This window comes from Molossus molossus, unplaced genomic scaffold (assembly GCF_014108415.1).
Source record: "Molossus molossus isolate mMolMol1 unplaced genomic scaffold, mMolMol1.p scaffold_m16_p_4, whole genome shotgun sequence".
Lineage (NCBI taxonomy): Eukaryota > Metazoa > Chordata > Mammalia > Chiroptera > Molossidae > Molossus > Molossus molossus.
In genome coordinates this window covers 46,747,720-46,817,769 of record NW_023425377.1, presented here as the reverse complement: position 1 = coordinate 46,817,769, position 70,050 = coordinate 46,747,720, and the positions used below count along the sequence as shown (strand labels likewise).

The 70,050-nt window shown below is 51.1% G+C and overlaps 3 protein-coding genes across 4 annotated transcripts; 2 read left to right on the top strand and 1 right to left on the bottom strand.

Annotated features, from left to right (window-relative positions):
* The first annotated feature begins 609 nt into the window (after nt 1–609).
* On the top strand, nt 610–9,910 carry SNCB (synuclein beta). Its single transcript, XM_036240755.1, has 6 exons — nt 610–856; nt 1,502–1,631; nt 4,252–4,293; nt 4,509–4,627; nt 8,809–8,898; nt 9,269–9,910. The coding sequence occupies exons 2-6, from the start codon at nt 1,511–1,513 to the stop codon at nt 9,299–9,301; spliced, it is 405 nt and encodes a 134-aa protein (XP_036096648.1). The 5' UTR covers nt 610–856; nt 1,502–1,510; the 3' UTR covers nt 9,302–9,910.
* Nucleotides 9,911–28,289: 18,379 nt separating this feature from the next.
* Nucleotides 28,290–31,160, top strand: GPRIN1 (G protein regulated inducer of neurite outgrowth 1). Its single transcript, XM_036240898.1, has 2 exons — nt 28,290–28,835; nt 28,878–31,160. Exons 1-2 carry the CDS (start codon nt 28,302–28,304, stop codon nt 31,158–31,160), a joined length of 2,817 nt encoding a protein of 938 aa, XP_036096791.1. The 5' UTR covers nt 28,290–28,301.
* A 1,118-nt stretch (nt 31,161–32,278) lies between these two features.
* On the bottom strand, nt 32,279–59,032 carry CDHR2 (cadherin related family member 2). Of its 2 annotated transcripts, none has more exons than XM_036241028.1 (31): nt 58,981–59,032; nt 58,632–58,703; nt 53,597–53,736; nt 53,389–53,442; nt 51,833–51,922; nt 49,909–49,998; nt 49,179–49,304; nt 48,949–49,095; nt 48,790–48,865; nt 48,575–48,690; nt 48,227–48,460; nt 47,117–47,272; nt 46,872–47,033; nt 46,516–46,577; nt 46,050–46,293; nt 43,867–44,106; nt 41,473–41,542; nt 40,708–41,313; nt 39,854–39,925; nt 39,406–39,455; nt 37,746–37,897; nt 37,487–37,595; nt 37,306–37,394; nt 36,806–36,874; nt 36,621–36,698; nt 36,466–36,526; nt 36,250–36,374; nt 35,604–35,717; nt 35,442–35,522; nt 35,101–35,158; nt 32,279–32,413 (listed from the first exon to the last, which is right to left on the bottom strand). In XM_036241028.1, exons 1-31 carry the CDS (start codon nt 59,030–59,032, stop codon nt 32,279–32,281), a joined length of 3,930 nt encoding a protein of 1,309 aa, XP_036096921.1. The 2 variants fall into 2 exon arrangements, with proteins under 2 accessions (XP_036096921.1, XP_036096922.1); XM_036241029.1 differs by having other exon boundaries at nt 51,833–51,924; nt 53,394–53,442.
* Nucleotides 59,033–70,050: the final 11,018 nt, after the last annotated feature.

Below are 70,050 nucleotides of genomic sequence, written 5' to 3'. Positions count from 1 at the left end.
CACAGAGGCCTTCCCTGACCACTTTGTCTCAAGTTTCCCTCCTCTAGTCACTCTGTTACGTCACCATTTTATTATCTTCATCACGCTTCTCACAAGCTGAAATAACATTGTTTGGTTTAAAATTTCTGGCATATGTCTCATCTCTACACACACACACACACACACACACACACACACCATGATTAGCTCCTCTAGAGCAGGAACCTTGTATTCCTTTTCTACTGTCTCCAGCCTGGCACCTGTCTAAGCGCTCAATAACCGTTCATTGAATGAACCATCTGTATTTTGCAGAAGAGGAAACATTCAGAAAGGAGATCTGAGTAGCTCAAGACCCCACAGTTAATTTTGTAAAAGCACAGCCGATATTCAAACCCATCTGAACTCGATTGGTTCTCTTTCTTCCCTACTCTTAGCACGCTGCATCGTCGGGGCAGCACAGGAGTCTGACGCCCCGGGGTCCCCAGCGGCAAGTCCCAGGCTGGGCCCCAGAGGCGAGCCGGCTCTGCGGAGATGTCACCCTCCCCGCCCCCTTGTCAGTCAGGCTGAGGGGGAGGCGCGGCCGCCAGGGGGGAGCGCTGAGCTCAGAGCTGCCGCAGCGCGGGAGCGGGAGCCGGAGCCGGAGCCCGAGCCCGAGCGCGCAGGGCTCACGGCGGAGCGGTGGCAGGCGACGCACCCAAGGCCCGAGCAATTCTGCGCCCGGTCCAAGGCCTGTGTTCCGCCTACTGTACACTGACCTAAACGCCTGGCCCGGCTGATACCCCACCGGCCCTGAGCCCATCCCAGTCCGGCCTAGCTGAGCCCCTGTGTCTTCTGGCCACAGCCGCCGCTCCATCCCCAGCTCGGGCCCCGTATCCAGGTGAGGCGGCCGCACTCTGGAAGCTGAGACTAGGAAAGGACTGGAATGGAGAGGGGAAGTGGTTGTGCGTGGAGAGGGACTGGGTGAAAAGGGGAAGAGAATGGGGAAGGGGCTGGAGAACGGAGAGAGGGCGCCGGTGGGTGCCTGTAACTGTGCGCTCCGGGGTATGTGTCTGCTGCTCAGTGTCTGCAACTGCTTGGGTGGCCGTGTGGAGGTGCGTCCGCGCCCGTGTGCCTGTGTGTGTCGAAGGTCAGTGCGCGTTTGAACGTCTGGGTGCCCTGTATGTGCACGTGAGCGTGTCCATGGAGTATGTTTGTGTGCGTGGCTGTGTGGCACTGTTGTGTGTATACAGTTAGGCTCTGGGGCTTCGCGAAGTCAGGCACTTCGGTTCTGTGGGACTGCAGGTTGCGGGATCCCGGATAACCGAGGCGGTGGCCCCTCCCGCGTCCCTGGGTTTCAAGGACGCTAGGACTCGCCAAAGCCCTGTGGCCTCGCGCTGGGGACTGGGAAAGGCGGGAGGGGGTTCCAGGCTGGAAGGGTGCCACGGTCTTAGGAGGGAGGGGAGGCCCCCCAACGCGTCCCTCGGGAAGGCTGGGGTGAGGGTGCAGGGCAAGCGCACCGCGCCCGTGTGTTCGCCCACCCTAGGCCGCCAGGATGGACGTATTCATGAAGGGCCTGTCCATGGCCAAGGAGGGCGTCGTGGCCGCTGCGGAGAAAACCAAGCAGGGGGTCACGGAGGCGGCGGAGAAGACCAAGGAGGGAGTCCTCTACGTCGGTGGGCGAGGGGAGGGGCTTCCGGGCGGGCGGGGGGGGGGGGGGAGGTGTCCACCCGGGGAGTGGGGCCTGGGTACTTGGAGGGAGGGAGGTCGGATCTGGGCAGGAGAGTATGAGTCAGCAGATGGGGTGGGGTCGGCAGGGGTCACTGGGGACACAGAGGACGGGAGGGGGAATGGGAGTCAGGGTTGGTGAGGGTGGGATTCAGCCGAAAAGCCAGAGACTGAGGGAGTGACCAAAGCAGTTAATCTTCCTTTTCTCCTTTTTCGCATTATTAACAGTTAACTGGTGTTGAGCCCTTACTCTCTGCCAAGTTCTGTATGAAATGCCATGACACCTATTACCTCATTTAATGCTCCCTGCCCATTCTGCAGACCAGGCTGCCAGTCTTTTGCAGAAGTTTCACTGTCTTGCTCAAGGTCATACAGCTGACAGAATCTGAAGCTGGAGTTTAAGCCAAGCTTTCCGGACTCCAAATCCCCACCCTCTATATTTTTGGGACTCCCTTCCAGCCCTGCTCTCCAGATACTTCTACCTCTGAGTTGCTTTTCATGTCTCCCTGCCTCCCAGCCTTCCAGTGCCTGTGGTTTCACCCTTGCCGTCTCTCCTCTGGGTACCCTCTCCTTGCAGCTGCATCAGGACAAAGGCCAAGTGGTTAAATCTTTCATCCTAAATGTGAAAGGAGAGGGAGCCTGCAGGGTCATTTGTGTAAATGGAGGCAAGGCCCAGAAACTGGCATTTACTGAATCCATTCTGTGATTCAGGCCCTTATTGTGTGCAGTGGGTAGAATTGTCCCCTATGCAGGCTGAAGAGGGCTGTTTTTGGCTTTTTAGTCATTTGAAAAATACTTATTGACTATCTACTATGTGCCAGCCATTACATGGCTCCTGGGGATGTGGCAGAGGACAAGAGACTCAAAGGTGCTTTCTCTCCTGATGGTGACACAGCATTCCAATGGTGGGATTTTACATTAAGAGGCTAGGGCTGGGGCTGGGGCCACTTTGGTAGGGTGGTGAAAGAGTGACATTTGAGCTAAGCCCTGAGAATAAGGAGCCAGGAGGCTGGAGAGCAAAGGGCACCGTAAGTGGGCAAGAGCTGGTTCATGAGGGGCCCTTATAGACCAATGCAAAGCATTATTATAATTGCCACAAGAAACTGGAAAGTAGGGACTGACATAATTTGATTTCAGTTTGAAAAGGTCCCTGAGACCTCTGGGGACAGAATAAATCACAGGGAGGCCCCCTGAGAGGTAGTGTAGCCACCAAACAAGGGTGGCTAGAGCTAAGGCAGAGGTGATGGAATCAGGGAGAAGGCTTGAGCCCACACCTACTGGACCCCACTCTGGCCTCTCTTCTGCCTCCTTCCCTGACCCAGAAGTCACCAATGGCTCCTAGTTCCTACCCTATTAAGCCTCAGCTCCCTGAGGCATGGTCCTGCCTCAGTCTGTGTTCCCAGCTTTGTTTCTCATTATTCCCATCTCTGCAGGCACACAGACCACCTTGATGTGCTTCGTGCAGGCCCTGAACACACACCGTCTCTCTGTGCCCTGCCTGCATGGTTCCCTGTGCCCAGAGTACCCTCTCCAGTCTCCTTTCTGCATATCCACCCGCTCCCCACCCATCAAGGCCCAAGCAATACCTCCTCCCCTGGAGGCTGGAGGTCCTCTCCCCACTGCTTGAGGTCCTGGGCACAAAATCTGCTTTTTTCTTACCCCCATCTGACACTGAGTGATTGGCCTGGGGTCTGGGACAGAGAAGGTGCCAAAAAGTGTTTCTGGGAGGAAATAATGGGTACTATACAGCTGCCCCCTGTCCCTGGGTCTTGCTGGCCTTAGATGTGAGAATCTTGTCTTTCGACACCTGGCCCTTCCTCCTCCTCCCAGGGGTGTCAGCCTGCCCACACACCCATTTCTGGTTCTATCAGCTGCTGTCTGAGCTTCCAGATCCTCAAGATAGGAGATTCTCCTCTCCCTTGAGGGCTCCTCTCACCTCAGTTCAGGCCTTGCCTTTCCCAGCAGCCCCACATTTTGCTGTAACCAAGTTGCAACCCTCCTGGGAAGGCCCAGCCAATGCCATAGGTGTCGGTCGCAATCTGCACATCACCCATAGACCCATCAGGCACTCTCTACTCCGGCCAGAAGGAGGAATTTGCACCCTTGTTAGGAGAAGAGTCTGTAGAGAAAATTGAGTGGGAAGGTGTCAGATGACGGTGCCCATTGGTGGGATATGGGCAGTCATGCACCTTTCCAAATACAAGCCTGTTTGCCCCCACGCCCCATCCTCACCTGCTCCCATTCAGGCAGAAAATTAAGTGAACTGGTTCTTTGCACTGTGCTGGTGCTCTAACAACAGCCCCCTGAAGGGTGCAGGTATCACATCAAGGTGGGGGTGGTGAGGGACAGACAGTAGGGAGAACTGTAAGTCCTGAGGAAGTAGACATGGGGGATTCAGTGCAGTGATGAGGGGGGACTTGTGGGATTTTGAGGCCCAAGGAGGCAGTGATGGGGACAGGATTCCTGCTGCCCACTAGGTCCCTCTGCCCATTGTGTCACCACTGTGCTTGCCAGAGTCTCTGTTCCCTCAGCTCAAGCCCTTACATGTGCCCCTTTGTCTTCCTGCAGGAAGCAAGACCCGAGAAGGGGTAGTACAAGGAGTGGCCTCAGGTACCAGCCCAGCCCTGGCACAGCCCCTTCCCCTCCCCCAGACTGAGAGCCGGCTGATTCCAGAGGGTGGGGATGGGGGTGGTAGAAGACGGTATCCTAAGACTTAGGGGGTGCTCCATGGGAAAGGCAGGTCCTGGTCACTACAGGGGAGGGGGCCCCTATGCTTCCTTCACCCTGGCCCCCAACCCCCTTCTCCAACCTTCTCCCTGCTCTAGTGGCTGAGAAAACCAAGGAGCAGGCATCACATCTGGGAGGAGCTGTGTTCTCTGGGGCTGGGAACATTGCAGCAGCCACAGGCCTGGTGAAGAAGGAGGAATTCCCCACTGATTTGAAGGTGAGCAACCTTCCCACAACACACATGAATGAATGCAAATACACACATGTACCAGGCACACCCATAAACCTGGGACACAAGCCACCTTGCCTCACCTTCTGCAGCACCCTGTTGGACTCAGCTCAGAATGAGTCTGTGTGAAGGTGTCTATAGATGTGGTGCTTCCTGTGACCATGACCCAGATGTGGCTGTGCACATATATTCTGCTTGTAAGTGTGACCTGGACCACTTCTGGCCATGTCGGCATGTGTCACTGATTGTTCACTCTTTTTTTTTTCATTCAACAAGTATTTATACCAGAAAGGAATTGTTTTAGGGGTTGCTGCAATGAATAGTTACCTGCATTCATGAAACTTAAATTTCAGTGAGAGAATATAGTAAAAAGCCAACCAATAAGCAAGATGATTTCAGATAGGGCTAAGTGCTATGAGGAAAAGACAACAAGGTGATAGGATAGACCATCAAGGGATGAGAGGGCTACTTTAGCTGAGAGAGCTTTTCTGACATTTAAGCTAACACCCAGGGAGGCAAGCCAAGTGGCAAATGTATTTCAGGCAGTAGGAACAGCTCATGCAAAGGCCCTGAGACAGGCACGAGCAGGTGTGGGCCATGGGGGAGGGGTGAGTTGTGTGTCATTTGTGCAAGCATGTTCCCCCAGGTAGTGTCTATCCCTGTGTGCATACATATAGATGCCTGCATTAGGACACGCTGCAGAATAAGGGTTGTGAGCTCTTGAGCCTCACAGAGCTAGATCTGAATCCCAACTCCACTACTTCCTGACTGTGTGACCTGGGAAGGTCCAATCATGTCTCTGAGCCTGAATCTTTGCCTGTAAGATGGGAGATGAACACAATAGGGCTCTTATATAGATTCGAGGTAATATAGAGCAGAGGTTCTCAAAACTTAAGTGTGCATCCTAGTCACCAGAAGGCCAAGTTAAAATCCAGACTATTGGCCCCAACCCTAGAATTTCTGACTCAGAAGGTCTGAGGTGGGGCTTAAGAATTTACATTTTTTTTCTTTATTAATTTTAGAGAGAGTGGAAGGGAGAGAGAGATAGAAACATCAATGAGAGAGAACATAGATTTGCCACCTCCTGCATGCCCCCCACAGATGTTTTAGTCCACAGCCTGGGCATGTGCCCTGACTGGGAATCGAACTGGCAACCTCTTGGTGCATGGGTTGAAGCTCAACCACTGAGCCACACCGGCCTGGCAGAGAATTTACATTTTTAACAAGTACCCAGGTGATGCTGATGCTGCAGGTTCAGGGACCCCCATTGTGAGAACCACTGATAAAGATCCAGGCTTGCATACAGTGAATGCTCAGTAAGAGACAGTGGCCCCATAACCACGTGAGCTGTCTGTGTCTGCCCCCACTGGCTCTTGTGACCATAGGTGTGCCTGGAAGAGTACCATGTACTCTGTGGGCCCATACATCTGTATAGATATCCATCCTCCTGTGGGATGCTGCATGTCTGTTTATGTACAAGTGCAGACTCTGCCTCTGTGGCAGTGGTGGCTCCTTCTTTCATATCTGGTTTGGAAGATTGGAGTGCATTCCACATGAATGTAACCATCAGGCTGTGGGAGGAGACTCCACCCTACCCTCCACTCTAGAGATTTTGCACAGTTGGTTCCTTCCCTGGCAGAAGTCTAGCACTTAACTCAGAAGTTTTGGTTCAAGTCCTGCCTATGCATTTTACCAGCTATAAGGCTTCCCATTTCTTATCATTATGTTTCCAGTGATTGTTCCCATTCATTGACCTTTTGTCAGGGCAGGCACTGCTTTAGACATGTTACATGAGTAATTCATTGACTCTTCACAATGTCCCTATATAGAAGGCACCACAATTAGCCCATTTCACAGATGCAGTGACTTGCTCAAGATCCCATGCCTGCCTGCCTCCCTGAAAAGGTGGTTGGGAGGATAAGCTCAGCTCCGTATCATTGGAGTCACTTGGGGTCAACATGATGCTAGGTTCTGTATTGGGAGCTGGAGTGCAGAGAGGCAGGTCTTGGCTGTTTGTGGGGGGCATTTGCACAGAACCATCTTTCTCAGGCTGCCTTTCTCCTACCAGCACTTGACACTTCAAGCCTCCTCTCTCGAGGAAGCTCAAGATCACAGATTTGCAATCCAAATCACAGCCCTTTGGGTCCACCAGGGATGGGGGAACCCTTGCAAGGCCTGTGTGCGTGTTCCTGAGCATCTCTCCATCCCAGCCTGCTCACATACATTATCACAGAAGCCTCCCATACTCCTACAAAGTAGAAACACCATCTCCTTTCACACCCGAGGCTGCTGAGATAGGCGGTGAAGTGAATTCCTTGATGCCAGACAGCTAGTGAGTGGCCAGGCTGGAAAATGCCCTCGTGTTACCAGCACCCGGATCAAGACAGAACATCAACCCTTCAGAAGCACCCCCTCAACCCCCCTTTCAGTCCTTACCCCCAGAGCCAAGACTAGGGTGAGATAGGGAGGTGTCTGGGATGCAGAATTCAAGGGGTACACTCATTCAAGCTCTCATTTCCATGGCGCTGAGAATGGTTCTTCACGCGTGCACTCAGTGCCTCACTGTCCCCACCTGCGGCCTGGCCCTGCTGCCCCAGCCCTGCTGCCCCATCCATGCTTCCTGACTTCTGTCACCACAAATTAGCTGGGTGTTTTTTAACTTCATATAAATATTACCCTAAAGTACTGGCTCTTCTGTACCTGGCTTCTTCCACTCAACAGGGAGCCATGCTCACACTACCAGTCTATATATTTATTGTGCAGTATCCATGTGTGATGAAACCACAAGGCATACATCCTTCTACTCTTATTGAACTTCTGAGTTGTTTCCAACAATGTGCTTGAACTGGAATTTTTTTTATTTTAAAAAAATGTATTTTAGAGAGAGAAAGACATCAATGTGAGAGAGAAACATGGAGCGGTTGCCTACTGAACATGCCCCCACCAGGAATCAAACTCACAACCTGGGTATGTGCCGTGACTGGGAATCAAACCCTCTGCCTTTCAGTGTACAGGACAATGCTCCAACCAATTGAGCCACACTGACCAGGGCTCAAGCTGGAATTTTTAACACTATGTTTCTTTCCTGGATTCTGATCACAGCTGGGTGACTTTAAGCAAACTAACATTTCTCCACCTGCTGGATGCTAGGGGGAATGAGCCAGGTCAGGAGCTGTAAACTCCTGTGCCCATTCGACCCGCACAGACAGGCAATTAGGAGCTGAAGCTGCCTGGATGGAGTTGGGGCAACTAGGGTGCACGGTGGTCCACCTCAATGCCAACCCTCCAGGGTCCCAAGAGTCTTATCTCTACCCAATAGGGAGGGACAGTAGTATTTGTGAAAGTAGGGAGGTATGCCCTTCTGCCTACAGGTTCCCCCCCAGGGTCCAGGCATGTGTCAGCCCACGTGGCCTCGTGCAGCTGTGTATGGGACCCAGATTATTACTGTGTGTGTAGCCAGCTCCATCCCGTGTTTGTGCACATACATGTGCTTACCTGCAGGTGGCTGGCCATGTGTCTGGCAACCCCCCACTTGCGTATCTGTTGGTCTGCGCCAGGCTGGGCAGCAGATGCAGGAGGAAGAGAGAGTCTTAGCTCACACATGCAAGCAACACCACTGAGCTGTTGCCTCCAGCTTATCTTAAAATAGCAACAGCTGAAGAAACCAGGCCACACAGGGCTCTGGGGGAGGGATGGGTAGAAGGTGGCAAGGGAATGGCTCACAGCCCCTGCCCAGCCCAGCTCGAGCCTCCATCTCCCTCCAGTCCAGAGGAGACTCCAGGGTTATCTCTGGGGTCCCAGTGCCCCACACAGAGCCTGACCCAAGGGGGTAGAAATAAATAAGTGACTGGATATGCTCTCTATGTTCCCATCCCATTCAGTCCAAATGACGGAAGTGCAGGAGGCCGCCAGGTGCTGGGGAGAAGGGTAGGGAGAGCCCTGCTCCACTCCCCACTCCCAGCTTCAAGCAGGATGTGGAGAGATTTCACTCCTCATGCATTCATCCCACTTCCAAGGTACTCCAAATAAACAATTTAATTAGAAATCCTGGTTGCACTGCCAACAAAGCCTAGACTTCCCCTAATCAGCCAAGAGCTTCCCAGGGTAGGAATTGGGGGTATGGGGTATCCCTGCTACCCTCATAGGCCCTGTCCCTTCTCTGCCCGCAGCCTGAGGAGGTGGCTCAGGAAGTTGCTGAGGAGCCACTGATAGAGCCCTTGATGGAGCCAGAAGGAGAGAGCTATGAGGAACCACCCCAGGTGAGGGGTGGCAGGGCTGGGTGGGGCTTTGGGCATCCCAGAAGATAGCTGCTGTCTCCAATTGGTGTGGGAGGTCCCTGGCAGGGTAGGGTTGGGCCAGAGAGCTTCGGGTCCCCATTTTCTAGAACCTGGGCTCCTGGAGGGGTCAGCATGGAGGAAAGACAGATGGGATGTAGCACTGGGCCCCAGGCACCCCTGCCCAGGACTGGCCAGGCTGCCCCCAACTTCCAAGTTCCTTGCCTGCCCAGGGGGAGAAGATGTATTTTTCCTGCTTGACAGGGAGAGATCTCCTATCCAGAGCCTGGCCACCTGGTTTTCAACCCCTTCCTCTTTTGCTCTTCTCCACTCCACCCCAATCCCTCTGATGCAGGAGGAGTATCAGGAGTATGAGCCAGAGGCCTAAGGGGCCAGGAGGGCCCCACACCAGCAGCACAATCCCTTTCTGGTCCTTGTTCCCCTCCCTCCACCCACTCCCTAGCCAGGGCTGTCCTTCTACCCCTTCCCTCCAAACACAAGATCTTCCTTCACTCCGAGGTGTCCCCTTGGAGCCTGTGGCCTGTTAGTGTCTGTCCATCTATATGTCCTACCTACCCATATCCAACCCTGGGGCGTGGACAAGGCCGGGGCTGCGGCAGCTACTAGGAGCCTCGTCCCATCCTGTCCAGTGTCTGCGTGGAAGTAGCATGTTCTATGTGTTTTTAAACGAAGATCTGAAAGCGACGGCTCCCTACCCTACCCCAACAGAGGTTCTCCGAGCACCACCGCCCCCCACCCCCGACAGCCCCAGAGCCCCCACCCCACTCCCACATCGACCCCAAGAACCTTTTTTTAACCAAAACCAGGAGCCAGGCTGTGCCATGCCCCCTCCTCCAGCCGGTCCGGTTCTAGCGCGGACGTTCTGTGTCGTGATTGTGGCATGGAGAGTCCCTCAACCCCTGTGTGAGAGTGTTCTGGGTGTGCGGCACAGCCGCTCCCTGCGTGTCCATCCATGAATAAAGTCGATCTGTCTGTAGCAGGCGCCACATGGGCCGGGCGGGGGGGGGGGGGGGGCCGGAGGTGGGGTGGCTGACGGGCTTCCAAGTCCCAACCTGCCCCACTCTCCTCTTTGGGGCCTGGAACACTCGGCCCACATACGAGACTGACAACCTCAGACCTCGGTTTCTCTATCTCCCACCCTCCCGTGGGATGATCTGGGGAAAGGGGGTTCATCCCAGGCTGAGACAAACAGTCGGCGGGGAGGCGGGAAGGCGGGAAGGCGGCCTCGGGAGCCACCTGCTGGGCACTAAAGCGCTTGCTGCAGATTCTGGGAGGAAGGGAGCCCCGCACCACCGCAGCGCAGGGTGGACAGGCTCACACCTCGCTGCACATGCAGTGCAGGCGTGCAGACATGCGTGCACGTACGCTGGTTCCTGCGCGCAAGCCCTAGTGTACGCACCCTGGCAGGTGCTCACGTGCAGACATGGGTGCACGCATGCTGACCGATACGTGTGGGCAGGTGCACACACAGTTGTATGTGTGCTGCGAAGTCCTCAGAAACCAGCAGCGCGGGCACCGTTGTTATGCACAGATAGACCTCTCTCCTCCCCAGAACGTTTACCGGCACGCACACCTGCGCACACCTGCCCAGAACAGACAGACCCACCCAAGGGGAGGGGAGATGGGCAGCTATTCCGGAGTCACAGCTCTGGCAACCGGAGCTTCACCCTCCCAGAAAGGCACCCAAAGGTTTGTGGCCTGGGTTGAGGTGGGCGAGGGTCTGCAGAAATTCGGAAGCCGGCCAGCCAGCCGCCTCGAGCGTACCAAGACGGACATTAGAGGGACCCCAACAATGCCTCGGTGTGGGACAGAAGGGGCGGAGATACCACGGAGCGGTGCAGAGGCCTCGCCTGGGTCAAGGCGTAAGTGCTGCTCTCATTGCTCAGAAGCTCCCCACACCACACCCTTGGGGAGGCTCGGCCCCATCCGATGCGACGCTGCAGCCGTCTGCCACAGACTCCCTCTACTTCACTCCCACAGAGGCCGGGTTCCCACCCTGGTGGGACCCCCGCTTTGCTTTGCCGCTGGACCCCCCAACCTCGCCTGCATAAGACCTTACCCCCTTCTCTGCCTAGTCTGACACCCTTTCCTACTCCAGCAGGAAAGGAGCTTACTCTATTCAGTCAACCCCAAGTATTAGCGCTGCCCCTTTCCCTGAGGGGCTGGGGCGGGGATGGTGCCAGACTCCAGAAGGCCTTGAGCACTGTGGGAGATCGGTCCGCTGGGGTCACCTTGGCCTGTAGTGGACGGAGCCTTATCTTTCGGAAGTCGGAGGCAACTGGCGGATGTGGGGGGGGGGGGGACAAAACGGTGAGCTTGGATTCTGTGACTCCACCTGTGGGTGCCAGGAACTTCAGATCCCGTTTGACTGGACAGTAGACAGGTATTGTAAATTTCTGGCCCTCCAGTTGAATTTGGCCTATAGAGATGTTTAATTTGCTAGCACAAGGTTTAATTTTTTGTATGTGGTTCTAGTTGGCAACTGTCCCTTTTTCTCCCTATTCACTCATTTTCACGAACTGCCTGCTAAAGAATTTGAGTTTACCACCTCCTTGCCAGCTACCAGTGCCCAATCCCCAGTTTTAGATGCCAGAACAAGGTTTGCTATCCAGTTTGGGGGGGAGGGGAGTTATTCTTCCCTGGTACCAAGCCACACACCTAATTTTCTGAGCCTGGTTTCTGCTCAGAGACCAATGTTCTATTCTGCCAGTGTGACTTTTATTTTTTTAAAATATGTTTTTATTGATTTTTTAGAGAGAGAGGAAGGGAGAGAGAGATAGAAAGGTACATCGATTGGCTGCTCCCTGCACACCTCCTACTGGGGATTGAGTCCACAACCCAGGCATGTGCCCTGACCATGAATCCAATGGGACCACTCAGTCCATGGGATGATGGTCAGTCCACTGAGCCACACCAGCCCAGCTGCCAGGGTCACTTTTAAAAAGCATTCCAGGCACAGGCCCAGAAGCATCAGCAGAAGATGCCAGCTCTGTTCAGATGGCAGCTCTAACTGTGGATGCACGTGTGGGAACACACAACTCATGGGCCCCTCCATCGTGACAGGGTTGGAGCTACTTACCAGGTGCCCAGTATGTCCCAGGCATCTGACATTTGTCTCCATTAATTTCACTTGAAACTATACTCAAGGATTCCTTGTTATTAACCCCAATTTACAGATGAGAGAATGGAGGCCAGAGAGGCAGTTACCTGCCCTGAGAGATGTTGTTGGGAAGTGACCAAGGCCCTCAAGCCCAATTTTCCCAAAGGGACTTGCTCTTAGGGGAGACAAACACACAAAACCACCAACGAAGGAAAACACAGGAGCAGCAGAGTGGAGATAACACATGCTTTTGCAATGTCATGCAGACTACCAGTGAGATGGTGTGTGTATGTGGGGGAGGTATTGAACTATGTGTGCATACTTACGTACACAATGGGAGTGTATCTGTTGATGCATGTATGTGGATACTGCCCACATGCGTTGTTTGTTTAGCCACACAACAGTGTGTGTTGCTCATCTACTCTGTTCTTAGAAGTGAGGGACTGCAGGGAACAGCCCTGCAGGTAGCTGCCCTGACAGAACTCGTTTCCCATGTGTCAACAAATACACAGATCGAGATCATTTTAAGTTTTATGAAGAACATAAAATAGAATGATGTGACAGGGAGGGGTGGGACTAACATTAAATTGGGTGGTCAGCTCAGGCCTCTAAGGAGGCAAGATTGGCACTGAAACCTGCATGGTAAGGAGCTGGCCTGGAAGATCTGGAGAGAGCCTTGCAACAGAGGAGCCCACCTCTCTGTGTCTGCACAGACATGGTGTGTGTGGTCAGCGCAGCTGAGCCCAGCCAGGCCTCCTGATAACTGTGGGTCCAGCCCCACCTTGCCTGACCCACACCTTCCCTTCTTTGCCTGTGCTCTTTCCTCCACAGCTGCCCTCAACTCTGTTGAAATCCTTCCCTAGTCCACCAACCAAAAATGATTAATCCTCATTACCCCATCCTGCTCAGTTGTGCACACAATGAGCCCTCCCCACCTCTGTCAGCACTCTGTGGACCTTTGCTGGCTGGCTAACCTGAAAACTGCCCTCTCCCCCGATGAAGGGCTGGGGGCTGTCCCTGTGCCCCCACCATTCCCTGTTTCACTCTCAGTTCCCCACTCCCACCCCACCCCCTGGAACTTTATTTTTGTTTTCTCTCTTCCCTATTTATAGCTCTCTCCCCTCCAGAACCATCCCTGCAGCCATCCTGTTGCCTAGAAACTGGCACTGGGCTGAGGGTGGGGGAAAGCCAGGCCAGCCAAGGCAGGGGGGAAGGAAGAGCTGTTACCCACTCCCCCTCTCAGCACTGCTCCTGGGCTTCCAGAAGCCCTCACCACCACCACCACCACCACCCACCCACCCACCCAGGACCCACAGGTGTTTTTTTAAAAGATAGAACAACAAGTGGAAAACAGCAGCCTTTGTGATTTGTGAAGTTCTTCACAAGGGCAATATGCATGCCATTCACTCATGCCTCTCAATAGCCTACCCTGTAGGGGGCTGGGACCCTTTTTTTTTTCAGATGAGGAAACTGAGACTTCAGGAAGCAAAGTTCCCATAGCTCAAGTCTTCTCAGTAGAAACTCCATGGCTTTGGACTAGTTAACCTTGAGATATTGGCCTGAAACAATGAAAAGAAGTTTTAAAAGCACAGATAATCCCATAATATATTAATTTCAAAAGAGTGAAGATAACAATTTTGTCATGATGTTGCCACACATCAAGCCACCAATCCTGCCTCTGCCTTACACACCACCATATGCTCTACTGTGTCCCACAACATGGTCCCAACATGTCCCTTCGATGCCCCAACCTGCCACCCCACATTCCCTGCACCATGCCCAACTGCAGCTCAACTCCTGGCCCTAACGCTTACCTTCCACAGACTGGACCAGGGAGCTTGAGCTTGCTTCCTGGCTCTGTTACTTCACCTACTGTGTGACCTTGGACAGTTAACATAACCTCTCTGAGCCTTGCTTTCCTCAGCTTGAAATGAAGAATGATAATTTCCACCCCAGAGGACAAGTGAGGGATACTGATGAGAAAGTGCTTTGAAAAGTGTAGAGAGCTATAACATGTGGGTGACTAATTAGAGTAGTTAATATTATTATTAGGGCCAAGAGGTAGGGCAGGAGAGCCAAAATGGGCCTGGGCTTACAAAGGGAGACCTGCCCTGTGTCCAGGCAGAAGGACCCCTTTCCCTGGAAGAAGGAGGGGAATGGGTGGAGAGTGCCTGTGAACACCTGCTCACTGAGGAGAGAGGGGAGAGCACAAAGGTCCTGTGGCCGACTCCTGTTCTCTAGCACCTCCATCCCTACTGCCCCATTCCCTGTCTCCCACCCAAAAGGCCTACCTCTGCCTTTGAAATAGGCTCTCTGGGCAGAATAGGGGAGAGGGCTACCAAGGAGCAGCTGGGCCATGATTCAGCTTGAGTCATCCATCCATCCAAATCCTTGGGCCACACCCAGCTGGGCCAGGGCCTGCAGCTGCTGGGGGGTGGGGATGTGGAGAGGAAGGGATAGGGCCTGTATGGGCAGCAGGCTGTGCTCACATGTGGTCAGGCCAGGGGCTCTCTTGAATACCAGAGTGGCTGTTAGGGTCTGAGAACAGTGCATATGAAGAGGTCATGGTGGGGAAAGTGACTCATGGACATCAGCTATCTGGGCTGACCTAGGAGGTAGGGGTTTTGTGTGTGCATATGTGTGTATGTGTATGCCTGCACATGCATGGGTTGCTGCAAGTATATCTGAATAAATGAAGAAGAGCTACTAGTATGGACTGAAATTTGGCTCCCAGCTTTGTCATTTTCCAGCTGTGTGACCCTAGTAAGTTACTTAACCTCTCTGAACTGCTATTTCCTCACCTATGAAATGGGAATAACAATACTGTCAATCTCAGGTAATTTTCCTTAAGGAATAAATGTAATGAGGTAATGACTATAAAACAATCAGGCAGGCAATAAATGGTACATCGCCATCATTAGCATCATCTAGGGTATATTGGGTTATACATTGCCTGCATGAGGATAGGTACATATCTGAGTGTCTGCATTCAGGGATGTGTTTGTACAAGCCTCAGGGGGTGGGGGTCTGTTTCTTGAAGGAGCCAGTGAATGTATGCTGCATGCATCTCTGAAACAAACACAAACACTTTCCAGAAAGTGGGATTTATATGCCCCTGCCTGCCATATGATCACATCCCCACCATCTCTCTCTCTCTCTCTCTCTCTCTCTCTCTCACACACACACACACACACTACCATCACTAATACCACACCTTTCCTAGAGGCTGTGATTTGCTGAAATTTGGCCTACACCAGGACCAGTGTCCAAGCAAACAGGTTGGGAACTGTGGATGCTGTTGTATTGGGACTCTCTCACACCTTCTCAAAAGCTTTTAGCCTCAACCAAAGCTGGAATGAGGGTAACTGGCTAAGCCCCAAGGGTGGGTGTGTCTGGGTGTTACAGGGGGACTGTGTTTGATAAAGTAAATATGAACATGGTATGAACATTAAAAAGTGTGTGTGTGTGTGTGCACGCGCGCGCAGGGGTGGCATTGGGGGCTGTTGTCTCTGCTCTGGTATAGTCTGCTTGTCTCCATGGTGCCTGTTGCCACACATACTTGCTTTTCAGAAAGTCACTGGGATTGTTTATTCCGCCCCCGACCTGGGTGCCAGCCAAGGAGCTGAAGGCACTTGTTTATCTTCTGGTGTGTACCAGTGTGTATGGCTTCCCAGCAGCAGGCCATCCAAGATACATGCACACACACACTCACACGGGTGTGGTGACCATGTTGGTTGTCACAGAATGAGCCTGAACCCCAGGATCAGCCAAAACTTGGGTGCAGGCAGACTCGCTCCACATAGGGACAAAGATGACACTTCAACAGCCCCAGGGGACACACCATGGATTTAGCAACCCCCAAAGCTCCAGGAAAGTAAGAACCAGTTGCCCTGACCTCCATCCTATGCTCTAGCCCCATTCCTCTGAACTAGTTACTGCACAGCAATTGGCCAGTCCTGGGTCGCTGCCTACCGCTAAAGCTGGCAGTGGGTTAAGTCCTACCCCACCACTTGGACTGGAGTGAGGTGGTTTCCAAAGGGAAATAGAGATCAGAAAAGAATGCACAGTGTTGGGCTTTCCATTACCCTGCTGTCCACCTTGAGTGCTACACTATGCTTGGTGCTTGGTGTGGGGTTTTTTGTTTGATTTGGTTTGGTTTTCTCCCTACGTCCTCCTTAGAGCTCTGAGAGCTGTTACATATGATGAAGTTGAGGCTCAGAAAGACCTCATTCAAGGCCACACAGCTACTAACTGGAAAGGCCAGGATCCAAACCCACCCTCCTGCCTCCATGCCCTTTTTGAGCTACCACTCTGCCTTAGTATTTGGTTTTGTTGTCTGGAAATTTTCATTTTTAAACACATTTTAATCAATAAGTCCCCATGGAACAAGAGTGGTTGGAATGTGGCAAAGGGCACAGATGGAAAGAAGCTCTGACTGTGCCCACATAGCAGATATGGCCAGAGCTCTGACCACATTCCTTCAGAAGACTTTACCGTTCCTATGCCTACCAGCAAGACTCCCAACAGCCAGGACCTGCCTGATTGTCAAAGAGTTGCCCTCTGGCTGTGGAACCCACTTTGCCCCCATGCACTGTGAGCCAGAAGCACCTGGGAATTAACGTACAGCTCCAGTGTCTGCCAGGCACTCAGATATAAATATCCCAGCTCTCTCAGCCTTGGCCAGGGGAATTCTGAGATGCACCTTTATCCCATTTCACAAGACTGCCTGTGGGATTAAACTTCACTCACCCACTGTGGTAGCTGTCTTAATAGCTACCCCTTATTGAATACCTCCCTCTCCTGGGTCACTTTCCCACTCTCCTGCTGGTGTCCCTATACCTCTCAAATAAACCACATTAACTCTATCTTCATTTCAGGGTCTGTGAGCTGTTCCAAGGCACTGAATCCCCTCTTACCCTTCCACCGTAAGCATCTGGGCCCAGCGATCATGCTCTCTCCCTTCCTGGCATCTCCTTTTTCCTTCTCTACTGTCCCCCTCCCATCAGGATCTAAATGTCTTCAATCTCCTCCTAGCCCCATGTAGAAACCATAATATCTCCTTTTTCCTTCCAAGCCCAAACTTGTTGAAAGAGTCATCTCCTTGTCCACTCCAGTTCCTTACTTCTATTTACTCAACTCCCCCCCCCAAGTCTAGCTTCCACCCCCACTACTCCACTGATTGTACTTTCATTAAATTTCCATTACCGTTTTTTCAAGTCCAGAGGACATCTCTAAGGCCATATCTTCTCTTCCCTATGTGGTTGGCCCTGCTTTCTTCTGGAACATTCTCTCCCCTTGGCTTCTGAGACATCACACTGTCCTGTGTTTCTTCTGGTTTCTCAGACAACTCTTTCTCATTTTTCTTTGTAGCCTGTTTTCCTAGATGGTTCTTTATTGTTGGTGACCCTCAGGGTGGACCTGAGGTCTTAGTCTTACCCTATTTTGTCTATATGCTGCCCTCATGTACCAACAAGCCCTCATGACTTCCATCACCAGCTTTCTGGTCTGTCTGTCTGTCTTGGCCACTCCAGAGCTCAGTTTTGGACTTGTATGTGAAAGCATAGCTGTCCCACAAGCCCCTATTTTTCCTAGAGCTCATCAGGTATCTGTCCTACATCCACTTGGCTCCCCAAGGCAGAACCTCAGAGAGGCAGCAGAATTCTCTCTCCTCACTCCCACATTCAGCCCATGACCAAAGCTCTTCTCTATCCCAACCAATGCTGCCATGGTTCAGGCAGCAGCATCTCTCACCTAAACAACTGTCATGGCCTCCTCACTCATGCCCTGGTCTGGCTCAGATCTGCCCTCGCCCTGCCCCAGTGGGATTTTTTAGACCATAGGTTGGTCTCACCACTTTTCATGTCTTATGAACCTCTCCAAACCTCCATGTCTTCATCTGTATCATAGTGCCAATAATGTTTACCTTGGACTGTATGAGGGAATAAAATGAAATGACGAATGTAAAATGAGGTTTGTGAACTGTGATGCGAAGTGCCCTTGTGGACAATGAATGAGCAATTTTCAGGGCCTGGATGTTAGCAAGCCTTGTGGACGCTCTCCGTGGTGCTGAAAATTGGTCGGGCACTTCGGGGTTTTCAGCTTCCCTGGAGTGCTGGCTAAAGACGCGGGTCCGATAGATTTTCTTCATTTGCCATCTAAATATTTTTAAATAATTTTTTAAAGATCACGGTGACCAGGTAAGTGAGAGAAATAAAAAATAAGGATTAAGCGTGAGGTTAACTAGCTGTGTGAGCAGAAACAAGTGATTTATCGTTATCTCAGTGTTCTTATCTGAAAAATGGGGATATAATACATTAATATTAACTTTCTTCTAAGTGACTGGAAATTGAAATTAGCTGAAACCTGTAAACAAAACTTACCACGGTGTCTGCCCCTAAATAAGTGTTACATTTACATTAGCTGTTACTATTTTTAGTAGGTGGCTTCACAGTACAGGCGAGAAGGTTTTATCGCCTCTGGGCAATTACAGAATTATTTTTTCTCCTCTGGGAAGTCAAAGGGGAGAGAAACATTGAGGCGGGATGGGTCGCAAGTCCTGATGTCCTTGGCAATTCATATTCAGCTGGGAGCCCCTGAACATCTCCTTCGGGCTCCTTCATCCTTCCAAGACCACTGTGAAGTGATTAATGTTATCCCATTTTATAGATCCGGAAATTGAGGCTCAAGAGAGGTGAAGTGATTTGCTCGAGGGTACCCAGAAGAGAAAAGTGGATTTGCACAGACTAGAGGGTGGGTGGTCGGTCATCTGGCTAGGGAGGCAGGTGGCGGAGGAACCCAAGGCGCTTAACCCTTACCCCCCCACCACCATTACTCGTGTCCACTCCACTCGCAGGGGCGTGGGCAGCGGCGAGACAAAAGGCGGGGGCGGGGTGGGAAAGGCCGGAAGTGCGGCCAAGGCGGAGGCAGGAAATTTCCGTGCAGTGAGAGCTCTGAGAGCTCACCGACCTGGGTCCCCATCCAGGGGCTGAGTGTCCTCGGATAAGTGGCTTCACCTCTCTGAACCCCAATTTCCTTCTCGGTGAAACGTGAAGAGGGTGTTCGTGGGGCTGGATTGAGTGAGATCTGGAACAGCGCGCCCTGCCCCTCAACAGGCGCGCGGCAAAAGGACGGCCCCTCCGCCACTCGGTCTCCTCGTCTGTGAAATGGAAACCCAGTCGAATAAGGCGGGGACCTCAGGAGCCCAGGGGCGGCGGCGAGGGTCATCCTCCCTCCCTCCCTCCCTCTACCCCACTTCTCCGCCGGCAACGCCCCTCCGGGTTCCAAGGCCGGAGTCGGCCAGCGCGCATGCCCGGGGCGGGTCCCTGGGCTGGAGCGCAGATCTGGCGCGGGGGACGGCGGTGCCGAGTCCGCGGGTCCGCCCGCCTGCCCGGCCGGAGGCAGCCGAGGCTGCTCGGGCGGGAGCCGCGGGAGCCGGAGCGCAGCGCGCCGAGGAAACGGAGCGGCGGCACAGCCGGGTAAGCGCCGCGCCCGCACCTGCTGCCCCTCAGGGCGGGCGGCGTAGAACCCCTTCTCTCTAGCGGGCCACGGAGCCGCTGTCCAGGGTCCTCAAACCCTCTGGGTGCTGGACTTCGGCCCAGTGCACGGCGCGTGTCCAGCCTGAGCCTGGGTCCCTGAGCGCGCGCGGCCGGGGGCGGCGAGTGTCCATTCCCAGGCTCCTGGCCGAGGTGGGGCGGGACGCTGGTGGGTCCCGCTGTCCCAGCCGAGCCCTGGAGGGGCCCAGCCGGCCGGTCCGCATGTGTGTAGAACCCTGGCCTGGTGCCTGGCCTCCCTGCCAGGAGCCCCTTTGTTCCGCACGGCGGTGTGGGAGGGGGCGCTACCAGCTACTGCAGGGAGGGAATCCGCCCGCGTTGATTCATTTCTCCCCTAGAGCAAGCTCAGCGCTGGAGTGGCTCTGCTGTCTATGAGACACTGAGCACGCTCGCTTTTGCACACTTACTGTGGCACACACTCTGGGGCCCCATCACACACTGTCACACAACTCATGAGGCTATGGGTCCACACACTTACACTGTGGCCCGTGGTCATTCCATCAGACTCATACACTTGGCCACCTGTACACCCACCCAGTACACCTAGTGGGAGCCTTGCGAACACACCCAGGCATAGCTACGCATTCATACCAGCCATCACCTATCACAGCACACTCAACTGGAGAATACTTCCTGATCATGACACTCTCAAAACCACCCTGCTCTGGACTGCTTGTGTCAGTTCACACCTGCTCATCATGGTGTCCCTCGTGTAGCCCCAGGCCCCGAGTAGGCTGTCGAACTTGCATACACTCTCCTTGTCACACACTCTCTTTCTCTTAGCTTGCTATCTACCTTCCCCCGCATTCAGCCCAAGTGTGCACACACTCTTGCCCTCTTGGGGATGGATGAATGGAGGGATGAATGGAAGGATGGATGGATGGATGAATGGATGGATGGATGGACGGACGGATGATCTGGGGGCCATTTCTAGGAGAAGGTTTGGCTATCACTCTTTGCTAGGCTCTTTCTTACCTCTAGCCCCAGTCAGGAAGCTTTGCTGCTCTAAGAACATTAGGAGATGAGGGGGTGAGAGGGCGAGGGGCAGCAGACCAAGACTGTCAGATAAACACAGGCACACACATGTCTGTCAAAGCCCACAAGCCTTTATAGGTCTTGTTACTATGGGAGGAGGTGTTCACTGATGAGTGGCAGCCCTGGCTCCACATTGGGAAGAAATCCTAGAGGGAGAGGAATGGGCTGACCAGGTCTCTGAGCCAGAATGGGCATTTATAGAGGCTGCTCTGCCCAGGAGCAGGGCACAAGTGCCTGTGCACACCTCCAGGCCAGTTCCCTCATGAGTGAGTGAGACTCTAACACCATGTAGCTATACATGTGCACATCCATAGGGTCCAAGTGGCCTCCATGTGACACAAACAAACAGGCCATTCTACATGTATAGGTTGCTCATGTGTACACCAAGCTCCTCCTGGGCAGAATGCAGGAGCCAAATCCTGGCTCCCCAGGCTGGCCTATGCTGGTGCAGAGGTCCACAAGCATTCTACACTCCATCTGCACACTGGTGAGCTGGCCCACTCACCTAGGAGGTTATCTGCTCATGGGGTTTATGTGTTCTCGCAGGTGGGTGTGTTGCTTCCTCTCCTGATACTGTTGCCTGTTAGGTCCAGAGAACAGGGAGGACCCTTGGCCTGACCCCAAAGAGCAGAAAGCGGTTTTAAGAATCAAGTATCAGTGTCCAAGATCTTAGCTGATATGAGTAGGAAGAACCCAGGCTTTGGGTTCAGACACTATTAATAGGCTTTGAACCACAATCCCCTACCTCAGCTGTGTGCCCTTGGTGTCGAGTCTTTTCTCCCTCCAACCTGTGTCCTCATCTGTGAAATGGGATGATAATGCTTCCCTAATGAGAGCTGTGGAGTCCAGCTGCTAAAGGGAGCCTGAGAGTGCTGGGCCCAGGGCTGAGCAACAGTGGGAGGGTGATGGAGCTGGGGTCTAGAGGGAGGGTGGGGGTGGTAAGGAGGTGGCATCCCAAGCTTGGGCTGCCTCTTGGAGAAGTAGCTGGAGGATACCAAGGCTTCTTCAAGAGCCAGGAAGGGCCCCACAGAACTGTAAGCAGAAGAGCCTCTGGGAATAGTATCTTAGCTGATACTCATCTCCCTCAGGCTGGGCCAGCTCTTCTAAATATAACTACATCCCCTCCCCCATTTCACAGATTGGGAAAGACTCACTCAAAGTCATGGAGCAGGTCAATAACTAAGCTCAGGCTTGACCCCACATTTTTCTAACCCCTGGCCAGGCTTTCTGTCCCTACCCCAAACCTGATCCCAAGTTGAAGAACCTTGAGCTAGGAACTGAGAAGCCGGCTCTTCCAGGCAGACCTTTCAGAAAAGACATGTTACCAGCTGGGCCATGCCTACCTCTCAGGACCTCAGTTTCCTCCTCTAGAAAATAAGAACACATCTGCATGGCAGGTGTACAGGGTATGCACATAAAGGCTTGTGTATGAGGTCAGTTCCCACCTTTCTTGGTATCTAAGTCAATGGTCAAAACTCAGGTGGCTATAGGCCAGGTGAATAACATATATGAGGGGCTGGCTATAAGAAAAATGTTGGTACAAATTCAGTGACCAATGGCAATCTGCAGCCAGCCTCAGTGTGCAGGACACCATAGGAAGGGGTGGAGATTGTGGCTAATTAGAGAGGACACCCCATCTAACGAGGCAGCCACTGCTCGGCTCCAGCTGACTGTCGTCATGCAGGAAGCACGCTCAGATTGCCAAATTTTAGTTTTCCAAAAGGATCTAGGAATATGGTTTACAAATGAAATTTTCTAATTCTTAGAAGTTAATTCATTAAAAAAATTTTTAGCCCTCTGGATCAAACAAGCATAGCTGAGGCCTGGGTTTGCCAGTTTGTGCCTCTGCTGCAGGCCCTTCTTGCCCTGCTCCCTCCCCTGCCCCCTCCTGGTAGCACAGCTGAGCTCTGACAAGCTAGGTAGACAAAAACAGGCCTTCCACATACACAGCCCGGCCCCAAAGTGCAGAGCTGTGCACACCTCTCATCTTTAATTCTCTCAACAGCCCTGTGGGAGCAGGGGGGTGGGTTTGCCAAGGTTCCCAGTAAGAAGAAGGGACTTAACGTGAGGTCACAGAGCTCATAAACAGGGAGCTGTCCTGACTTCCTGCACAAGCCATACCCAGGGGGAGAGAGGCTAGTGTGAGGGGACCCAGGGCTTGGCTACCAGGGGCAAAAGGAGGGGTAGTGAGGACTCAGAGCATCCCTCCTACTGCCTTTGTTAACTCCTTCCAGCTCCATCCCAAGCTCCCCCTACACCTGCCAGGCAGCTGTTGAATTCTTATTTTGCAGAAGAGGAAACTGAGATTCTGAGAGGCAGCCATGGCAGGCAGACCCAGCCCTCACCAGAACCTGAGCTCTCTCTCTTGGCCATCTGCCCAGTCAGTCTGGTTTATAACATCCTTATCTATAGCCCAAAGGACTAGATAGATCAGAGGTCTCAAGCAAGTGACCTAGGGGGTCAAGGCTGGCCCACAAAAGTGAGTTCTTTGGCCTGTGTAGTCTTTTTAAAATTAACCAACATCTACAGAAAAATCCATGCTGATGACTTCGTTCAAAAAATGAGAAATAGCCATGCAGTAGACACCTTTACTTCCTTGCTTCAGACACTCCAAGGGTTCCCACTACCCTTAGGATAAACCCCCACCTCTCCCCCATGGCCTACATGCTGAACTCCTACCTATCTCCTCCCCCTCCCCCTTCCAACTCCACACCAGTCACTCAGGCCTTTTCATGGCTACCTCAGCTGTTACTTCCTCAGAGGGGCCTTCCTCGAGCATGTGTCAACCAGCTGCCCACTCCTTTGTCTTCACAACATCTATTATTCGTTGAAATAACATAATTTATTTACTTACTTGTGGATTGCTCTCCCCCCAATCTTTCCACATCTGGAAGGCAGGGACCATGCATTTCTTATTCACTGCTGTATCCCCCGTACCAAGAACAATGCATTTGTGCTAAATAAGTGTTGAATTAATAAATAAATTCCTGCCCTGGCTGGTGTGGTTCAGTTGGTTGGGGCGTCGTCCTGTGCACCTGAAGGTTGCAGGTTCGATTCTCAGTCAAAGCATATACCTAGGTTGCAGGTTTGAATCCCAGTTGGTCGGAGTACATATGGGAGGCAACTGATTGATGTATGTCTCTCACATCGATGTTTCTCTCTCTCTCACCCTCCCCCATCCCTAAAAAAATAAAAATACATGATTTCTAATTAACTAGTAAAATTTAGTGCTAGAAGGGACCATTTATTTTTAGTTTACCACAGTCCCCACCACTCCCTCTTATCTCCCTCACCCTGAGAATGTCAGGAGTCTCGAATCATCTCACTCTGCTATTTTTCTTATGGGAGAAAATTCTTATCTGTGTCCATATCACTATCTACAGGCAAAAAATGAGGATGGACACAGTCCATACCACTCAAATCTGATGCCTGCCTAACCCCTGTGGGCCAGTGACCTTCCAACTCATTCTTTTTTTATGCTGCTGAAAACCAGATCTAAAGAATTCCAGCCAGACCTCTCCTGTGCTTCAAACCTATCTCACAGCCCTAGCCGTGTGGCTCAGTAGTTAGAGTGTTCGCCCAGGCACTGAAGGGTTAAGGGTTCAGTTCCCAGTCAAGGACATGTACCTGGGTTGCAGGTTTGATCCCTGGCCTGGTTGGGTGTGAACAGGAGGCAACCAATCGATGTGTCTCTCTCACATCAATCTCTGTCTCTCTGCCAACCCCCCTCCCCCTCCCCCCCATCCTTTCCTTCCTCTCTCTAAAAAAAAAAAAAAAAAAAAGCAATGGAAAAATGTCTTTATGTGAGGATTAACAAAACAAACAAATAAACCTGTCTACAGCTGCTCCTGGATGTTCCCCCATAAGTCCCACAGGCACCCAGTTCATCTTCCTAAAACCTAGTGCCCACCATGATCTATAAAACTACCCTTCCCCTATATCACCATATTGGTGATGACCCTCCCCCACCAAGTCTCATAAGCCCAAAGCCTGAGGACTCAGTGGTGAACAGTAGGAGCTAAGTCCCCATCCAGGGACTTAAGTTCTAGGCAGAGACCCAGAGATGTAAAGGGCTAACTGCAGAGTGACATGAGTCTAGTTAGGGGAAAACAAGAGGCTGTGGGAACCCTGAGAGAGCTGGCGGACAAAGAAGGCTCACAGGAGAGGAAGGGTTTTTAAATTGAGACCTGAAAGTTGAATGAGAGCCAGGCAGGAGGGTATGTAGAGGCCACGGGGGAGAGGAGGGGATGTGAAACCACCGAGGAACCCAAAGAGGTGGTACGCGTGTACGTGTGTGACTGAATATGGGTGTATGTGCATGTGTGCATGCATGTGGGTGTGTATGAGTGAAATGGATGTGTGTATGAGTGAATATGGGTGTGTGTGTGCATATGCATGTACATGCTTTGGGGAGGGAGTGCATAATGAATATACAGTCCAGCAGGTCAGTAAGTCACCAGGGGCTTAAAAGCACATTACGGAGTTGGGCTTGACCCTAAAGATAATAGGGAATTATTAAAGGTTTCTTTCTTTCCTGTTTTGTTTTTTATTTTATTTATTTTATTCCTCACCTGAGGATATTCTTGCATTACTTTTTAGTTAGAGTGAAAGGGAAGGAAGGAGAGAGTAAGAGAGAAAGAGAGACACCAACATGAAAGAGACACATCAATTGGTTGCCTCCCACACAACCCCGACCAGGACTAGAGATTGAACCTGCAACCCACGTACGTGCCCTTGACCAGAAATCGAACCCGAGACTCTTTGGTTCTCAGCCAGCACTCTAACCGCGGAGCCAAACTGGCCAGGGCCTGTTTTGTTTCTTTAAAAAATCATAACCCAAATTCAAACTTTACAAAGGGCATATAAAAAACATCTCTTCCACTTCCAAATTCCTAGTCTCACTTCCCAGAAGCAATCACTACTAAAAATTTCATGGGTTTCCTTCTAGAAACCTTCTCTTTATGACTAACCCATAGATGTGAATCTTTCCTTTTCCTTGGCTATATGCATGGGATCTCACTGGCCCTGCTGTCCCCTGGCTCTTTCACTTATTTTATTTTGGGCATCTTTCCTCATCATTCCACATATTCTGACAGCTATGAGGGGTCCCAGTGGTTGTCCTGCATTTCCTGAACCCACTTCTTGGTTTTCTTCTCATCACCAGCCTCGTGCACCCTCCAGGCACCATCAGTCAGTCTTCAAGACCATCCCTGGAAGTGGGCATACTGGCCCAAATGTTATGCGCCCTGGAAACTTTGATAGGAATTGATAAATGCCCTTCCAAAAAGATTACAGTCAATTTACTTCCCCAGCAAGAGCCAGGGGAAGTAAATTGTATGGAATGGCATGGTTATAACAACATCTTAAAAGATCATTCAGTCATTCATTCAACAAATATTTATTGGGAGCTACTAGCTTACTACTTGCTAGTCATTGTTCTTGACCCTGAGGATACATCGTAAACACAACAAACTCCCCCTCCCCCCACTCCTGGAGCTGAGCAGGGCAAGGGAGATGCAAAGCTCCAGCTAGTGTTGGGGAAGAGGTGGTTTTATACAGTATGGGTCGTGGAGCAGACCATGCAGATACCAGGTAGAAAAGCATTCCAGGCAGAGGAGACAGCCAGTGCAAAGGCCCCAGGGCAGGGGGTGTTCGAGGATCAGCCAGGCAGCCATTATGGCCAAAGCAACATAATCAAAGGAGAGGTACTGGAGCCAGAAAATGCAGAGTCTCATGGGCCTTTCATTGTAAGGAGGTTACTTTTACTTTGCATGAGATGGGGAGACACTTGCATGGTTCTGAGCATAGGAGGGCCATGATCTGCCTTGGGTCCTATTAAGATCCCTCTGGCTGCTGTGTTGAGAATGAGCTGTTTGGGGTGAAGGAAAAAGTGGGGATGATCCAGATAGCACGGGTTAAGCTCAGGGTGGTGGCAGATTCTGGATATACATTAAAGGTAGATCCATTACGTTTTGCTGATGGATGGGATGTGGACTGTGAGACAAAGTTAAGGGTGACTCTAGGGATTTTGGCCTGAGCAGTAGCGAGGTGGCTTTGGAGATGAGGACAGAAAGAGCAGGTTTTGGGCTCACTTTGGTTGCTGAGTGTGTAATGGAACAGAGTTGCTCACAAACCCAGCTGCTTGCCAGATCCTCCCCCTGGCTGTCCCCCAGGTACCACACATTTGGCTTGTCCAAAACTAAACTCCTCCTTCCCCCAGTCTCCTGCCCAGCACCATTGCCTGGCAACCCACCCACCCCAGCCAGAAGCCTGCAGTCCACCCCCACCATCACCCCCTACAGCTTGCTGATTCCTGTCAGTTTTCCCTCAGAGCTCTCAATCCTGCCGACTGCCATTCCCTAGGACGTCTCCTGTACCTCTCATCTAGACCATTGCAGCTGCTCAGGGTCCACTTCAGAGAAGGGGCTGGGCAAATGAATGAGATAAATGAGAGGCTGAATGAATGATTGACAGGCCTCCTGGTAGGTCTTAGCCAGCCCCTCCCCTCCAGCCCAGCCTCCACCATTCCAGAGCAATCTTTGAAAACACACATGTCGGCCTATGTCCCTTCTTCGACCATAAACTATTCACAGCTCCCCAGGGCCTACACAGACATAACTGGTGGCCTACAGAAATATATTTTTTAGTCCCCATAGTATTGTTGTTGTTTTTTAATCTTGAATTAATTAGGATATTTTACATTAAAGTGCTGGATTTCCCACTTCTCACTGGTATCACCAGGATGCATTTCTCCAGAGCAGTACTTGGCTGGTGAAGTAGTTTTCCCTCCTTAGACCGGGCATGTGCTCTCCAGTTTGCTGTAGTCCTCACCACTCCCTATTGTTTTATACTTAGCCTGCTTCCCTCACTTAAATTACTACCTTGCCCATGCCCTGGCCGGTTTGGCTCAGCGGTTAGAGCGTCGGCCTGCGGACCAGAGAGGCCCAGGTTTGATTCCCGCTAAGGGCACGTACCTTGGTTGCAGTTTGTCCCCGGCCCCAGTTGGGGTCCTGTGGGTGGTAACCACTTGATGTGTCTCTCTCACATTAATGTTTCTCTCTCTCTCTCCCTCCCTCTCTCCTTCCCGCTCTATCTGAAGATAAATGAAAAGTGTCCTCAGAAAAAAAAAAATTACTACCGGGCCCCAATGGCATCAAAGTTTGTGATCCGTGGGCTAGAGGACAAAGGCATACTTTCTAGGTAGCATGTTGCTTAGGGTAGGCTGACAAGGGAGGGGTGATGGTAAAGGAAGTTGAAAGTTAGACTGGTAAAATTGTGAAGGGCCTTGAATGCCATTTTAGGAAATCAGGGTCACTGGAGGCAATAAAGCAGGGGAGTGATGTGCATGGGTTAGTGTTTTTAACCCAGGCCCTCTGGACATGAGGGGACTAGATGGGGGCATAGAATCTGGTGAGGAGGCCTGGCTACTAGGAGGAAGATGAGAGACAGGAGGCCCACATGGAGGCTCCTCTCCGCTGGGTCTCCCCTGAGTCTGAGTCTGCTCTCTCTGTTTCAGAACCAGACAGCAGCCTGGGGCTGAAGCATGGTCAGGAGGGCAGTTGGGCAGTGCTGAAGAACCAGCCTGGCTCCAGTGGCTTCAAAAGGACTCCAGCCCTCCTGGACCCCAGCCCACAGCCCTCTGCTACCCACAGGATGGGAGCCTGGGGGCTGGGAGCCCGGCCATGAGGGATTACTGCCCCTCCCCACTACGGGCCAATCTTATACCCCCCAGGCACACCCCTGCCCAAAGCCCAGGCATGGACTCCAGACACAGCAGCCCCAGTGGGGCTGGGGAAGGGGCCTCCTGCTCTGAGGGTCCTGGTGGGAGCTTGGCCTGCCCATCCCTGACCTTCATCCCTCTCCAGGAGGCAGCCACCAAAGAGAAAGTGGGAGAACATGGAGCCCTGATCTCAGGGACACCAGAAGTCATCTTCTCTGGGAAGCCAGAGCATGTGTCCTCAGCCAAAATGGATCCATCATCCTTGGAGGACAGAAATCCTATGTTCTTGGAGAAGATGGACTCCAAGTCTTCAAAGCAGGCAGATTCTACTTCCATAGAAAAGGAAGATGCTGGGTCCTTGAGAAAGGCAGATCCCACATTCATAGGAAAGACAGAGCCTGCAGTCTTGGGAAAGGGGAATCCCGTAGCTTCTGGAAGGATGGATTCTGGGACCCCAAGAAAGAAGGATCCTGAATCCTTGGGAAAGGTAGATGCTGTATGCTCCAGCAACGTGCATACAGTGTCCCCAAGGAAGGAGGATCCTATATCCTTAGCCAAAATGGATCCTGCATGCCCAAGTCAGGAAGAGTCCAAGTATTCAGGACAAAAGTTTCTTGTGTCCTCAGAGGAAGTGGATTCTGCATCTGAGGGCAAGGTAGATCTTGTGTCCATGGGAAAAAGAGATCCTGGGCCCTCAGGAAAGGCAGATCCCTGGTCCTTGGAAAACAATAATTCTGCATCTCCAAAAAAGACAGATCCTGAGTCCTTGGGAATGCTGACTCCAGGGTCATCAGGCAAAATCGAGCCTATATCCCATGGAACAGTGGCTCTGGAGTTGACAGGAAGGGGTCAACTCTTGGAGATGACAGATACTTTAACTATAGGAAATGCAGAAACTATGTCCTCTGCAAAAGAGGACCCTCAGTTCCCGGGAATGATGGATCCTGCCTCTTTGGGAAAGAATCTCATGTCTGTGAGAATGACAAAAACCGGGTCTGCTGGACAGGTGGATACTGGGTCTTTAAGCAAGGTGGGTCCAGTTTCTTTGGGAAAGGTGGATCCTGTGTCCTCAGGAAAGCCAGAGCCCTTGTCTCCTGGGCAGACTGAACTGACATCTGTGGGAAACACAGAAACTATGTCCTTAGAAAAGGAGGACCCAGTGTCTTCCAGAAAGGTGGAGCCCATTATTTCTGTGGGAAATATAAAAACATCATCTTTTGGAAAAGTGAATCCTGAATCTTCAGGAAAGGTACACCCTGTGGCCTCAGTTCCAGGGGATCCCAAGTTCTTGGGAACAGCAGAACCCACCTCCTCTGTAAAAGCTGAGGCAGTGACTCAGAGAAAAGTAGCTCCACTGTCCTCAGAGAAAGCAAGTCCGGTGATCTCTGGAAAGGTGGGTCCCACAGCCTCAGGGAAGGCTGATCCCCCCACCTGGGGAAAGGTAGACCCTGTGAGCAAAGGGAAGGCAGAAACTGTGTCTTCTGGAGAAGCAGACTCCCTATCTTCAGAAAAGGTGGCCCCCACAACTCTAGGAAAAATAGTCCTGGCACCCTCGGGAAAAGTAGAAGCTGTCCCAGAGGGAAAGATGGATCCTCTGCCTCCAGAGAAGGGGAATACTGTGAATTCCACAAAGGTGGACCCCAGGGCCTTAGGGAAAGCAGAACCCAAGTCCCAGGGCAAAGCAGAAACAAAGACCCCTGAGCACGAGGATCCCACTTCATCAGGAAAAGCAGAAGCTGCATCTCTGCAGAAGGAGAAGCCATTGGCCTTGGAGAAGAGGGATCCCAGATCCTCAGGAAAAGTAGATCCTGTTGCTTCTGGGAAGGTGGAGCCTATGGCCCTGGGGAAGAGCGACTCTGTGCCACCTCTGGGAAAAGCAGGGTCCTCATCCTTGGGAAATGTGGCCCCCCTGACTCTGGAACAGACTGAAGCCTCCTCCGGACCCAGGCGATCAGATGGTAAAGCCTGTGGCTCAGCCTCTTCTCTCTTGGGTGCCGGGAGGGGCGAGGGCCGCGGGGAGCCAATGCCAGGGCCTACATTCAGCACCGAGGCTGGCAGCCTGGGCCAGAAAGACCCGGTAGCCAATGGGACCCAGGTAAGCCCCGGCCAAGAGGCCGATGCACCCCTGCCTGGGCCGCGGACTCGTGATAACTTCACTAAGGCGCCGTCATGGGATGCGAGCGCCCCGCCACCGCGCGAGGACGCGGGCACGCAGGCGGGCGCGCAAGCCTGTGTGTCGGTAGCTGTAAGCCCCATGTCTCCGCAGGACGGCGCGGGCAGCCCGGCCTTCAGCTTCCAGGCGGCGCCGCGCGCGCCCAGCCCGGCGCCCAGGCCGCCCTCTCGTCGGGACGCGGGCCTGCAGGTGTCGCTGGGGGCCGCTGAGATGCGCTCTGTGGCCACTGGACCCATGACACCGCAGGCCGCCGTACAGCCTCCCGCGCCACACGCCTTCCCCGAGGTGCGGGTGCAGCCCGGCTCGGCGCTGGCTGCCGCCGTGGCGCCCCCGGAGGCGGCCGAGCCCGTGCGCGACGTGAGCTGGGACGAAAAGGGCATGACCTGGGAGGTGTACGGCGCAGCCATGGAGGTGGAGGTGCTGGGCATGGCCATCCAAAAACATCTGGAGCGACAGATCGAAGAGCACGGCCGCCAAGGGGCACCCGCGCTGCCCCCCACTGCCCGCCCCGGCCCCGGCCGTGCAGGTTCCGTGCGTGCTGCGCCCCCCGAGGGTGCCGCCAAGCGCCCTCCTGGCCTCTTCCGCGCCCTGCTGCAGAGCGTGCGCCGGCCGCGGTGCTGCTCCCGGGCCGGACCCACGGCCGAGTGATTTGACCCCCTTTTGTACGCCCGGGTTTCCAACCTTCTCAGGCTCCCTTCTTGTCTCCAGATCCCTAGAAGGGATCCTCTCAATACGCGACAGGCCTCCATGGTATGGGCAGCCTCTAGGGCCTTCTCATCTTCTTTTCACCTCTTCCCTCCCATACAAATGAACCTGCTCTACCCAGCTCCTTCCCTGTCATGAGTCCCCAGAGCCTAGACCTGACACCCTACGGTCCCCTCGCAGCTTTCAGCTCCACTCCCTCTGGGTCACACTGGGCAACCTCAGGGACCTGCTGGGTACCCCCAGCCCTGAGAGCCATGGTAGGCTCCTGAGATGTCCAGAGTGGTGGGCTGCCAGTGGCAGCCAGGTCCCCAGAATGGGAGAGACTTTGTGCAAAAGCTTCAAGTGTGCAAGGATTGGTGTGTGAGGCCCCAGTGTGTGCAAGGCTCTGAATGTGAGGCCCTAGGAGTGTGAATTTGTGTCCTACCCATGGGCTGCCCCTATGGCCCAGGCATCTCTTGCATGCTGGTAGTCATCCCCAATCCCTGTCTCCCCCTCACCTGATCCAACCCCAGCCCTATGTCCACCCTCACAGGACACTTCTTTTCAATCCCCAGAGGGGGAAGGCAGCTGCAGGAGTGCCCTGGCACTGCAGTTGAAAGGAGAGTCATAGAAAGGTCAGAGATTCTCAGACAGGTCTCTGGATAACAGAGGCTACTGAAGGTCTTGGGCCACAGGCAGACTGGGTGACAGCTGGTCTTGGGTATTGGAGGCAGAACAGAGAGCTCATTCTACAACCACAGTCGTCCTATAAAGTCCTCCCTCTTCAGCTCCTCGTGCTCCCTGTGCTGTGAGCCCCAAAAGTCCCTGTAGACCACTCAGTACCCCTGTCCCCACCCCTCCAGCCATGGTTTTTGGCTACAAACTGTCACAATATACATTGGTAATAAAATTTTTCCCCAACTCTCATCAGCTGTGATTGGCTACAAGCAGAAGGTAGCAGAGCAACACAATATATTATTATGGTCAGGGACAATGCTAGGTGTAGTTAAGGGGAGACAAGGTCTCTTCCGAGGCAGACCAGAAGAGTGGGGGCCCACGTAGGGCTCTGTGGCAGGGCCCCATCACAGGTCCGTGGTATCCAGGCCAGCGTTGGTGAAGGACAGCGCCTGCTGCTGCCCACCTGTGTCCGCCTTCCTTCCTGACAGCACCACGCTCAGGGGCTCTGCATGTGGCCTCATCGGACTGTGCAGGGGCTCCTTCTGTAGGGGGACGAAGGAGAAGTGTGAAGGGCAGGGGCAAGATGGGGTGATATCTCCAAGCCCTAAGGAAGTGGGTGGGCCTCCAAGCCCACACAACCAGATGGCTCCTTGGCTGGAGTCCCACCCTGCTCCTCTTGGGGTCTCAGTTCTCTGGCTGTGTACTGGAGGTGACAATGGCCACTGGAGGTATAGATGGGCTCAAGTGAAGGGGTGAACACGGGGGGACTATTCTGGCCTTTGCCCCATCTACAGACACAGCAGCACTTTGGTGTTCTGCCCAGTCCTGAATAATGCCAGGCCCTGGATCCTGCACCAAGAAGCCAGTCCAGCACATTTCCTGCCACCTGCACCCCACAGCAGGCACCATGCTGGGGGCACAGTCTGTCCATTACCTGAAGTACCCATAGGAATCCCCTGAGGGAGGAATTATGTGCCCCATTTTGCAGATGTGGAAACTGAAGCTTGGAGGGCTTTCATGGCTAGGGAGGGGCAGAGCAGGATTTGTGCCCCTAGTCTTGCTGGCTCTAAAGTTTGTCCACAGCACAACACTGTCTCTGGTTCAATCTGACATTTTCTGCAGGCCTCAGAGCAAGATGTTGCAACAAAGTTTCACCCTGTTCATTGTGGTGCACACTCACACATTTCCCTGTCTTTTCTTTCCCCTCCCCAAGTGACATGCTGCAAACACACACACACAAACACACACAATCACACACACTTCACAAGTGAACCCTTCAGTGGACCAGCCTGCCCTCAGGTTCAGCTACTCCACAGCAGAGACACCACAGGGCAGATCCCCACCACCAGTACTGTCCCTAGGTCACGCCAAGGGCTTTTTCAGATTAGGGCTGTTTGGGTCCCTGGTAAACAGTGGAACATCTGAGGGGCCCCAGGTCAGGCTAAACATTACTGTGCTCCCTGGAGCCCTTGTCACCTACCTCCCACAGGAGGTGTTGGCACGATGCAGCCTGGGAAAATGCTACCTGGCCCTGGAGACAGAAGACCTGAGTTCTAGTCTGCACTCGCCTTGCAAGCTTTCTGATCTTGGGCAAGTCAGCACCCCTCCCTGGCCTCAGTTGCTTTAAAAGGTAGGATTGAATGACCCCTCAGGTTTCTCATACCTCTACACGAACACAGAGGTCTTGGGGGAGTCAGGGCACCAGGAATCTGAGGGAAACGGCCTTCCACTCTGTTACCCACTCAGCCAAGGGAGAACAGGGACAGCCAGTTCCCAAGAAGGCTTCATGGCCTCCTGGGCCTGCCTACTGCTACAGGAGAGGGGTGGGACCTCGGACAGCTTCCGGAAATATAATGACCTCCTGCCATCCCTGGACAGTCTTAGCTTCTCCTGGCTTTGAAGGCTCTCAGTGACCTGGCCCCCTCCCTCTCCAGATTATTCAGAGATCTCTACCTTTCCCAGCCCACAGGTCCAACCCCATTGCTGAGGCCCCTGGGGCCCCTTCAGTCCCTTCTGGGGTTCATCCTTGGCCTCAACTGGGAGCCACCTGTCTGGCCACCAGCTCTGGCAGGCAAGACTGTTTTCTTCTGCCTCAGTTACCCCCAAACATGTTCATTGGAGTTTCCGACTCAAACTGTCTTCATCCAGAGATGAGCTGTTTACCAGAGACCTCCCCCATTGCCCGGTGGCCTGGATTGCCATCTATGACCCCCATCCTTGGGGTCCCATTTGGAGGCCTCCATGTTACAGCCAGGATCCTATGCAACATTCTGGTATTGTAGTGCCCACGAGAGGCTTTGGTTGACCAAGTCCTTCCATGTAAGGCATCATCAAAGAAAATTAAGTACTGAAGGAAGAATGGGGACCCTCAGAGGGCATGGCATAGCTGAGGGTAGGACCCAGAGGGCAGTGGATACATAACTTCCCAGACATACACACACAGAACTGCAGACTATTAAAGCTCAGTGGGCCTTTGAGCTCCTACTCCAGTGGTGGTTTTCAAAGTGGGAAGGAGAGATGGTAGTTCCTTCCGGTTCTGGTGCCCCACCCCTCCAGGAAGAAGACCCATCACCCACCCCTCTCATGCTTCTCAATCCTGCCTGCACATGAGAATCCCAGGAGCTCTAACAACACGTTCATGCCAGGCCCACCGCAGCCATCGGATCAGAGTCCCTGGGCTGTGACCCCCTATTTCTAAAGAGCTCCCCGTGTGATTCCAAGCAGTAGCCCAGGCTGTGTGAATTCTTGAGCTAATAGAACCAGCTAACCTGTTAAATAAATGATAGTACTATTGTTTCTTTAAGCCTACCTTCTCTCCTTTGCTAGGTTATATTCACCTCCAGATCTCTCCCCCCAACACACACCCTGTCAGCTCTTATATAAGGGATATAAAGGCAGGGAACCAGATATCTTAGCACTTGATTTCTGCCGGGTAGCTTTTATACCCACTCTTATTTCATCCTCACAACAGCCCTACATGGTTGGTGTTCTGATCCCCATTTACAGGTGATAAAACAAAACCAGAGAGAGAAGTCACCCACCCAGGGTCACAGTGAATAATAGAGGAGCAAGGATTGAACCCCATTCCAAAGTCATAAGGTGTCCCAGGGCCTGGAGCAGACATGCCCAAGTCAGCAGCAGGTCCTTCAGCTCTGTCCTGAACCTCATCCCTTCAGAGAAGGACCCCAAGTTAAATCCCCAGACAACAACCCATCCCCCATCTTGCCTTGATTTGCTGTTTGTTCTTTTCCAGGTCCACAGAGTTGTCATCCAGGGAGTTGAGGCTATGGGGGAGATGATGGAATTCAGTTAGTTGGCCAGCTCAGTCCTCCTTGTCTATGGTCAGGAACCACCACTGCCTATACCACCTTCTCTAGCACACCACCACCACCACCATCATCACCACCACCACCATCACCACCACCTCCTCTACCACCATCACAATCACCACTACCACCTCTATCACCACTACCATCATCATCACTCCCATCTTCACCACCATCACCACCACCACCAGCACCATCACTACAACCACCAACCAGCATGGCTGTAAGCAGCACTACTCACCTGAGATGGTCCAGGTCACTGGAGGAGGATTGGGACTCAAAGCCTAGGTCCTTGGTGGGGAGGTTCAGCATGGGATTGGCCCTGAAAAGAAGGCCTAGTCCAGCTGCCATGTGCCTCAGCCACCCCATGGGGCCTCTTACCCATCCTTCGAGCCCCACTCACCGCTCAGTAGTGTACATGTTAGTCCCAGGGATGGCAGAAGCTGAAGGCATCACCCCCGCTGCTGTTTTCCGGGCCTCCTTGGCAGCCTTTATAGCCCTAAGTTTCCGGTGGTAGCTGTGGGAAGTCAGGACAGGGGTCACTACCTACTGTGTGCCCAGTGCAGGCCGTGGGAATGTGACTTCACAACAACCTTGGCAGGTAAGAGTATTCACTCCATTTTGCAGAGTACAAGTAATAGCCAGAGAAAGGAAAGTGTTTGCCAAAGGCCACACAGTTGACTAGAGGCAAGGCCTAGAATCAAACCCAGTGTGGCTGCTGACTGCAAATATATTGGAAAAGAAAAAAGAAACAGCATTTATTAAATGCATTTTATGTGCCAGACATCTTGCTGGGCATGAGATGCACATTGCTTCCTTGAGGGCTTTGAGGAATCCAATGTCACGCCCATTCTGCAGATGAGAAAACTAAGACTCAGGGAGAGGAGGTGACCTACCCAAGATGTCACAACAGGTCAATGGGGATTGAATACAGATATACCTGACGCCTAAACCCAAGCTCTTTTTACTCCCATCCCTGCCCCCGCCCCAAAGGCTGCTGAGCAGATGGGAGAGGTGGGGCTGGAGACACAGGATGATGGAAACAGCACCTCTTCCGGGTACACACGAGGGCCATGATCATGATCACAATAACCAGCAGCAAAGCCACTCCCAATCCTATGATGACACTACTGAGCAGCTTGGGCAGGTCTGACTCCTGGCTCTGCTGGGAACCCTGGAGAAAGAGTGTGAGGGAGGCTCTGGGGTCGACATACATACCCCACCCCACCCCACTCCCCCATTACTTTCTTCCTGCTGTCACTCACCAGCACCACCAGCCCCAACTGCAGCAGCTGTGTCAGTGAGTCCTGGTCATCCCGGATCATCCTATCCACAAAGCTCCACTCAGGCCCAAGGGACACTGGCATCCCCCAGGCTTCCTAGTCACCCTCCTGCCCACCCCAAGGGCAGCCCCACTCACACACTCAGCTCATCAATTGTCAGGGCTGATCCATTAGAGAAGACAAAGTAAGCATCAAGGTAGGAACGGCCTCGGGCCCTGGAATGGGGCCGGGGTGGAGAGATAACAACAGTCTAGAATCACCCAGCAGGCCCCTCCTGCTGTTTCTCTTCCTCACCCCAACCACTGGGCCTGCAGGCACTCACCGAGCTGTGGATTCTATGTCCTTAATGTCCACAATGTAGACAGTAGTCCTGGTCGCCTGGGCAAGAGCCCTGCAAAGGGAGCAGATGTCATAGGGGTTTTGGGTAGGGGCCTTAAACCAGGCCTGTGGCCAAGGCTCTGCCAGTGGACTTAGGAATTATGTGAATTAGCTCCACTGGCTAAGCAGGTAGCATCTCTGTGCAAATCGACAAGGAAGCCCTTCCTCTGGGGTTGGGTTTACAGCTCAGCAAGCGGAGTGCCCTTGTGTGGTACACAGCCTTGTCAACTGTGCACAACAGCCCTATTGAGGTTTTCCCTGCCCAGCCAACCATAGGCTTCTGGGGACATGCAGAAAGGAAGTGCAGGTATAAGGTCAAAGACAGGAACAAGATACAGTGAATCTGGGACAGGGTTGAGAGACATTTCATCCCGGTCTTATCAGGGACCAGGCTCACAGGCCATGTTCTTCCCCACAGCCCCCTTCCAGGCTCCCCAGACCTACGCCTTAATCTCCTTTGTGCTGGCGCCCACCTCCTCCTTGCTCGTGGAGAACTGCAACCTCACACGGTAACTCTGATCCACAGTGAAGATCTACAGGAGGAGGGCATGGGAGAAGATGAGGCACAGAGGACCCGGGGGCTGGCAGAGGGCACCAGATCCTGGAGGCAGGGCCCATTGCTCACATTCAGGGTGATTTTGGCTTCCTGGGCAGGACCCACTGAAGGTTTGTCCTGGGCCTGGACTGTCACTTGGTAGGTACCTTGGAGAGTGGAATCAAGGCTTGTCACTAGCCTATGAAAAGTAAGAGGGCACAAATCAGCCTTGGAACTCAAGGTGGAGTCCTCTGGAACCCACTTGTATACTTCCAAGAAAGGGGAACTCACTGCCTTGAGGTCCCCTGTGGGTTCCCCCCACCCCAATCCAGGGTCTTCCCGAAGTTACTCAATGTTGCCAATGAACACGGCAGCCTCTGGGGAGGTGGAGACCCTGAAGAAGCCCTGGAAAGGGATCACGGCCCCATCCTTAGTGATGAAATCCACTTGGAGGATGGAGAACAGGATGTCCCCGTTGCTCCCTGAGTCATTGTCTCTGGCCTGGGAGAAAGAGTGGACAATATCTGTGGGCCAGGCCAGGGACCCTTCCATCCCCAGCAGGAATCTGAGACAAGGGTGACCTGGAAGACTGATCTGCAAAATCTCTATCAGCCTTCCACAGACCACTTCAACTGAGCAAATGCTTTAAACAAATTCAGGTTCCAGCAAGGCCCTAACCCAACAGATTACCACCCAAAGTCCCTTTCATGTGGACTCCTGCCCTGCCCCCCCCCCCCTTTGCCACACACATACTAGCACAGGGACACTCAGATTTTCTGAGCACCTACTGTGTGCCAGGCTCCTTCCCTGGGAGCCCTCGTTTCAGTGCTTACTGGCGTGAGTATGAATTCCCCTAATGGACCATGAAAGGACTGAGGGAGAGGGCACAAATATTTTTATTCATTCTAGTGCCTTTTAAAGAAAAGTATAGCTCACACACAGAACCATGAATCCACTGATGTCACTATTCAAAGCCTTGACCAGACTCATGACATTGGAAGGCAGTTGGCTGTGACTGGAAAACTGAATGTTTAAGGCTTGAAAGAACCTAGAAAGGGAGAATTACTATCCCCATTTTCTGGGAAGAAACTGAGGCTCCAAGAGAGACCCTGTCCTACCAAAGACTCAGCTCTACGTGGGGCAGGCCAGGGCACCTCCTATGCCCACACCCTTTTCAGAGCACAGTGAGCGGCACCCAGACACTACCCTGGGTTAGAGGTCACTGCCAGAAACTGCAAGCTTTTTGTCTAGGAGAGAAACTGAGTTCCAGAAAGGCCTGGGGGCTCCCCAGGTCGGTAAGAGGCCCAGCCTGGCTCAGGCCCCAAAGTATACGGAAGGCCTCACCCCTCTTGGCATAGCCACCACTCTAATAAACCCAACTGCATCCAACACCATAAAGAATTGAGTCTTGCCCTGGCCAGTTTTCTCAGTGGTTAGAGCATCAGCCCTCAGAACAAAGAGTCATGGGTTCGATTGCCAGTCAAGGGCACGTAACTAGGTTGCAGGTTCCATCCCCAGCCCTAGTTGGGGTCATGCAGGAGGCAACCAGCCGATGTGTCTTTCACATCAATGTTTCTCCCTCCCTCACACTCTATCTAGAAATCAATGGAAAAAAATATCCTCATGTGAGGATTTAAATAAACATACATACATACATACATACATAAAGGAATTATTATGTTGCTCTGGAAATTATTTAACTACAAGGAACTTGTTTAACATACAGTTGATTTCTCTATAATACTCAAGAATCCTAGTGTAGGGAGACAAATCTAGCCTGCAAGTGGTTTTTATGGTCATGAAATTTTTATGAATACTAATTTAACAATGAATGAAGTTTAATCATGTCAATTAGGCAGGTGTTCATTTCCATTCTGGGGTTTTGTTGAAGTCAATAAATTTCCTTTCCAGTGTTAAAACATTTGAGGGGGCAGCTCAAAGACCTCAAGGCCTTGGCCCTGTGTCTCCTGGGCCAATGTGACTGACAAAGTCTAGAGCCAAGAACTTACCCGGACAAAAGCCACCTGTTGGCCTGGCATCACAAGTTCTGGGATGATCACTACAAGTGTGGATAGGAAGGGGTCAGTGGGGTCAGAGCCAGTGCCCATCTGGCCTAGTGCTGACCATGAGCTTAGCTCATCCCCCCAAACCCACCCTCAACCTCTCTACCACCAGAAACTCCCATAACAACTGCCCCTGAGCCCCTAGTTAGCAGGTCATCCATCTCGCATCGTACAGATGGAGAAACTCAGACCCAGACAAGGAGGGCCTGGTTCAGGGTCCGATATGAGTTGGGGAAGAGATGGGGTAAACACTCAGGTCTCCCATCCTGTTGGAACCTTGGGGGAGAGGCAGGATTGGAGGCCTTTCTGAGGGCCCACCTGGGGCCTCAGGAGGGTCTATGGGAGTTGCCCAAAGGTAGTCCTGGTGGTGGGGAGAGAAAGGGTTGCTGCTTACCAAAAGTCTTATTCTCAGGCAGAAAATAGGGTGCATTGTCATTTATGTCCTCGATGGTTATGGGGAGGTTTCCTAGAAACAAGGTTGGCTGGCTCTGGTCTCTGGGCAAAGGCCTCGCCCGGAAAGCCATGCTCCCAGCAGCCTCCCTCCCATGCATCACCCATGCTCAGTCCCCTCCCCTGCTCCTGACCTGGAATGCCCACTCAGTCTCCTCTGGCCTTTGCGGGAGGAACTATCCTTCTCAGACCTCAGAGAGGGTAAGCACCTTATCCAAGGACACACAGCCAGAGCATTGGGCCAGGATTTAACCCAACCCAGGTACATGTCACCCAACCACATTATACTGACACTTACCAGCTGTGTAAGCTAGGTTATTGAACTGCCCGCTCTGTGCCTCAGTTTCCTCATCTATAAAATTGTATAGAGATCACCCACCTCATGGGTTGTGTGGGAATGAAATAAAGAAATCTTACAGATGACTGGCATAGCCCTTGGCTAAAGTAAGAACTCAGTATATGCCAGCTATTATTTTGCTACTTGGGTCAGACAAGTACATGTCTGACACTGAAGTGTGCTCTGTCCTTTACACCACCTCTCACAAAATGATAGCAATTAAATATTTGCTGTGTGCCAAGCACTGTGCTAAACACTTTACATGCATGTTCTTGTTTTATGTGCACAGCCAACCTACTATTCAACTCCACCTGACAGTTGGGAAAAATGAGGCTTGGAAAGGTGTCACAGCTGGTAAGAGCTGGAGCCAGGATATGGACCTAGACCTTGCAGGTACCAGCCCAGGGCTCTTTCCCATGGTGCCTATGTTGTAGCTTGCCAAGCATGCTGGGCCACCTCACCATTGTCACTGTAGGCCTGGAAGCGGGGGTCCGTTGTGAGGTCATAGGCCCGCACAACCAGTGTGACCAGGTCACAGGTCTCATAGTCGATGGCCTCACTCTGATTGATGAGTACAGAGCCATTGGCCAGTACAGAGAACCAGCCATGGCACAGGCTGCCTACGTCGGCCCCAGCCTTGGTACAGATGACGTTCACAAGCTGCACCTCCAGCTGGGCATCAGTATCCACATCCCAGGCGACCACCTCAGCCACTAGGCCGTGCTGCGAGCCATTCTCAGCCACACGGATGCCCCGAAGCGAGGCTGGGCTTAGTGTGGGTGGCTCATCGTTAACGTCCTCCACAGGCACGAAGATTCCTGCTGTGGCCTCAGCCCCCTGGGGATCTGGGTTCTCAGCACTCACTGTCAGATTGAAGGAGGCCTGGGTCTCATAGTCCAGGCTCACGTCTGGGGGCAGCCAGAGGCGTCCCTCAGCCCTCCCAAATCCCAGCACCAAGCTTCGGAGCATGAAGTTGTTGGCACCGTTCCCTGAGAGGCTGAAGCTGATGCGGTTGTTAGCTTCTGTCTGGTCTGCATCCCAGGCCTTCACTACGCCCACCAGCACGCCTGTGGATGAGGGGCAGAGCTCAGAGGGACCCCTGGCTTGGCCACTGGAGGCATCTCCTGCTCTCTCCTCCCTCGGGTGTTTTATTCCCTCCCTGGGAGGGGTCATATACCACACTGGGCACCAGCCCCCATGCCCAGCCTGGCCCAGAGAGGACTTACCTGGGTCCCTCTCCCTCACCAGGAAGATGTAGTGGGACTGGTTGAAGATGGGCAGATTATCATTGATATCCTGCAGACAGGGGCAGTTCTCAGTCCAGGGACTTCAGGAGCCCCCAAAGCTTAGCCTCCCCAGAGCCAGTCTGAGAATCCAACACTTCCTCCAGCCCGAGGCCCAGACATGGTCGCCTCAGACAGCACTGCCTACTGCACAGATGAGGAAATAGCCTTTGAGAGGATAGAACTAGCTCAGGCCTCACACCTGGGTTCAGAGGCCTGTGGTGGGACCTCTGAGGTTGATTATACACTTTCAGGGATCCCCACCTCCTCTCTGCTTCTCTGACCACAGCTCAGAGCTGTCTTAGATCCTGTCTTCTGGAAGGATGGTTCCGAGTCCCCATCTGTGTTTGACTCCCATCTCTGATTTATTGTGTTGGCATCAACACCACTGTTTCCACAAAGGCCCTGCAGCCAGAGCTTTCCCTGGTTCCCTCTTTCCTCCTGTCTCTCCTGCCCTCAGCCGAGCCCACAACACTTGACATTCCTCTGTACTGAGGCAGGACTGAAACCCGGTCCTGCCCTCCTGTGCTCACTGTCTTCTGTTCTCGCCCTCCCTCTCCAGCCCTGGCCACCCCATACACAGCATGGCCACGTTGTCGAAGCATACAGCCAACTCCGCCTGCTACTTTCACCTCGACACTGGGGTGTGCTGGGGGTGCCCTTGGCTTTCCAGCCCTCCCCTAGGCAGCCTACAGACATGTGCATTTGCTTTCAGCTTTTTCTTTTTTTAATCCTCACCTGAGGATATTTTTCCACTGATTTTTCAGGTAGAGTGGGAGGGAGGGAGATACGGAGGGAGGGAGGGAAGGAGGGAGGGGGGGAGAGAGAGAGAGAGAGAGAGAGAGAAACATCTATATGAGAGAGACACATCATCAACTGGTCACCTTCCCGCAGGACCCCGACCAGGGCTGGGTATCGAACTGCAACCAAGGTATGTGCCCTTGATCAGAATCGGACCCGTGACTCTTTGGTCCAGAGGCCGATGCTTTAACAGCTAAGCCAAACTAGCCAGGGCACTTTCAGCTTTTTCTAAACAACGATAGAATAGACATCTTTAAAAACAAAGCCTTGTCCGACCGGTGTGGCTCAGTGGTTGAGCGTCGACCCGTGCACCAAGAAGTCGCTGGTTTGATTCCCGGTGGTCAGGGCACACGCCCAGGTTGTAGGCCCAATCCCCAGTGGAGGGCATGCAGGAGGAGGCCAATCATTGTTCCCTCTCATGGATGTTTCTGTCTCTCTCTCCCTTTCATTTCCTCTCTCTGTAAAACCAGTAAAAAAGGGGAAAAAAATTTTTTTTAATTTTTTTTTATCCTCACCTGAGGACATTTTTATATTTTTTTGTTCAAATAGAGTGGGAGGAAGAGAGAGAGAGAAACATTGACATGAAAGGGACACATCGAGTGGCTGCCACCCGCACGACCAGCCAGAGCCAGGGACAAACTGCAACCGAGGTACGTGCCCTTAGCGGGAACCAAACCAGGGTCTCCCTGGACCGCAGGCCGACGCTCTAACCGCTGAGCCAAAACGGCCAGGGCGAAAAAAATTTTTTTTAAAACAAAGCCCCACCTCCTGCCTTAACTAGATATATGTTCCGACGGTGATTTCCTAAAAACGGTGTGACTGGCTCAATGCACATGGCCAGCCGCCTTCTCGAGGCCTTCCTAACTCGCAGGAGTGGCTAAGAGCACAGCTGTGAGTCAAATCCGGCTCCACCTCTGCCTCTCGTGTGACTTTGTCCTCTCTGGGCCTCAATGTCTTCATCAGGAAAATGACTTGTGGGCTGGGAGCAGCCCTAGTGCCAGACAGACTGGGTTCAAAATCCCATTCTGAGGCCCTGGGCAAGCTACTCTATCTCTGGGTGCCTCGTTTTCTTGATCAATAAAATGGCAATAACCATTGCTACCTTGCAGGGGCAGGTGTGCTTTAGACATTATAAATGATGACTTTCACCCCTTCTCTTTGCCCTTCAATGGTGGTGGGAAATAGGAGGGATTCAGGTAGATTTGTTAATGATAATTAGAGTTAATATTTACTGAGTGCCTTCTATGGGTCAAGCACTCTTCAAAACACTTTGATTTGTTAACTCACTTTATGCTAGTTTCAGCCCCATTTTACAGATGAGGAACTTTAGGGCACAGAGAGCTTGAGTAATTGCCTAGAGCCACACAGCCAGGGAGCCAGGATTCTAACCCATCAGACTGGTTCCAGAACTCTCTGACCCACCATACCACAAAGGGCAGAAATGTACTCAAGCTGGGGGGAGCTGGCAATCTGTTTGGGAGCTCCCCGATATAGGGCCCATCCTGACCCCCTGCCCCTGGCTGAGCCAGGCCTTACCTCCACAGTGATGGTGACGTTGACCTCAGTGCTGAGGACAGGCACGCCACAATCAGCCACACGCACAGTCAGCACAATTCGGCCCTCCAGGGCAGGGTCGATGGCCTCTCTGTCCAGGGGCCCCATGTTTCTGAGAAGCCCTGTGTCAGGGTCCACTGAGAAGTTGTGGCGGTATGGACTGGGCAGCAGGCTGAAGTACAGACGGCTGTTGTTGGTGCCTGGCTGGTCGTCATCATGAGCCTGTACAGATAAGCAGCACTGGACATCAGCTCTCAGGTACTGCCCAGTCCCCCCGTCTCACCTCTGCAGCCTGACCTCCCCTCCAGCGCTGGCCCATGAGGGCAGTGATTGGGTCTGAAGCCAATGGGATGCTGGACAATCTCCCAGCCTGTTTCCTATCTAAAAGGATCAGATCAAGCTTGCAAGAGCTTCTGAGACAGTCATTCATTCATCTCACAAGTGTCTACTGTGTACCTACAAGATGCTGACACTGTTCTAGGCACTAGGAATATAGCCAGGATCAAGACAGTTCCCTTATAGCGCTGATAATCTAGTGGGGAGGGAGTTATGAGGAAAGTATATTATAGACATTCAAAGTTTTAAAAAATACACAAAATAAGTGTGAAATCAACAAGATTCTGATTTTCTCACAATGACTGTATGATCCTGTCCTGCTAGGGTTCTGAACACATGCTTGACTTGCCTTTGGGGTGATCCAGCACATAAAGTACTACAGGTTCTTCCCTGCCACTGGGCCTTTGTACATGCTGTCCCCTCACCTTGAATGCCCTTTACACCTTTGCTGCCTGACTCCAGGCCAGGCTGATGCCTCCCCTGGGCCTCCATGATCCCTGTGTTACCTTCAACATAGCATAAGTGACACCTTTGGGTTACTGTCCAGTACCTTCCTTTAACTGAGAGTCAGTCACCTGAGGGCAGAATTACTGTTGATTAACCTCAGAAAATCTGGGGTCCAGCTAAGGTCCTGGTGCTTAGTAGGTGCTCAACAAATGTGGTTTTGAATCCAGAATTGGGCTACTCTGACTTGGAACCAATTCTTTCCCCTTTCTCCCTTCCCAGCCTCCATCTTCAGCTCTTTCATTTCAATTCCGTTAGAATCTTATTTATTAAATACCTCCTGTGTAGGCAACCAGAGATGATTTTTCCCAAAGCCTGACTCCATCTATTCATCCCTCAACACTCTGAACTCAGGCCAGCTACTGCACCAAGTGCTTCTCCGGGTTCACACTAAGCATCATGGTTACAGCAGCAGATCTGACATGCTTCTGCCCAAGGAGCTCACAGACCAGAGTGAGAAGCATCGAGGAACAGGGAAAAAAGGCTCAGGTTTCAGGGCAAAGATGTCTGACCTCCAGCCCAGCATTGCTTTTATTGGCTATGCAACAACAACAAAAAAGTCACCTAATCTCCTTAAGCCTCGGTTTTCTTCTTCTGTGAAATGGGGACCATTAGAGCATCTGTTTCACATGTGGGTCAGGAGATCAGGGATGGGAACATGCTTTGGAAACCACAAAGCCCCAGAAAGATGGGAGGGCTCCATGGCCACGTGTGTTATTATTATGACCTGGTTACCCACTTCTCACAAGACCCCCTTTCAGATGGCTCAGGGGAGAAGCCTCCCTTAGGTGTTTCTCTAGGGCCAGTATTTTATCTCATAGATTCAATGAACCCAGCCATTGATCTCATTTCCTTTTTTGCTTTGGCCATTAGGAAGCTCAGAACTGAATTTTCAGCCCACTCCTAGTAACTGTGTGGTTCTGGGTTCTAGATCTACCTTTGTGCCCTTTAACAATAACATTCATATTTTCTCTCTTTATTCCTTCCACACTTGTATCTTATTTCTTAATCTAAGCCTCCTCAAATCCTTTTTGGAATAAGTCAGGGGCCTGAATAAAAAAGAACAATATATTTTTGAGGGCTTACTCTGTTCCAGGCTTTGTGCCAAGCACTCTACATACATTATCTCATTATCCCCTAGTGACCTTGGGAATAAGTATGATTGCCCTTATATTCTGAAGGGGAAACAGAGGCCCAGAGAAGCTGAGTAATTTCCTCATGGCCACACAACAAAGCCCGATGCCAGCCAAAGGCCTGCATGACCCCAAAGCCAGGCTTGGTGCACTTTCCCCTGTCCCACCCACCAGGTCCAGGCTGGCTTGTACCTGGATGGTCACAGAGACATTGCCCTCCTCCTCCTGGACAAAGATGTTGTAGGAGCCACTGATCACTGGCTTGTTGTCATTGATGTCCAGCAGGTGGATCTGCAGTGTGGTGGAGGACGACAGGTTCCCGCCGTCAGTGGCCTGCAGCGTGAGGTAGTACACGGCCTGCTTCTCCCGGTCCAGCAGCTCCTTGTTTGCCACCGTCACGATCCCTGAGTCTGGATCCACCTTAAAGATATCTGCCCTGTGCAGGGTGGCCAGATTGAGCAAATAAAAAGATAGGATGCCCACTTAAATTTGAAGTTCAACTAAGCAACAAAAAATATTGTACCACATCTCATGGAATATTTGCAGCCTATTTATACTAAAAAAATTATCCATTGCTTATCTGAAATTGCAATGTAACTGAGTGTCTTATATTTTATTTGGCTGCCCTGCACAGCCCCTGCCCACCCTGACCCCTTACCCATTCCCTGGAAGCAGGCTGTAGGTGATGCGGCCCCCCTCACCCGTGTCTGGGTCAAAGGCCTGTGAGGCAGAAAGAGAGATGATGGCACAATGTTCAGGAGTGATGGCACTCACTGCCAATTACACACTTGATGGGAATTGGGCTTCCTGCTTCCTGACACGAAGGGAGAACCCCCAACACAGATTCACACTAGACACCCCCACACAAACACGCACCACACATACTCACACATACATTCACACTTGCAGAGACCCAAAGGCATCAGCTGATATGGAGACTTGGGCAGGGCCACCGTCCCGGGTCTGTCCTCTGTGTCTCACAGCCTTGGCCCAGCCCTGTCCCCCCTCACTTACATGAATGCTGTTGGTCACCACAAAGCCAACTTCACTGTGCTCAAAGACACTGAGGTTGTACACACTCTGAGGGAATGTAGGTCTATGGTCATTAATGTCTCTAAGGTGGATGGTCACCAAGGCAATGGAGAAGTTCCTACTGACTGAGTCAGTGGCCACAACCTGAGGACAGGAAAGGAGGCAGCAGCATTGGGACCAGAGCGCCCCATGGCCTGGGCTCCCCAGTGCCCCAGAACAGCCCTCACCTGCACAAGCATCACCGTCTGCTTCTCATAGTCCACCAGCAATGGGTCCCTCACCAACACCTGCACGTCAGCTGAGCCTGCTGCCTTCTCAGGGGAGATGCTGAAGGCTGCAGCATCAGGGCCCCCCAGGGACAGCAGGAAGGTGCCATTGCTGCCCTGTAGGGGTGGGCTGTATAGTAAGGACCCCACCCCTCGCAACACAACCACTCACACCTTTCCCCAAGTCCTGGCTTCACGTTTCTGCCTTAGGAAACCCTGCCCACTGAGGTCCCATGAGAGAGAGGCTCTCAAAAAACTGAGGCATGAGGGCCCTTGGAGACTGGGCTGGTCACTAGTCCTTGGAAATGTAGGTTCATCAGAAGACTTCCATAGGCTCTGTGGGCCCCAGAGATGGAGCCCAGACACACACCAATCCCATGAAGCATTGCACTGAGCCTTCCATACCAGCCACCATTCACCTCCACCACCCATACCAAAACCAACACAACCAATACCCAGCATCATCCCATTACTCACACTCCCTCCACTCCACTAAATGCCAACCACCACCAACTCAACACATCCACCCAGCTACCACCATCCAATATTACCCTCCATTCCACATCTTGTACCAACTCAATACCACCAAATACAACCAAACATTATCCATAGCTATTTATCACTCAGTACCACCCAAGTCCCCCACTACTCAGTATCACCCTTCACTGAAGAACACCCTGCAACTTAACACTCATCAGACCACTCTATGCTCAATACTGCATACATCCCCAAATATCCAGTACTATCACAACACACATCAACTTCAACCCCCATCCCCACCCTCTCCTCAATACTACCAACCTCCATTCAATTACCTTTTTGTTCACCAATACCTAGCATTGCCTTGAGCACAAGACTACCCACCAGCGTACTATCCCCCAACATTTCCAAATATCACCAAACAATTCTGATTTTCACCACAACTCATATGATTGACACCACCATCATCTATCACTCACCCCCACCACGCACTGGGGTACTTTGGCTCTACAAGTTACTCTGTACCTCCCTCCCCCAGCCATCTCTCATGGTCCCCTCTGCCCATGCCGCCCGTCATCTGGGTGCACTTGCCTTGTCTGGGTCGTAGACCACCATGGTGAGGTCATCGATGGGGATGCGGGTGGAAGAGTGCTCATCCACAGAGCCAGTGAAGTTGACTTGGGCTTCTTGGGGTGTGAAGATGCAGTTTGGGAGACTGCAGTTGAAAAACTCAGGTTTGTGGTCATTGATGTCTGTCACCCTCAGTGTGACCCATATGCTCACCTTGGCCTCCTGCCCATAGATGTTGAGGTTCACCTCCGTGGCCTGAGAGCAGATCAGAGGTCAGAGGTCAGAAAACCATTGCTCAGAGAGAGCTGAGTTCAAAGGTCAGAGGTTAGGGAGGGGTGGTAGAATGGGGGTGATGAATCCTTCACTCACCGTGACCTGTACCTGCACCTCCTCATCCTCCTCCAACAGCTGCTCACGGTCCAGGGAACCACTGACCCTGATCACCCCATCTGGCCCAATGTCAAACCAGCCAGGTCTTGTGGAGTCTGGCAAGAGGCAGCAGGATTAGCTGCTTCCAGTGGTTTTGATGAACCCCTACCCCTTCTTTTACCCCATCCCCAGCCTGGAGCCACCCTTGTTCTCACTGGAGATGATGTAGGTCACCCTGTCATTGATGCCTTTGTCTCTATCCACAGCTTCCACCTTCAGCACTGAGGTTCCCTGCAAGAAGGCATGATCAGTGGCCCAGACCCTTTCTCCATCTCTCATCTCCACCCAGACCCCATCCTGGGTCCCTGGCACACCTCGGGTACATCTTCAGCCACAGAGGCCGTGTACAACTCCCTGACAAACTGAGGGTCCAGGTCTGGCTTGTCGACCACAGAGATGGACAGGAAGACAGATGGGGAACACTGGATGATGAAGCTCTTGTTGTACATGCCTCCTGAGTCCTGTGAAGAGACAGGCCCCGCAATAATCAAGGGGTCACAGTCCCAGTACCCCAGCCCCCACCTGTGCCTACATCCCCACTCACACAGGCCTTCAGCTTCAGCTGATAGAAGGCACTCTTGTTGTTGTAGCTGAGGCTGCCATTGAGAATGATGGAGCCATTGGACAGGATTCTGAAGAGGTACTTGCTGTCTTCAGTGCTTGGGATGACCTAAGGCAGAGCTCAATCAGGCCAAGCTCTGAAAGCCCTGCTCTGAGAGACCTGCAGTTGAATACATTGACCAGCCCTTCAACTGTCTAGGTCACTTAACTTCTCTGAGCCTCAGTTTCTGAGCCTTGGCTCCTTCTGGGATGTGGGCTCAGATATTTGCCTCAGTGGGTTAAAAAAGAGGGTCAGACAAGCTAAGATATGTGCCAGGCAGGTAGTGGGCACTCATACACAGGAGCTACAACCAGCAAATCTATCTTCATGAGAACTGGGATCACACCCCTATGGTCTGCGTGAACTTGAACAAGAACCTGGACCCCTCTGAGCCTTGATTTCCTCTACTAGGTGGTGTGACACAGATTCAGTAAAGACCCAAACAGTTCCCAGGGCAAGAGGGTGGAAAGAAGGGTTCTGTCCACAGTAGGTACCCTACTTATGCTTCTGGACCAAGTGAAGTCCGAAGGGTGCCACCAGAAGGCTCGAGGACCTGAGCTGGCCCACTGACCAGCCACCATCTTCACCAAGCCCTCAAGGTCCCTGACCGTTGTGTGGGAGAGGCTGCCCCTGGTGGTCGTGAGGGGCGGTGGGACCACACTCCCGCACTCACCTCCTCTATGGAGTATACCACGACGCCTGCAGGCCCTGTGTCTTTGTCCATGGCCAGCACTGAGAACACCAGGGAGCCGACTGGCAGGGTCTGTAACAAAGGACTCATCACCTGTGAGTTCCAATCCATCTCCTTCATGCCTGAGTGTATCACATTTCCTCTCTGACCTTCAATGTCCCCAACTGTCCCACAAGATAATGACAGCACCATCCAGGGCCTGGAACCCAATGTTCCACAAATGTTCCCTTTTCCTTCCCATCTGGGCTGGGCCTCTGGAGGCAGCTGGAGTGGCAAGAAACAACAGTCCCCACTCCACTCCTCCTCTCCCCATGCAGCCTCCCCACCACTTGAGTTCACTTCTGATTTTCCGTAATGGTTCCAGAACCTAGGACGTGTCACTCCCCTGATCAGACATCTCTGCAGGCTCTCTACAGCCTACAGTTGTAGTAGGTTCCAGGAAGCACCTTGCAGAGCTAGAAGGTTCGTTTAACAGGCCTTTGCTGCCTAGGACCTGGCCTTGCAATTCTTGTCCACATCCTTACTATTTCCACATAGTGACCAAAGAAATCCTTGAAAATTGTGACTCAGACTACATTGCTCTTGTGCTAAAAACACAATGGTTCCCCCATTCCATTCAGAATCGGTCTATGCTGTCTTCATTGCCCTCTATGGTTAGGCCACTACCCACCTCTCTGACCTCTCCTCCCCCTCACTCTCTACTCTCCTTTCACACTGGCTTCCTGGCTATGCCTAGAACACTCCATGCTTATTCCCATCTCAGAACCTTTGCATCTGCTGTCCCCCTGCCTGGAGCATCTTTCTCTGGAGCATTCTATAGCCAGCTTCTTCTTGCCATGTAGTTCTCTGCTCAGATGTCACTTACTCAGAGAAGTCTTTCGTGGCTGCTCAACCTAAAGCAGCCCCCTCCCCAATCACCTTCTCTCACGTAGTCCTGTTTTATGAGCTTCATGAAGCTTTACACCATTTGAAATAATCCTGCTTATTTAATGTTTCCTTTATTAGTGTCTAACTACTGGGGGTGGGCAACCAGGTCTGTCTTGTTCACCAGATATCTTCAGCACCGAGGAGAGCGTCTGGCACGTAGTTGGTGCTCCCTCAGAGCCTGTCTGGACCTCATCATCTTCATTCATGTTTGGTGTTGCATGGAGACCTAACCTCATGGATCTTCAAAGCCACATGGTAATGAATATTCAGGAGTGGTGTTGTTTGCTGCTCAAGGACCCCTGGGAAACCTCTTCCCACCTATGCATTTCAAATGAGGCTGCTTCCCCTTACTAGAGGGGAAGGCCTATGATGCAGACCTAGCCAATCAAAACATTCCATACCCACATGACCCAAAATGGGCCAATGAGAGTCAGCCCTGGGGTTTGGGTTGGGACCACTGAGAAAGAGACAGTCTGTGTTGAAGTTGCAAAGCTGATGGGATGTGACCCTGGAGCTGCTAAGGACACTTTTATCACCACAAGGAAGAATTGCTCCCTACCCTCAGGTGGAGGCAAAAAGAGAAGCAGAGCCAAGAGGTAGAGAGAAATCTCTTCCTGATGGTATGGTTTGACTAACCTGGATCCATATATGCTTGAATCTAGATGTGCCTCTAAATTTTTCAGATACATTAAAAAAAAACAACAACAACAACAAACAAACAAAAAAACCTCAACTCCTGTTTTTCTTTTTATAATTGAAAGAATTCCAATTCAGTCTGATTAATTACCAAATGCTGCTGTACCTATTGTTCATGGGGCTGCATCCACCCTATAGACTTGGCTCCTGCAGCCACTCACTCCTAGCAGATGCCCTTCCCACTCTTGGATGCCCTGTTGGCTGTCTCTGGTTTTTCCCACTCTGAGAAGAGCCTCTAGGATACCTGTCTCCCACACATATAGCCTGTTAAGGCAGATGTTACCTCATCGATGTTGGTGGAGAAACCGGTGTTCTGGAAAACAGGTGCGTTGTCATTTCTGTCTTCCACAATCACCTGAAATTCCTTCTGCACCTGTGAGGAGAAAAAAAGCCCAGGTAAGCTGAAAAAATGTGGGCTCCTGAGAAAACAAAGTGAGGAGTATCGGGACAAGAGAGCAAGTTGACACAGTTTCTCAGGTAGGCAATGTTTGGGGTAATCTTTTATTTGATACAATTTTAAATGCCAGAAAATTTGCAAGTATAGTACACAGAACTCCCCATACCCTTCATCCAGGTTTGCCCATTGTTTGATTTCTCTCTCTCTTCATTTTTACTAAACCATTTGAGTGTAAATTGCAGACATCATTAGGTCACTTTTAAAAAGTCTAAAATGTGTCTATTACAAGAATATTCATTTTAGCGTTGTTTGCCATCATGTAAAGCTGTAGACAACCTTAATGTCTGTCAGAACAGACCAGCTAAAGCACCATGTTTGGTCTCCATGTTGTAAGTCTCTCTACTCCATAGAGACAGTAAAGAGATGAGGACTCGAGCACAGACCACGCAATGGGCTCCAAAGCTGATAGTTTAGTGGGCAAGGTAGTTCAAGACAGTGGGATCCCACGTGGGTTTCAGAAAATGCACAAAAAACCACCTTTCTTCTGTGGATGCACATATGTACGTGAACACTTGGGGGTCAGTATGAAAGAACACAGTGATGGTGGACACTTTAGGTGGGGGTGGGCTGGGAGGGTTGGCTGAGGGACTTGACCTTTATCTGCAGTTTTTGAGATGTTTATAAAAAGAATGTATTCATAAATATCCAAGTCATTGAAATAATTTTTTTAAATGGGTGGGGTTTGGGGAATATGTTATAAAGGCAAATCCTCAACTGTCACAGACACACAACACTGTGGCATTTAGAAATATGAGCATCAATACGAACACATTAAACCAAAGGAGTTGAAGGTGATCATCTCAGAGGAATTGGGTAAGGAGGTATTTGGTATTTGTTTTTTTATTAATATGTACATTAATTAATAATATAATTAGTTATGTTTATAATATAAACAATGTTTAATATAATTAAAATAAATGAATAATAAATATAAAATATTTGTAATATTGCATAACATAGACAAATATGCTTTTCATAAAAATAAATATTCAAGCTCTGGCTGGTTTGGCTCAGCAGTTAGGATGTTGGCCCGCAGACCAGAGAGTCCTGGGTTCGGTTCCTGCTAGGGGCACGTGCCTTGGTTACGGTTCGTTCCCGGCCCTGGTTGGGGTCATGCCGGTGGCGGCCAGTCAATGTGTCTCTCTCACATCAATGTTTCTCTCTCTCTCTTCCTCCCTCTCTCCCTCCTGCTCTGTCTGAAAATAAATGCAAAAATGTACTCAGGTGAGGATAAAAAATAATAATAATAAACATTCAATTCTTTTTGTTAACTGGGGATCTCTCTGCTTGTTTAAGGCAGGGGGCACAGTCAGGAGTGAGCCCCAGTCCCCTGATCTCTGATCCCTGGACCACCTGCCCATCCATACCCCATGCCAACTCACTGGATCGTTGTGACCGTCGCTCACGGAGATGGTAACTGTGAACCAGTAGTCTGTCTGCAGCAAGAGGAGAGAATGGACCCAAGGTTAGCACTGACTCAAGGTGAGAGCACAGCCAAGGCACCCACCACTGGGACCCTAGCTCCCAGGGCCCTCCTTGTCTCCCTGCCCCCTTCACGGGCCTTCCCCTTCAGGGGCCACTGCCTTTTACCTCATAGTCTAGAGGGCTGGCCAGCCTCACTTCCCCAGTAGTGTTGATGACATTGAAGAAGTAGGCTTTGGGGCCAGTAATCCCATAGGTCAGAGGGTCCTGGTCCGGGTCCTCGGCTACCAACCAGAAGGCCTCAGAACCTGGGGACGGCACAGGGAATGTCCAGGATCCATAGCCACCTCTTGCATGACTGGCCAAGCTGCCCACAAGGCTGGGCTAGGGGGCCAATTTCTCTGCACCCAAGGCTTCGACTCTTGTGGTCATGGGCATCAAGTTTGGTGGTTATTACTCAGCACCCAATTACAGGCCTTTTGATCACAGAATCCTGCTCTCCTTTGGGGGAATGACCCCAACGGCACTGGACTCAGTAGAATGGGCTATTACCCAGTCATCTCCCCTTCCCTGGCCCAGTCTCAGGACCTGCCCTCCTGGAATTCCTTGAGACAAGACCAAAGATGGTTGGAGTCAAGGCATCTAGCTGCAACAGCTAAATGCATCCTAGGGTGGGGGGCTGCTGAAGATCCTCTGGAGGTGCCTGGGTCTTTTCTAAGTCTTCCCTTCACCCTGGGAGCTTGCCCAGAACCTGCCAGGACACTCTTCTTAAGTGAGCATCTGCTCCTGGTCTCCCAGGAGCCCTGGCTCTTTCACTGCATCCCCAGAGAGCACAGATCCATCAAACTCATACCTGCTCCCCAGCCTCATCTCCTTTATCCCATCCACCTCCAGCACCAGAACTTCCTCTCTCCTCAACCACCCCTTTCATTGTTGGACAGCTGGTCATTAGCAAGGGCTTTCTCCATTTTCTCAAAATGTATTTCCCTAGAGCTCCCACCCATGGGTCCAGCCTGCACGATTTTTGTCTTCGCACCAATGCAGTCATAAAATATAATTTTAATATATTTTTCTGGGCCCACGAAGGCAAAAATTCCACAACAGTCACATGCAGCCATGGGGCCCAGCGCCTTGTCTGAGGGTCTCAGAGAACCTGCCCACCTCCTCTTGCCCATGGCAGCCCTTCAGGGACAGGCTTGGCAGCGCACCCCAAGTCTGCTTTTCTTTGATCAAACAGTCCCAGCTCCTTCAACAACTCCTTGGAAAACGTGGTCACTGTCCCTCCCCATCAAGCCCCCTTCCTCCAAGAAGACAACCTGGCCAATGTTCTGCTAAAATGATGTCGAAGTCTACATTATGTTTCCTGGGGTGCACACAGTCAATTTAATCACTGCTTTTACCAGCCTATGTGGCTCAGTGGTTGAGCATTGACCCATGCACCAAGAGGTCGTTGGTTCGATTCCCAGTCAGGGCACATGCCCAGGTTGTGGGCCTGATCCCCACGGGCGGGCATATAGGATGCGGCCAATCAATGTTCTCTCTCATCGATGTTTCTATCTCTCTCTCCCTCTCCCTTTCTCTCTCTCTAAAACCAATAACAAAAAAAATATTTAATCACTGCTTTTTTTGAGGGGGGGCACTCTGTGTTAAGTGATTAGCTCAGTTATAAATTATATCCTGATTCAGAAATGTCAAAATGCAAGCAGGTGTGGCCCTTACATCTAAGAAAAAACAGGAGGTGGTAGGTGTGTAAATCTTTATCTGTATACACTTGTCCATGGGCATAGAAAGATGTATCGGGGAGGAAACTGCTTTTTGAAACATCTGCCTGAAAAAAAATTAAGTGTAACAAATAAATCAATAAGAGCTACAATAATAAAATACATAGAGTAGATCTTTGTATATTAAGAATTATATGTTTGTCACTAAACTCAACTTGACATTTAAAATACCATAATTCAGAAGAGGTGGTCGTGGGGGAGAGATAAATCACAGAACTTATATGCATGTGTGCATGAACAATGGGCATGGACAACAAAGCTGGGGACAGGGCAGGGAGGGAGGGTGAGGGAGGAATCAGTGGGGGGAAAAAGGAGAAACATCTGTAACAAAAATAAATTAATTAATTTAAAAATAAATAAATAAAATAAAATAAAATACTATAATTCTAGATTTTTTTTAAAAGTCTATCTGACAACATTAAACTATTGCACAGCCCTGGCCGTCCAAACTTTGGCTCAGCGGTTGGAGTGTTGGCCTGCAGACCAGAGAGTCCTGGGTTCGGTTCCCACCAGGGGCACGTACCAAAAAACAAACAAACAAACAAAAAACTATTGCAGTGTTAGTGTCAGGAACACTGGTTTTGTGTAGGGAGGAAGGACGGGAGTGACTAGAAGGGGCAGAAGAGAGGCCTGAGTCCTGATCCAGCAGTGGTTCTGTGTGAATGCAGTGTGCTTTTCTGTACATATATCACACAAGCATCCCCCGCTTTTCCAAAGTTTGCCTTATGCCACTTCAGTTTTATGAAAGACCTACATTAGTACCTGTTTTTGCTAACCAAAAGAAATCCGAGGATGATTTTCACTTTTATGAAAAAAAAAGGCAAAAAGCAACAATGGCGTTCAGCGTCGGTTTATCAGCAGCCGTTGCAGAGGCAGCGCGCACCCCACAGCAGAGGCCCCGCGAGCTCCTTCCTGGGACCCACACTCGGCGTCTCAGCGTCAGGCCCCACAGCTGTGAACTGTGTCTGAGCAGCCACACCTCATCTCAATTTATTGTGTATCCATTAGTAAGAGGTGTTCTAAGGCATCAGAAAAGCCTAAGAGAGTTGGTAAGGGTGTTATGCCTCGTATAAAACTGAACATAATTTCGTGTTTTGATCATGATAATGAAATAAAGACATTGCACATGCATTGGATTTGGGGTCTGGGAATGCTCAGAAAAATTTCCGTATAAACTAATGATAATTGTTTCTTTGCTTAATGCCATTTCAGCTTAGGAAAGGTTTCATAGCAACACTCTACTTTTGGATAGTGGGGGAAATCTGTACTTCAAAATAAAAAGCCTAAATAACATTTCTTTAAAAATCTGACTGGAAATGCTTTCACAATGCAAGAGAGCTGTAGACTTCATCTCAGGAAGGAGGAAATTATCCTTTGGTTTAGAGCAGCCATGTGCTTATAAAAGAGCAAAAGATCCTCATCTGGTCTGGCTGAAAAGGAGGGAGGTGTGCTGCTCCCAACAATAAAGTAAGTAGCTTCCAGGGAGTCTGCAGGGGCAGAGCATGCAGGAGTCACGGGCTGGGGAGGGGAGGAGGCAGGCAGGAGGCAGGCAGGAGGCAGGGAGCCCGACCCAGAGTACACATTCCCTTGATGACAGTGAATAGTGGCTTCCTGCAATCATCCCCTCCCTTCTCCCCAAACCTTCAGTAAAGGCTGGAGCTGGCCAGGGAGAAGGAGGAAGGAACAATAGTTAAGCCACAACCACTAAAAGAAGATACACAAGAGCAGCCTCTGAAACTGGGATGGGGACTCAAGCTGTTTAATTTAGACTTTAAAGGATTGGTTACCCTGGAGAACAGAGATCTTGACGGCATTTGGGTTAATTATATTTGTGACATTTGTTTGAAGCTGTGTGTGTGTTTAAATGTGACCAAACAACTATGAAAATATATGTAAATATCATTACTATGTATATGTTACTTCTCTGTTTTACAAAGAACATTCATAAATATTAAATAGTTTAACCTCAGTCCAGTCCTCCAGGGAAGATTGTGTCATCTCGGAGTGTAATGAATGAGACTATCACCTTCCTCATCCTGGGCTCTAAACCTTTGCTAATATAACACTTAATAGACTTTCCTGTCCTGGCAACCACATCCAAACAGATGTGGCCTTTATGGCTACAATGCCCATCCCCCATCCTTTCCTCCTGTACCTATAACCAGGCTTTTGAATCCCAGGATAGATTCTGGGTAGACCTCTGATGCAGTCTTTTGCTTCATCTAGTAGCTTTAGCTACCTGGGATCCCAATTCTGATTCTCCTGACTGTAAAATGTCCCTCAATATCCACACACCCTTTCTCTCAGACTCATGGAGCCCTGGATTTTTAGCACAGCACATAGCCAACCAGAATAAAGACCACATTTCTCAGGTTCCTTTGCAGCTAGGTGTGAGCATGTGACAAAGTTGTAGCCATTGAGATGTGAGCAGAAGTAACGTGGAAAATCTGAAGCTTGTCCGATGAGAAAGGGAGGAACCCCCTGAGCCCTTTCTCCTCCAGCTGGTTAGAATGGGGTGTAACATGAGCCACCTTAGACCATGTAGATGAGGGCCAAACCCTAGGGAAGGCAGAGCAGGAACATCCTGATGGAACAGAGCCTTCAACAGCCCTGGCCTTGCAGCCCCAGACCACTTTGTCATAGAATAATAACTCCTAACCTTGCTAACACCTCTGTTTTGGGTCATTATGCACAGCTGACCCTAAATCCTTATGAATACAGTCATCAATCATTTTTGCTTCCCCACACCATATCCTACCCACTGGGGATGTAGTATCCAGCCCTTATGGCTTCATCTGAAACAATGTTTCCAAATGTCATTCATTCCTGTACACTGCCACAATCCTTACCATATCCACGTCTCATTATTTATGACCCTTCTTTTAATCAATTTACTATTTCATGTCAATGCATTTATTTTAAAAACAAGCATTAGATTGCTACTGTAAATGGAAAACCCATCTTATTTGCTGTAGATACAAGGTAACTCTACAAAAGCCACAAGAGCAAAACGAAGGTGTTAACATCTGGCCAGATGTGGTGAGGGGCTCTGAACCTTAAGCCTGCTCTCTGTTTGAAAAAAAAAAGCAGGGATGGAAGGAAATTAGCCATTGTAAGAGGTGTAAGAGGAATAATGGGACCAATGGATACTTTCTCTTTGGGGAAACCCGAAAGACAAAAAGAGATGGGAAGCAGGAGGACCATTCTTATGTGAGTCTGGATCATGCGATGCTGTGTGAGGACCCTTTACCCAAATGCTGAAGAGGCTAAAACAAATTTCTGGAACAAACTCACTTCAGATCACCTTTGCCCATGACATGCCCTGGAGCTGCAGGATGAGGAGCAAGCCCACCTGGGAGCCCCCAGGACCCTCTTGTGGGTAAGGGCTCGGCCCAATCTGGACATAGGAGATGGCTACTCACCCACAGGTAGGTCCTCGGGCAGGGTCACTACCGTCATGTTGGATAGGAATGTAGGAGCCACATTGGCTGCCACTGTAGGAACATAAGAGTACTGAAATATCTGAACACCCCTGTGAAGACTGAACCCCTATCTGGCCCCGTGGGTACCCACACCAGTCCTGCTGGCCAATCTTTAGTCCAGCTCACCCGCCTGGGTCTGGATTCCTCCCCAAACTTCCCCAGGGCAGCCAGCCAGAGGGTTGGGTCATAAAAGCTGGTGTTTACTGATGAGGGAGCCCCTCCCTTCTGGAGGGTTCTGCCGAGGGTCCTCAGGTTCGTGCTGCTCTGGCAGGGAAGGGGAGACACCCACCAGACATAACAAGGGAAGGAAGTAGTAGGCAGTACAGCCATGTCCTCGCCATCACATCTGGAGGGTCCTGCAAGAATAGGCATCATGGAAGAGGCACCCGTACCCAGGCCTTCTTCCTGAAGTAGACCCCCATCTGACCCAGGCCCACCCATCATCATCATTCAGTGGTTCTCCCCAGATCACTATCACCCTCTGCCCATTTTCCAGATGTTCCAGGGTAAGAGGGAGTCACAGGGAACCAAAGGGGAGAGCAGAGTAGCTGAGCCTGGTCCAGAGCCCCTGAGACAGACCTTGAACTTGACCTCAGAGTTCAGAGCGCACTGTGTAGCAGGCACTGATCCAAGCACATTAGAAGCATACTCTCGGTATTTCTACAACTATGACTTGACTGCTAAGAAACTAAGGCTGAGAGAGTAAGGGGATTGCCTGAGGCTACACAGAAAATTGATGACAAGACCATGCTCTGAACACAGATGCTTTGGACACAGAATTCATTCCTTCAACCACTGCACTATTCTCCCTATTTGAGGTGCTCAGTTCACAGACCTGAGAAACAGCAGCCTCACTGGGCATTGCCTCACTTCTCTGATCTGTTTCTTCATCTGTAAGACAGGAAAGATGACTCTAATAGGTGATGGGGGGAGGGGAATAGGGTGAATGAGAATAAAATGTGCCAGCTCAGGGCCTGATCCGCAAATTCAAACCCCTTCCTTCTGCATCCTGCAGGGCCATCTTCACTTTAGCACTGCTACAGTCAGTCCAGTCACCATGGAAACTGCTCCAGTCTCTCTGCTGTGCCCATCACCATGCCTGTGCTCTGAGACTGACTCCAGAGGTCAGAGACAGGGTGGGCCATGTGTGAATGAAGCCAAGGACTGTATTTCTGATCACTCCCTGCAGTGTGACTCTAACCAGTGCCCCTTGAGAAGTGGCTATAAAAGTTGCTGGCTTGCCAAGGTCCCCAGAGATAATAGCTGGGGACAGCCTATGTGCTGGACAGTAGGGCTACACTCAGCCAGGTTGGAAAATGCAGATGGACCCAGCTTCTCAGGAGGAATGAATAAGTCCTCAGTCCTCAGAATCATGTGTGTGAGCCACAGTCCTCAGTGAGATGAACGCCATGCTGTTGTAGGTGCTGGTGTAACAGGTCAAGTACAGTGACTGAGGCAGTCCTCGAGCTGGCCAGAGAGGCAGGGGTGGGACACAACAACAGTTCAGTTTGGGGTAGAGATGGCAGTGGGGATGGAAGTGGGGATGGTGGTGGTGAGAGGTAAGTATGGACACCTTGGTAATGTTTGTGATGACAAGGGTAAAGAGGCAGATGGAGCTGGTGGTAGTGTTGCTGGTTGTGAGGTGGAGATGATGGTGCTGGCAGGCCCACCACAGAGATGCAGTGGAGGTGGGTGTTGGTGATGGTGGTAGGTGCTGGCATCCACCGTGGGAGCAAAGTCCAGGGCACTTGAATGCTGGCTGGATGTGGCTTGCCCTGGCATCCCCTTGTGGAGTAATCTTGGACCTAACCTCCCACCTCTTTTGTCCCCTCCTTTAGAGGTGAGTCAGCAGCCACAGGACAATGTTACAAAGTATGCAGCCACAGGTATGCAAGGTGTGCTCCTCACCATGACAAAGTTCACCTCAGTGCAACTGAGGAAACAGGGGAATCCTGCCCTGGGATCCAGCCCTGAGGGGCAGGGAGCTGGCCCAGCCACATGTTGTGGATGGCACTTGGTCTCATACAATTTAGTCCTTAGCATACTGTGGTCCCGGAGGGAAGGGACATGATCCAGTCACTAATGGGATCAGAACCCAAAGCAGGAAGCCTGTGTTCCCTCTTTCTAGGCTTCTGGTTTTCTTTTCCTCATGGGTCAGACCTACCCCCAGCCTGCAGAGCCTCTAGGGGTGAAGTCAGGGAGAACAGCCTCAATCAGGAACTTTATTCTGCAGGATCCCTGAGGCCTCCACCTACACGGTCCCCTTCTTACATGCAGCTCATCAAAATTTCTTCCAACTATCCCTGTCACCATTCTCAAGGGACCTCAAGAAGCCTTACTCATAGCAGCACAGTAACCTTATACATTTGCGTAAGGGTCTTTTTTTTTTTTTTTTTTTTTTTTCCCCAAGAGAAAGAGAGAAACCGATTTGTTGTTCCACTTATTTATGCATTCACTGTATGTGCCCTGACCAGGGATCGAACCTGCAACCTGGTGTATTGGGACAACACTCTAACCAACTGAGCTACCTGGTCAAGGCCACATAAGGGTCTTGACACAGTCTTTTCCTGTATCTGGTCCTTACCATCCTCCTGGAAGGAAGAGATTGTTGTCAACCTCCCTTATGCCTGAGTCCCAGAGAAAACTAGCATTCCTGCCCAAGTCCCCAAACCAGTTGGGGCCCAAGCTGGGATGCTAGCCCTCCGACTCCCAGCCCAGTGTTCTTTCTTGCTCCTCCTTCCTGCATTTCCCAGGATGGCCCTGGGTTTTATGCAACCTCCTCTTCTCACAGAGACTTTTACAAGCATACACTCATTTGATCATAATGAGGCCAAAGTTCTATGGTTCAGAGAGTCATTCTCTGGATTTGGTCACCTAACTCTGTGAGCTGGGGAAGGCACAGGGTACACCTGCCCCACCAGTGAGCATTCCCACATCACTGGGCACAGCCACCCCCAGGCTCAAACCTCCACTGGCTTCCAGACACGATTCCTGCCCTTCGGCCTGGCAGGCTAGGCAGGCGAGGTCCTCACAGGCCCTCTCCCCACACACACTGTTCTGGTAGTGGCACTGAATGCTCCTGCTCTCAGTCCACACCCTACGTTGTCCTTCCTCCAGGCATTTGCATATGTGTCCCCTCTGCCCAGGATGCCTCCCCTTGCCTTCTGCTATATGCGGAGTCACTCTGTCCTCTAAGGGCAGGGCAGGCATGGAGCCATGTTCAGGCACCAGTGACCCCTCCTCCGGCCCCTCCTCTTGGTACACCAGCAGGGGCAGCTGGCAGACCAGGTGCAAATGGACAAGATGTAAATGGTGTAGACGAAAAGGGGCTGCATGCTAACCTGACAAGCTCAGGGAGGCCTGCATGGTGGCCTTACAAACTCAGAGACCTAAAGTAACCACATAGGATGGTCCGAAATTAAAACTTCCTAACTAAAGGTGAGTCATGTAGGGTAGTCATGTCCTAGGCTGGTATCTTCCTTGACAAAGGTCAATCTTTACCTCAGCTGATCCTGTCTATTATCTTTTTGCATCTACAATAACATAACCTTTAGAATGCCAGGGTAATCCCCCTCCCCCAGACCCTCAGGGCACAATCTCCCACAGGACCACAGAACCCTCATTGTTACCTTGTTCTCCCACACATCCTCTCTGTGTGCTGTAACGTTCATTGTTAACTACCCTGCACCCGCCAATGTAAGAGAAGGATGTGTCTCTCTGGTTTACTTTGTATCCAATCTCAGAGGTTTCCCCACTTTGCTTTCTCCCACCTCCCTAACCTATCACCAGTAGATTTCATGTTTCCCTCCTTACGCCTCTTCCTTTGATTATAATGTATAAAATAGAGATAAACTGTCATTTTCTGGAGCATTTTCTCAATCCATTGTCATCAGTTTGGCAATTGTCGTCAGTTTGGCTCAAATAAACTCATAAAAATTCTCTACAGGTTTGGACGTTTCTTATGTTGACAGTGGAGTTGCCCTTGATGGGGCCCAGGCCAGTGCGTGCCCCAGGCGTGGCTGTGCCTGGCAGCCCCAGGCACGGGAAGGAGGCATGGTCCTACTCCAGCCCTTCCCGGGGCTCTTTCCTCCTCTCTGTTTCTCCGTTTGCCTTCTAAATAATGGGACAATCTACATTCTAGAAATTACAGCTTCCTCCCCACTCCCTTTCCCTACTCTCAAAAAGTGCTTGGGGAAGGATCAGACGGGGACACCAGTGAATTAGGATGGCTTCTGGACCCCACCCCATGAGACGTGCAGGCCCTGGCTTGGCCGGACACACCCACTCCCGGCTCCTCAGCCGCCATGGGAGGAGGCATCACCACACCTCTCAACAGCCCATGGCTTTAAGACTTTCTAGAATTTGGAGGCACAGGGAGTGGGGACCCCAGGCCTTCCCAGGGCCCTCTAAAGGGCTAGAGAGGGAGGGGGCCCTCCTCATTCATCAGGCAGACTCAGCCACCACCACCACTGATTCCTCTAGCTCACAACTTTCACTTCCATTTTCTCATATACTCCCCACAGTTGTTTCCTAGCTGTAGGAACAGTCATTCCCGGGTCTAAGTGAGGAAACTGAGGCTCAACGAAGCTCAGAGAGGGATGCCCAGGGTAAGGGCAGAAAACCAGGAGTCCATGGGCGAGCCTTGGTCTGGGCTCCACTTGACTCCCTAGGGGCCGTACCTGTGCCTACAGGGAAGGACGGCAAGGATGTGGACCCCACGGTACCGGGCACCCTGCCAGGAGCCCCCTCCATGCGCATCCCCCAGGCGGCATCACTAACCGACAGATATGGAGCCAAATGGTCCCGGCTTCAGATTCCAGCATTTCACGTACTCACTGTGCCACCCCAGGCAAGCCCTTACTCTATTTTCCTGCTGATAAATGATGTGAGGATAAGGACCACAGAGTCAGTCCACATATTGGTTACGGCCTGTTTCCATCAGTCAGATCCCAATGTGCCCTGAGCCCCTGCTTTGACCTGGTGCCCAATCCAGCAGATCCTGCCTCAAGGAAGAGGCCAGCCTGGCCCCAGTTCTCAGCCGAGTCTCCCCTGGTACACTAGGGCAAAGACATGTGTCACGGTCTGGGAATGAGCCAGGGTTGGGAGTGAACCAGTCGGTAGGCTGAACCAGATACTTCCTAGTGCTGGCTGAGGTGGCACCAAAGCTGGTCATTGACCACAGGCCCAAGCCTCCTTCAGGGGCTCTCCACCTTCCCTCCTGTAGTATCACCATCCCCATTCTACACACGAAGAAACTGAGGCCCAGAAGAGTTTCCGAGCCCACCCACACTCAGGATGGAGCTAGGATCTGAACCCAAAAAGACCAGTCAGAGCCCAGCTCTTTCTCCTCAAGCTCTGGGGCCCTAGGCTCAGCCACCATGACTTCACCCCCTCAAGCTTCCTGTGAAAGAGGCCTAGGCAGGTTAACTCATTTTCCTGGGGGACCTGCCTCCCTCCCATCCTGTGAAGAATCCTCAGTGGGTCCAAATGACCCAAGGCCTTGGAAGGGAAGGGAGGCCCCACACTGCAGAGAAAACTGAGGCCTGACAGCCAGGCTGGGACTCACTCCAGGGTTGCCCAACCCAGAGCCCATGCTCTCTCCTTGTGCTCTCTCCCACCCAACTGTTGTGGTCCCCCCAAAGCTCGCCTTGGCCCCAACGACCCCACTGGGTCCCTACACCTGGCAGGAGACCCCACACCCTGCTGCAGCCAAGCTGTGTGGTCCCTACCTGTGCCCCGGAAGGGACTGTGGAAGCGGTGGACAGGTACCAGCAGACACAGATGGGCACCTTCTGGGGCCTTCAATGTGCAGCTGACAGACTTTGGCACTATCTGCACCTCCCCTGAGCAATCATTAACCCTGCCAGAGGCCACACCTCCTGGGATGAGGAAGACTTCTCCAAGGTCACCGACCACAGCTCGGGAGGGGGCAGGACCTTGGCGACAGGCTTCAGTGCTCCGTGGATGGAGGTCCAGGCCACAAGAGAGAGGGCCTGGCAGAGCCTGAGCCCAGAGTACCTGGGCAGGCAGGAGGAGGGAAGGGTGACAGTGGATGTCCTGGGCAACATCCGTGCCCTTGGTCCCCTCCCCGATACAAGAGTCTTCAAGGGACCTGTGGAGAAGGTGCGAGATGGTGAGGTCAGGAGAGGGAACTAGTAAAATAGTGTAACAAACAAACATGAGGTTTCCACAGAGGAATGAGGCCAGCCTTGAGCTTGGGTATTGTGATTATGCCCGGCTGAGGCCCTCAGAGGGTAGGACCCTCCCTGGGAGCCTGATCTTCCTCTCCCTGTAGCATGATATCACACATCTGCATTCATAACTTGGAGGAAATAATATTACTTACATCACAGGATCCTTGTGAAGATAAAACCAAATAATGGAGATGCCATTCCAGGTATGGGGCCTGGCATGTAGCAGGGAAATCACCACCACTGTCTGGACCCCCAGGACACTGAACTTGCAGCTTTCTCAGGACACAAGCCCACACTGTCTTATCATAACCCTGAGTGACCCTCTCCTTGTGGGCAGGAGCCACACCTGACTCACACTCAGTAGATATGTATCAGGTACTTACTGTATGCCAGGCACTAAATTTAACAGGGATCTTTGTTCCCCAACTGCCCAAATTCAAAACAATTATCAAAACAGACATGCATGTACATCCATTTTCACAGCAGCATCATTCAGCTAAAATGTGGAAGCAGCCCAAGTGTCCATCAACAGATAATGGATTAACAAAAGGTGATATATACACAAATGGAATATCATTCAACCTTAAAAAGGCAGGAATTCTGACACATGCTACAACATGGATAAACCTTGAGAACATTATACTAATGTCCTCAAAAAAGACTGCCAGCCACAAAAAAGACCTTGAATCTACTCTATGAGGGATCTAGAGTAGTCACATTTATAGAGGCAGAAAGTGGAATGGTAGCTGCCAGGGGCTGAGGGGCGGGGGAAACAGGAAGCTATTATTTCATGGGCAGAGTTTTCAGTTTTGCAAGATGAAATGAGTTCTGAAGACAGATGATAGTGATGGTTACACAACAGTGTAAAAGTATTTAATGCCACTGACTGTACATTTGAAATGGTTAAGATAGTAAATTTTATATTATGTGTATTTTACCACAATAAAAATAATACTTTTTAAATACTACAAGCTTAAAAGGTGAAGAAACCTGGGTGAAGACAAAACAAGCGAGAAAAATGAGGAGAATCTAGACCTGAATAGAGTCCTCAAACTATTTAAATATTTGTCCCCTAAATTTTGGACATTTGTCAGAGGTGGGCCATGAATTGAATTCCAAGGCAAGGTAAAAGGGAAACAGGATCCATTAAGTTCAGCATCCATCCATTAAAAAAGGAAAAAAAAAAAGATGAGAGAGAACGTACCAGAATCTGGGAGCTATGGTACAATTCTGAGTTCTGATACCTGAGAGGTGTCTTCCATGTGTCTCCAAGGAGAGGATGCTGCAGGAGGTGGACGACACTTGATATGACTATTATAAGGCAGTTGTGCAGAGATCAGGCTCAGGGGTCAGGGCCTGCATTCAGTTGTGGTGGGACTTACAGAACCTCTCTAAGCCTCAGTTTCCACAATCTGTAAATTGTGGGTAATGTATGAAACCTACCTCAGAAGGATTAAATGAAGTCACACATTCAAAGTCCCAAGCACAGTGCCCAAGCTAGTGTAAAGTCTCAGCAAATGTTAGTGTTTGGAGTGGGTGGTGGAATGGCTGGTGACCTAACTGCTAGCAGGACAGGCAGGTGACTCCATTCCAGGCTGCAGGTCAGCCCCAGAGCAAGGGAATCAGCTGGCCTCTCTGCCAACTCCCAGCTCTCCCCTCCTCCCCTAGTGCTGAGTGCTAGACCATCAGCTCTGAGTCACTGCTCTGGCCACCAGAGGGTGTGTCCTGGCCTTCCCAGACCTTTGGACAGCATCTGGATGAGCCAGGTGAGGCCTGATGGTGCCCTCCCATCTCAAGGGGGCATATGTCTGCCTGCCACAAGGCATCTAAGAAGCTTAGGCCAAGGCCCAGGGTCACTCAGGAAGCAGCTGGTGGCCAGGCAGACAGTGAGACTAAGAGGTTAGGATGTGAATTTAGATTACCTGGGTCCTAATCCCCTGTCCATTACTTACCAGTTAGTGGCCTTGGGCAAGGCAGCTCATCTCTCTGAGATTCAATGTTCTCATCTGTAAAATGAGCATAACAGCAGAACCCAACTCAGTTAATAAAAATTAGTCAGGCAGCCCTGGCCAGTTTTGCCCAGTGGTTAGAGCATCGGCCTGCGGTCCGGAGAGACCCGGGTTCGGTTCCCGCTAAGAGCATGTACCTCGGTTGCAGTTTGTCCCCGGCCCCGGATGGTCGTGGGGGTGGCAGCCACTCGATGTGTCTTTTTCACGTTGATGTTTCTCTCTCTCTCTCTCTTCCTCTCTCTCCCTCCCACTCTATCTGTACAAAAAAATGGAAAAATGTCCTCAGGTGAGGATAAAAAAAAAAAAAAAATTAGTCAGGTAATGCAGCCAGGCACTTAGCACAGGGAAGGCAATAGACATGTGCATGAGGAAGTGATTCAGATGCACATCAGCCTTGTGTTGTGGCCACTGTCTTGGGTGGTAGTTTTTAAATCTGAAACAGAAAAACTTTGCATTTCCTGTCTTTGCTGTGCGCACCCACTATATGTTCAGAAATTAATCAAGTCCTCACTTGTCCCTAGCTGTATGACATTGAACAAGCCATTCCTCTCTGAGCTGCCACTTCATCAACAACATGGAGACCCCCCACAACACTCACCAAGTGTATGGCTTCAGAGGCCACCTGGAGAGCCTGCACTGAAGGTCGCCCAGTGCTGAAAATGTGTCCAGTCCCTTCTCAAATTCCCAGTCATCCCTTCATGTTGCACATGGCTTTGCAGAGTACAAAATTCCTTCACTGCTCTGTTCAAGAACAGCCCCTTGGTGTCAGAAATTCATAGTGTCTCACCCTAGAAAGAACTTAGAGACCCAAGAAACCAACGCCTTCCCCCCACCCAGACCCCTGAGCTCCTTTCCAGTGCACACATCGTCTCTAAAACACTCCCTTCCAAGTTGCTGTTCTGCCATAGCTTGCACATTTCCAGTGATGAAGAGCTCACCTCCTTCCATGGCTACCACCCAATGGCCCCGGGTGTATGTGTTTTATTGAGTTGAGAGCTGCCTTGGCCACTTCCACTGGGCTTGCATTCTGGGAGCACCAGACCCCACTTGCTCTCTCTGCTCTGGGACAGCCCCCGCCCTTCCCCCCCTTCCCTCAGACTCTTACAATCACTCCCCACCACCATCACAGGCAAGCGTCGCAGCCAGGCAGACCTGGGTTCACTTTACAGCTCTGTCATTTCCTGGCTGTGTGACCTAGTTGGGCAAGCCACTCTACATCTCTGAGCCTGTTTCCACATGAGGAAAATATGGGGAAGTAAAATAATTACCGTGGCTATTTACTTTCAGCACTGTTATTGGAGCTCGAGACAGAACATGCCCTCGTGAGGCCCAATGCCACTTCTGTGTTCAACAAATGGCATGTCTACTTTGTGCCAGGCACTGTGCTAGACACTGGTGGGACAGGGGTGGTGTGCACATCCCTGCTCCTCCACAGGGAGACTCTGTGAGAGCAGAGTAAGCCAGAACCAAGAGGAAGGAAAAGAAAGACCAGACAGAGTGAAAAGTGTGTCCAAAAGCCCCTTCTGGAAAGAGCTGGCCTTTGGGAGACTAAGGCGGCTGGAACTCAGAAGTCAGTTTTGTTCAAAAGATCAGGTTTCAAAAACTACTATACATTCACAGTAGTAATTTTTTAAGACATGCCTATGGCCCTGGCCACTTTGGCTCAGCAGTTGGAACACCAGCCTGCAGACTGAAGTGTTATGGGTTTGATTCCCGGTCAAGGGCATGTACCTGAGTTGCAGGTTCAATTCCTGGTGCTGGTCAGCATCATGCAGGAGGCAACTAATCGATGTGTCTTTCTCACATCTCTCTCCCCCTCCCTTCCACTCTATCTAAGAATTAATGGAAAAATAGCCTCAGGTGAGAATTAACAAAAAACAACAACAAAAAAGACACCCTTATGTTCACTGAAGCATTAGTCACAGTAGGAAAGACATGGAAACAACCTAAAGAAAAATACACGTTTGTTGAAGAATTAACCAAAGTGAGATAGAAAGCAAGCTCTTCTTCATCTACTAAAGGTAGATGAATAGATAAAGAAAATGTGATATATAGTGGTATATTATTCAGACATAAAAAATAAGGAAATCCTGTCATTTGGGACATGAATTGATCTGGAGAGCATCAAGCTAAGTAAGTGAAATGAGCCAGACAGGGAGAGACAAATGTTTCATGATCTCATTTATATGTGGAATCTTTAAAAAAGTCAAATACATAGAAAGAGATTGTAGAATGGTGGTTGCCAGGGGCTGGAGTTTGGGGAAAATGGAAAGATGTTGGTCAAAGGGTACAAACTTTCAGTTATAAGATGAATAAGTTCCAGGAGTTTAATGTACATCAAGGTGACTAATTTAACAATCTGTTCCTATCTTATACTTGAAAGTTGCTATGAGAGTAGAGCTTCAACGTCCTCATCATAACAACAACAAATGGCAATTATGTAGGTGAAGGATGTAACTGATCTTATTAAACATTTTGCAATATATGCATGTATCAAATAATCATATTATACACCTTAAGCTTACACAATGTTATATGTCAATTATATATCAATAAGTCTGGAGGGGGAAAGACAGACTACTAACACAATGGGTTGGATATCAAAAACATGATGCCATGTAAAAGAAGGAGGCATTTACACAGCTAGCCATTCTACTTACATGAAGTTCTAAAGACATAAACTAATCTACAGTGACAGGAACCAGATCAATAGTCATGTCTGGAGAGGACTGACTTGGAGGGGGCAAGAGGGAACTTTCTAGAGTGATGAAGATGTTCTGGATCTTGGTTAGGGTTTTAGTTATACAAAGGTATATATTTATGGAAAATTCAGTAAGCTACACACATAAGGCTTGTGCATTTCACCATATAAAGTGTACCCTAAATTAGGCCTTAATGTAGTTCTAATTAAAAAAAAAAAAAAACATGTTTGTTGAAGAATGAACCAGAGTGAGGTAGAAAGCAAGCTCTTCTTCATCTACAAAATGGGCATTACAGCAGAACCCAACTCAGAGGTTTGTTATAAAGATTAATCAAGTAATGTAGTCAAGCACCTAGCACAGGGCAAGTGACAGCAAGACATGCACATGAGGAAGCAGTTCAGATGCACAACAGGCTTCCTTCATAGCCACTGAATAGAAATTCTGAGCCTTGTCA

Excerpts from the sequence above, each read along its gene's own strand:
- GPRIN1 (XM_036240898.1), top strand. The coding sequence starts at position 28,302 with ATGAGGGATTACTGCCCCTCCCCACTACGGGCCAATCTTATACCCCCC. Across the intron at positions 28,836-28,877 it reads CCTTGGGAAAGGTAGATGCT|GATCCTATATCCTTAGCCAA; the intron begins GTATGCTCCAGC and ends CCAAGGAAGGAG.
- CDHR2 (XM_036241028.1), bottom strand. The coding sequence starts at position 59,032 with ATGGCGAGGACATGGCTGTACTGCCTACTACTTCCTTCCCTTGTTATG. Across the intron at positions 48,691-48,789 it reads GGTGACCTACATCATCTCCA|ACTCCACAAGACCTGGCTGG; the intron begins GTGAGAACAAGG and ends GCCTCTTGCCAG. Across the intron at positions 41,543-43,866 it reads ACGTCACCATCACTGTGGAG|GATATCAATGATAATCTGCC; the intron begins GTAAGGCCTGGC and ends CCCTGTCTGCAG.
- SNCB (XM_036240755.1), top strand. The coding sequence starts at position 1,511 with ATGGACGTATTCATGAAGGGCCTGTCCATGGCCAAGGAGGGCGTCGTG. Across the intron at positions 4,294-4,508 it reads AGTACAAGGAGTGGCCTCAG|TGGCTGAGAAAACCAAGGAG; the intron begins GTACCAGCCCAG and ends TCCCTGCTCTAG. Across the intron at positions 4,628-8,808 it reads AATTCCCCACTGATTTGAAG|CCTGAGGAGGTGGCTCAGGA; the intron begins GTGAGCAACCTT and ends CTCTGCCCGCAG.